This window comes from Salvelinus alpinus, chromosome 8, assembly GCF_045679555.1.
Source record: "Salvelinus alpinus chromosome 8, SLU_Salpinus.1, whole genome shotgun sequence".
NCBI classification, from domain to species: Eukaryota; Metazoa; Chordata; class Actinopteri; order Salmoniformes; family Salmonidae; genus Salvelinus; species Salvelinus alpinus.
In genome coordinates, this window is record NC_092093.1 from 69,525,565 (window position 1) to 69,590,298 (window position 64,734).

General features: G+C 41.6%; 2 protein-coding genes and 1 long non-coding RNA gene across 4 annotated transcripts in view; 1 reads left to right on the top strand and 2 right to left on the bottom strand.

Annotated features, from left to right (window-relative positions):
- Positions 1 to 30,971: 30,971 nt before the first annotated feature.
- Positions 30,972 to 44,034, top strand: LOC139583602 (uncharacterized). The gene is made up of 5 exons (XM_071414858.1): positions 30,972 to 31,421; positions 39,338 to 39,466; positions 39,578 to 39,658; positions 41,118 to 41,237; positions 41,408 to 44,034. Exons 1-5 carry the CDS (start codon positions 31,317 to 31,319, stop codon positions 41,693 to 41,695), a joined length of 723 nt encoding a protein of 240 aa, XP_071270959.1. The 5' UTR covers positions 30,972 to 31,316; the 3' UTR covers positions 41,696 to 44,034.
- A 2,925-nt stretch (positions 44,035 to 46,959) lies between these two features.
- On the bottom strand, positions 46,960 to 59,839 carry zc2hc1a (zinc finger, C2HC-type containing 1A). 2 transcript variants are annotated; one of them, XM_071414846.1, is made up of 10 exons: positions 59,714 to 59,839; positions 58,659 to 58,738; positions 58,463 to 58,579; positions 58,162 to 58,197; positions 51,192 to 51,333; positions 50,099 to 50,250; positions 49,871 to 49,973; positions 49,446 to 49,551; positions 47,724 to 47,834; positions 46,960 to 47,236 (listed from the first exon to the last, which is right to left on the bottom strand). In XM_071414846.1, exons 1-10 carry the CDS (start codon positions 59,727 to 59,729, stop codon positions 47,101 to 47,103), a joined length of 999 nt encoding a protein of 332 aa, XP_071270947.1. In that variant the 5' UTR covers positions 59,730 to 59,839; the 3' UTR covers positions 46,960 to 47,100. The 2 variants fall into 2 exon arrangements, with proteins under 2 accessions (XP_071270947.1, XP_071270948.1); XM_071414847.1 differs by lacking the exon at positions 58,162 to 58,197.
- Positions 59,840 to 64,296: 4,457 nt separating this feature from the next.
- LOC139582398 (uncharacterized) overlaps positions 64,297 to 64,734 on the bottom strand; it is a 1,038-nt gene continuing 600 nt past the window's right edge. The window contains exon 2 of the long non-coding RNA XR_011676346.1: positions 64,297 to 64,734. This exon is cut by the window's right edge and continues 335 nt beyond it. This is a non-coding gene — a long non-coding RNA (uncharacterized lncRNA).

Sequence of the window (64,734 nt, forward strand, 5' to 3'; positions counted from 1 at the left end):
TTTGTTGAAAGCAAACATTGATATAATCATTGTAAAATGATGACAGTGTGCATTTACACCAATCAACCCAGTAAAACCAACACCCAAATATCAAATAGCAGATTTATGTGACTCTTGCTAAAAGTAATGAACTATATGGGGAATAGGGTACAAGTAAGAAAGGGTGGGTGCGAGCAGAGCATAGAGATAGGAGTGGCACAGACTGGGTCACGGTTACTGAGGGGAGACAGAGGGAATGAAAAACTTAGTTGGTTTCAGGACCTAAGGGAAAGCACTGATAACTTTTAAAGTAAATAAAACACTTAACAGAGAATTGTTATGTTGATCCAGGATTGATACAAGGGCGGAGCCAAGTATAAAAGGGGGGATGGTCTAGGATAGGATGTGGCCTATCAGATGTGGACTATCAGATAATAATAATAAACAAAAAATATATATATATAGCGTTCCCAACTTACTTGGCGGAGACGAGTATGGTAACTAAAAAATTAGGTCAAGATATTCTTCCTAGAGTTGGGTTCCTAGGATAATAATGGATGACATTCTAGCTAATCAAATAGAACAGATAGAATGACAGAGGTTCTAGCAGGACACATTAAAAAACTGTTTGTTAACCAAACCTGTATGTCCAAGATTTTATGCTCTACAGGAGAACTACAGGAGGGGATTACCGACATGATTGGGCCAGGGTACTGGATCTGGGTCTAATCACCTGAGGAGAATAGGTGGAATGCAGCCCCATTGGGAGGGGCCAGACCAAGCACTCCTTGTGACTGCATTCACAGTGAGAATAACTGAAAAGAGCTACCTGAGGGCATTTCACACTTGTAGGAGAGTAGGACACACTGACACTGTCGAACAATCACAGGGGTAGGAGCAGAACCAGAACCAACAGGGTACTGGGGGCCAACTCTTACTGAAGAATCCCTAATACCCGACCTTTCCCCGCTGTGAGCGTTCATAGACGTGAAGGTGTGGCTTGGCCTCTGGCGGTTGATATGTTCTCTGGGAGAGGGTGGGGCTTTACAGGGGCGCTGATTGGTCTGGGCTGTCTTATTGTGGGAGCCATATTCCTAAATACACCACACCCCACCTGAGTATGCAGAAGGTGGTAACTTGACCCATGGTTTCGATGATGAGAATTTTGTATTAATCAAGCATAAGAGATCCCTTGATCTGGATAGACAGGAAGTTAGAGTGGAGGTTAGGAAGGATGTGTCAATGGAGTTTTATGTAGACCAAAAGGGGTCTCTGACTCCTGGGCAGTCTAGGACTAAGAGTCATTATAGAATTTAGGCTGTGTAGGTCTCCGTGTGGTTCATGGACACAGGTCATAGCTCACACACAGAGAGAGAGCTATGTAAACCCATACATCCAATTTAGGAACAGATGGAGTATAGTAAGGGTTGGAGTTTCTGACTGTGTTCCCGAGCAGAGGAAGTATTGTATAAAGGTATGAATTAACATTAAAACGGTAAAGTCCCAGGATTTCGGGTTATGGTATGTTGGCTTCGACCAGTTTTCAACTGATACTATGGTACCATTCCAGGTGGCAGAGGTTAGAGCTGGTAAGAAGACTATGGTCAGTCAGAGTTCAATTCATCTCCCTAACGCCACGGACATTCCTAGTATAAACATCCAGGGTAAAGGACCTGTACGAATAGTTCAGACAATTACCTTAGAGAAGTGATAGAGGTGGAGACTGGGTTTGGGGATTCCAACTTTGGTTAAAATGTCTGTGCTACTGCCAAACCACAGCTGACAACCATCTCCTTTCCATTTGATGGAATTGATATACTCAGGGGAATGGCCTGTATGATAAAGCTGTTCATGAAGGCAGGGAAGCCAGACAATGACAGTTGCTTTGATCTGCATAACCTTTATCCCCATGTGCCCATTACCTCCATTCCTCCTTTCACAGTTATAGAAGGACACTATTATTATAGGACCTGGCACATTACAAACGGATGGGATGAAGGGGAAGTAAGACCTGACTGGATGGTTTACTTCCGGGGATTTCAGTAAGATAAAAAAGGCCCAGAGTGGATGTCTGGTTGTTATGTGGAGGGATGAGGTTGTGGCCTGACCTGCCTACCAATTGGACCGATAGTATTTATTTAGACATGCTTTTCACCCTTATCTAAAACGAGGACCTAGAACCAGGTAGAAGAGAGAGGAGGAGTGATCCGTCCGGATCTTTTGACAATAGTGTGCGTCTTATTTGGAGCAGAATGTTGCACATTTATCCCTGATGACACGGCTCTAGACGGATCAGTGACCTAGGTCCTGATTGGTTTAACCACCTTAGCTCATGAATTGGCAGAAAACGTTGGGGTCGATAATTCTCTTAAAAATGGATGTGACGGTATGTTTGGGGAATGGAAAATTGTCATAATCACTGTGTCGTGGGCCAATTTCACCTGTATGAGTGTTTTGATTCTGTGTGAATGCTGTTTGATTCTGGGTGTGAAAGGTCTCATTTCCAGGACTCTGGAGAAATCAAGGACAATATTGATGATAAGGATATGAACCGATTCCAAGTTCTGACCAGTGGGAGGATGAATACTGGTTCCCAGACCGAGGATGGATCCGGCTACTTTGAGACATTATAAATATTAGTTCTCATCTTGTGTTGATGCTTTTTATGATTCTGATGTATATATATATACAATATATACAATATACAATACATATATATATATATAATATACAATACATATATTGATGTAGTGTAATATGTTGTGGTTGATTTAGGTTGTATTTGGAAAACAAGAAATATTTCTAATAAAAATAGAATTGTGCTTTTTAATATTTCTAATAAAACTATAAGTACGATTAAAGGTATAATATTTAGTCATAGGGTGGATATGTTACGGGATTCTTGTGTTTAATGACTAAAATATGTATACATTTGACTTAGAATTATAACTCATAAATGTTGAATGTTATGTGTTCCTTGTTAGAAAGAATGGGTTTATCTTCAGACAGGCTAGAATGATGTCTCTACCCAGGGAGGGGAAAGACCTTGGGTTGGTTGTAGATAGTTGAACAGGTGGCAGACAGTAATGAGAACTCGAACTGTATTGCCATTGTATCCGAGAGGAGGTTGGACATTAAAACCTATGACATCATCTTTATTATATAACCTGATGTAAAATGTATTATGATCAGTACTCTCGAGAATAAACGCTATTGATTGATTGATTTTAAGACTGGTATCTGTCCATTTTATGCAGATAATTATCTTACAAATTCTTATTTATGGGCAGAGTGTTTTAATTGAATTGGTTAATAAACAGGAATCAAAATTCCTTTAACAGCTAGTTACCTGAAGGGCAATAAAAAAGCACATTTTTACCTCCCGAAATAAATCCCTCTCTTGAAACATACTGCCTTCTAGTTGAGAAATATGTATATCATTTCCTGGCTAAGAAACGAGAATACAAGTATACATGGTATTCCACAATATATGCAAAGCAGAAAAATAATAAAATAATCCCTTATGGCAGTGGTTCCCAACCTTTTTGGTTACTGTACCACCAACTGAACTTTGCTCAGCCTGGAGTACCCCTAAAGTACCTCCTTCTGTGCATTTTACCAGTAGACATATGCTTCCATGAGTCTTCTCAAATACCTCCTGTGGATAGGCCAAGTACCCCCAGGGGTACCACTGCCTTATGGAACTCAAGAATGACTCCACTATCATTATAAGACCTGCTGACACTGGAGGTGCAAAAGTGACGTAAATTCTGCAGACTATGAAAAGGAAATTCTGTGACAACTCAGTGATGATGAATTTTACAATACTCCCTAGGGATCCTTCTAATCATTTCATGTGTACACTGTCTGTTTTTTAATGAAGGGGAAATTACAAAAACAGAATATGCCTGTATGAAAGTTGACTGCCCAACCACACCTGTCATATACACCCTTCCCAAAATCTGCAAGAGCATGACGCCACCTGTACCAGGCAGGACCATTGTGAGTAGTAACGGATCTCTGACGAGACAATTTTTACCTTTCTACCCACATACACCAGAGACTCAATTGATTTGATCTCCTGAAATCTGTGGACCACATACCAGAACATTATATTCTGTGTACTTTTGTTACCAGTCTACTGTGTATACTAACATCCCCCACCAGGGCAGCTTAGAGGCCCTCAAGTTCTACCTTATTGAACGTCCCCCTAATGCTCTTCCCAGCACCAATTGTATTGTGTGCTTGGCTGAACTGGTACTAACCTCCAACTATTTTCTCTTTAGAGGAGACTTTTTCTTACAGAAAAAAGAGGCGAGGTTATGAGATATCAGGTATCTGTAGCATCAGTGTGTCAGTGTCTCTGTATGTTTACTCAAGCTTCTTCTCATGGGAACACTGTAGCCTGATCTCTCTGGGGTCAACTTTCCCCACAATATAATATAGGACATAGACTGGCTGTGTGTGTGTGTGTGTGTGTGTGTGTGTGTGTGTGTGTGTGTGTGTGTGTGTGTGTGTGTGTGTGTGTGTGTGTGTGTGTGCGTGCGTGCGTGCGTGCGTGCGTGCGTGCGTGCGTGCGTGCGTGCGTGCGTGCCTGCGTGCGTGCGTGTGCATGTAAATGGCCAATAGGTGGTGCAATTGAACCTGAAAGCTCACTGCATCAAATACTTTCAAATCCTTGAGCTGCCCTTGACTTAAATACAGTGTGGAATAGTCCCAAAAGTGAAAGTATTTTATTTTTATTTATTTTTTAAAACATTTTTATCCCATTTTCTCCCCAATTTTCGTGGTATCCAATCGCTAGTAATTACTATCTTGTCTCATCGCTACAACTCCCGTACAGGCTCGGGAGAGACGAAGGTCGAAAGCCATGCGTCCTCCGAAGCACAACCCAACCAAGCCGCACTGCTTCTTAACACAGCGCGCCTCCAACCCGGAAGCCAGCCGCACCAATGTGTCGGAGGAAACACCGTGTACCTGGCCCCCTTGGTTAGCACGCACTGCGCCCGGCCCGCCACAGGAGTCGCTGGAGCGCGATGAGACAAGGATATCCCTACCGGCCAAACCCTCCCTAACCCGGACGACGCTATGCCAATTGTGCGTCGCCCCACGGACCTCCCGGTCGCGGCCGGCTGCGACAGAGCCTGGGCGCGAACCCAGAGACTCTGGTGGCGCAGTTAGCACTGCGATGCAGTGCCCTAGACCACTGCGCCACCCGGGAGGCCCTAAAAGTGAAAGTATTTGACATATTTGACCCAGGTCTGGTATAAATATCTGATTGAATAGGACAAGTTGTACAAACTCTTATATCAATGGATATTCCATAGATTTTCAGGTTACAGTCCGCTTTATTTCACAGTCCACTACATACCAGAAATTACATGATAAAATGTGACCTACTAACTCGATTTGGTCTTATGTAGCAAAATGTTAAATTGTATTTTTTACATTGGATAAAAGTAGAGACTCAGAAATAGAAAATGGTGTATCATACATTGCAATTGAGGAACAATGGGAAAGTAATTCTGCATTGAAAGTTTATAAACTTGTAATGCCACTTTTGAGAAAATGGCCTTGACTCTTTTGGTACACCTGCTGGAGAGCTCTTCTTTGTCTACACCTATTCAGCATTATTCACAGCTTCTTAAGCCTTAAGAAGGATTTACATTTGAGGCCATGTGCTAAACAGAGTGAGTAATGTAGTGTAGTAAACAACCGTTTTCAAGACTAAAAGTGGTTTAAGTAGTAGCCCACAATAAGGAAAAACTCTAGGTAAAAGTACATTTTATCTAGTCCTTGGCCTATATCCTAATATGACTTTGAAAATGTGTTCATGAAATACAATAGATGGCCGTAATCACCCCCGGACACACCTGGCTAACTTGCTGGGCCGTGTTATCATTTGTTTTGTGAAGTGGAGTCTTTTATTTAGACTTGCAGCAAGCTAGCTAGCTACCTAAACAATGAACCAAAATCCCAACCCATAGCTACAGTACAAATGGATTGTCATAGCTATCCACCATGTATACAGTGCTAGAGTATGAATCTGCAGGTAGCTAAAGCTAACCAACAAGGTTCAATGTTAGCTAGCTAGCTAACATTAGGCTTTAACTAGCCATGCAAATGGGTTTCTGAGATATAAATAAAATTACTACACAGATCATACACGCAACGTTAGTTAGCGAGCCAGCAAGCTAACGTTAGCTAGCTAGCAAACAGTACGCTTTAACTTGCAATGAAAACGACTTTCTGACTAAATTAGAAATGTATAATATCTGAAAATGTATCTAGACTCTTACCCGTATATATGGATGAATGCTTCATGGCAGCGTGTCTTTTCTGTTTGGTTTGTAGCTAGCTACAGCTTGTTTGGCCCATTGTTGTGTGAAGTCACTCTGGTTCACACTGACCGTGTGCAGAAATAATTTTTTTCCCACTGCTCTTTGTCAATTGCGCCGGCTAAATGTGGCGGCTAAGTGGTGGCAGGTAGCCTAGTTGTTAGAGTGTTGGGACAGTAACCGAAAGGTTGCTAGATCAAATCCCCAAGCTGACAAGGTCTCTCGTTCTGCCCCTGAACAAGGCAGTTAACCCACTGTTCCTAGGCCGCCATTGTAAATAAGAATCTGTTCTTAACTGACTTGAATAGTTAAATAAAGGTTAAATTAAATAAAAAATCAATTCTGGGCAGCAATGTTGTTGAGAGCAGTAGCAACACTTTTGCAGTTTTCCATGGCTAACGTTGTATCTTTCAAAAAAAAACTGCGATAGCAAGGATTTTCTACACATTTTTTTTTTTTTTTTTTTTCACCTTTATTTAACCATGTAGGCCAGTTGAGAACAAGTTCTCATTTACAACTAAGATAAGATAAAGATAAAGCAAAGCAGTGCGACACAAACAACAACACAGAGTTACACATGGAAAAAACAAACGTACAGTGAATAACACAATAGAAAAGTCTATATACAGTGTGTGCAAATGAAGTAAGATTAGGGAGGTAAGGCAATAAATTGGCAAAATGGGATATAGGCCATAGTGGCAAAATAATTACAATTTAGCAAATAAACACTGGAGTGATAGATGTGCAGAAGATGAATGTGCAAGTAGAGATACTGGGGTGCAAAGGAGCAAAAACAAATAAATAACAATATGGGGATGAGGTAGTTGGATGGGCTATTTACAGATGGGCTAAGTACAGGTGCAATGATCTGTAAGCTGCTCTGACAGATGATGCTTCAAGTTAGTGAGGGAGGTATGAGTCTCCAGCTTCAGTGATTTTTGCAGTTCGTTCCAGTCATTGGCAGCAGAGAACTGGAAGGAAAGGCGACCAAATGAGGAATTGGCTTTGGGGGTGACCAGTGAAATATACCTGCTGGAGCGCGTGCTACAGGTGGGTGCTGCTATGGTGACCAGTGAGCTGAGATAAAGCCGTGACTTTACCTAGCAAAGACTTATAGATGACCTGGAGCCAGTGGGTTTGGCGACGAATACGAAGCGAGGGCCAGCCAACGAGAGCATACAGGTCACAGTGGTGGGTAGTATATGGGGCTTTGGTGATGAAATGGATGGCACTGTGATAGACTGCATCCAATTTGCTGAGTAGGGTGTTGGAGGCTATTTTGTAAATGACATCGCCGAAGTCAAGGATCAGTAGGATAGTCCGTTTTACGAGGGTATGTTTGGCAGCATGAGTGAAGGAGGCTTTGTTGCGAAATAGGAAGCCGATTCTAGATTTAATTTTGGATTGGAGATGCATAATGTGAGTCTGGAAGGAGAGTTTACAGTCTAACCAGACACCTAGGTATTTGTAGTTGTCCACATATTCTAAGTCAGAACCATCCAGAGTAGTGATGCTGGACGGGTGGGCGGGTGTGGGTGAGATTGAGGGCATCTAGCTTAGATTGTAGGATGGCTGGGGTGTTAAGCATATCACAGTTTATGTCACCTAACAGTACAAACTCTGAAGATAAATGGGGGGCAATGAATTCACATATGGTGTCCAGGGGGCAGCTGGGGGCTGAGGGGGGTCTATAACAAGCGGCAACAGTGAGATACTTATTTCTGGAAAGGTGGATTTTTAAAAGTAGAAGCTCGAACTGTTTGGGCACAGACCTGGATAGCATGACAGAACTCTGCAGGCTATCTCTGCAGTAGATTGATACTCCACCCCCTTTGGCAGTTCTATCTTGGAGTAAAATGTTGTAGTTGGGGATGGAAATGTCAGACTTTTTTGTGGCCTTCCTAAGCCAGGATTCAGACACGGTCAGGACATCAGGGTTGGTGGAGTGTGCTAAAGCAGTGAAGAAGAAAACACTTAGGGAGGAGGCTTCTGATGTTAACATGCATGAAACCAAGGCTTTTACAGTTACAGAAGTCAACAAATGATAGCGCCTGGGGAATAGGAGTGGAACTGAGCAGCTCATGTTATAGTCAGAAGTGAGCTACATGGCAGACCAATAGGAACACATCTCTCGGCATATCCAGCCCATCCATTATCTCAGCCAATCATAGCTAGCGGGAAGGTTCCTGCCTTTTTCTGTGACTAAACCGACTAAGTTCGTAATTTAACAATTTTACTCATTTTTACAGATGGCATACACGTTTGTTATTAAGGCACATGAAAGTTCATATGTTCCAAAAGGCATTTCTGCACCCCAAAAATAAAATAAAAGTTCAAATGACTCACCTATGTAGTAGTGACGTGCGACATATGCCTAGCTTCTTGAAATGGTTCACAAATGGTAGTTAGATCAAATTTTATCAAACTCAATACTGTGTTACTGTAAAACAATAATGTGAGTAAGGATAAGGGCTGTTGCGGTGACCTTATTACCGGCACACTGGCAGTCACGAGTCATGAAGGCAGTCAAATTTCACGTGACCATTTAGTCACTACTCCAAGCCCTGCTGCTGCTGATGGTCATCACTTCTTACTTCCGGCGCCGACCGAGATGGCCGCCTCGCTTCGCGTTCCTAGGAAAATATGCAGTATTTTGTTTTTTTTAATACATGTATCACTAGCCACTTTAACTATGCCACTTTATGTTTACATACACTACATTACTCATCTCATATGTATATACTGTACTCTATACCATCTACTGCATCTTGCCTATGCCGTTCTGTACCATCACTCATTCATATATCTTTATGTACATATTCTTTATCCCTTTACACTTGTGTGTATAAGGTAGTAGTTGTGGAATTGTTAGGTTAGATTACATGTTGGTTATTACTGCATTGTCGGAACTAGAAGCACAAGCATTTCGCTACACTCGCATTAACATCTGCTAACCATATGTATGTGACAAATAAAATTTGATTTGATTTGAGTAGCCTACCAAACTTGCTAACTGCCTGGTACTCAGCACTCTATTGTCCCTCTAACCACTCTGACATCAATGCAAATGTAATCAAAATCTAATCAAACACTTCATGAGAGCCAATGAGCTCTTGACTGTGTCATGGGACCTGCGCCTACGCTTGGCACAATCCATTGAAGCAGGATCAGCTCTCACAACTCCTCTCTGATTGCTTCCAGCATCACCAAAGTGCTGTCAAGCCACAATTTGTCCATCACATAATGATATAGCAGTGGCTCCCTCATTGAACGTGGCTACTACCATACTGGCTGCTGCGTCAATGCGGTTTTTGCCCACAAAGACAGTTTTGGCGGCATCGCGACCATATTACAGAGTTTAGATATTCATTTGCATTCTGGGTTCCTCCGTGCTACATTCTTTTGAGGACATTATTATTTGACATCCTATGATATACAGGTACAATCTGCTGTGCAACCTCTCTATTAAAAAATGTATGGCCTCCATGGTTTTTGTGACTGGGTGGATCTTCACTATTTTCTAAGGCTCGCTGGTACCAGCACCAATGCACACACCAATGCATTCACCTATAGTGAATCCTCTCTTGTGCCAAGTGCCATCAAAGGATACATTAATGTCTATGATGACGTCCTCATCCTCCTTCAGCATCTCTGCTATGTCTGGGTCTATATCTGTATCCTCATCCTCCTTCAGTAACTCTGCTATGTCTGGGTCTAAATCTGTATCCTCATCCTCCTTCAGCATCTCTGCTATGTCTGGGTCTATATCTGTATCCTCATCCTCCTTCAGCATCTCTGCTATGTCTGGGTCTATATCTGCGTATGCTCTTCTAATTATCTTTGGAGCACTGTCCATTCACTGTAGCCCTCTCTGAATCTCTTCAACTAAAGTGGGTGGGGGGGGGGGGGGGAGTACTTATTATGTCTGTCGACATTACAGTCATAACTGCATATCAGCATGTATTTACTTTATGTAAAGCTAATTTCTCAGTAATCACAGTAGGCTACAGCCCTATGACACTGTAGGCCTATGTGACAGTCTCATTGTACAGTTATGTTTTCCTGTTACTCTGATTTATTCACTTTGAATACATTTGCTGGAGCAAGAAATTCAATATTATTTATACACAGCAAGTCACCTGACAATAATGTGCTACTCTCCCTTTTTATTTACCTGTCACTCTCCTGTCATGTCTTTGATATGAGCTGAGACGCAAGGATATGAGCTGCATGACCAATTCCAAGTTCATGGGCTCGAAGAACCATCCTCACACTTATATCAAATGCTCCCCTGGAGCACTCCTGCAGCCTGGAGGAACTGTAAACACTCCTCCTAAATGCATCATGATCACCTTCACAGTCAGCACAATCTATCATGACAGAGTTACAGAATCCCTGGTTGGTGGGGTCTATGGTGATTTTCAGGCCATTGTTTAGACAGGGTAAATCAAATCATGCTGGCTGCAGTCTGGTTGATCGCTGCTACCTGTCATCTTCATCTCAACTCATTTACATATTGACGTGCTGCTGCCGGCTACCTCCTTTTCCTCCTTTGCCTGTACTGCCCCTGCCTCGATTGGCTGATCAGGCACATTTTTTCTTTCATTCACTGCTTTTCTCGCATTGGCTAACTGAGATCGCCTATTTTTATTTACGTACTGTAGGTATATTCTTCGAGATTTTCTCATTTTGTCTCTATACGTGGATTCTTCGCAATATATATTTTCAAACAAGGAAGTGCGGCACGTGAGGCCTTTTAACAAATCAGGTTGCCGGAAAAGGCCTTTAAATGCCCATAACCAATCGGATGTCAGGGAATTATTCATCTTTCAGCATGAAGCACCATGTCTACAAAGGATATGTATGGACTAGCTAACGATATGCTGTGGAAAACAAGCTTTTGAATGATATATGATTCAACATGGAGAGTTTTAGAAATAGCAGTTGAGGTTCTACATGAAACATGTCCTAAACGATATCATAACCGCCATCGGTAAAAGACAATACTGTGCAGCCGTCTTCGTCGACCTGGCCAAGGCTTTCGACTCTGTCAATCACCCTATTCTTATCGGCAGACTCAACAGCCTTGGTTTCTCAAATGACTGCCTCACCTGGTCCTCTGGCAGTCTCCATGGGGGTGCCACAGGGTTCAATTCTCGGGCCGACTCTTTTCTCTGTATACATCAATGATTTCGATCTTGCTGCTGGTGATTCTCTGATCCACCTCTAAGCAGACCACACCATTCTGTATACTTCTGGCCTTATTTGTACACTGTGTTAAAACCTCTCTGGGATATGTGGGACGGTAGCGTCCCACCTGGCCAACATCCAGTGAAAATGCAGAGCGCCAAATTCAAATAAATTACTATAAAAATGTAACTTTCATGAAATCACACATTCAATATACCAAATTAAAGCTACACTTGTTGTGAATCCAGCTAACGTGTCAGATTTCAAAAATGCTTTACGGCTAAAGCAAACAATGCTATTATCTGAGGATAGCACCCCAGCTAACAATCACAGACCATCATATTTCAACACTTCCGGCGCGACAGAAAACGCAGAAATAAAGATATAATTCATGCATTACCTTTGACGAGCTTCTTCTGTTGGCACTCCAATATGTCCCATAAACATCACAAATGGTCCTTTTGTTCGATTAATTCCGTCGAGATATATCCAAAATGTCAATTTATTTGGCGCGTTTGATCCAGAAAAACACTGGTTCCAACTTGCACAACGTGACTACAAAATATCTCAAAAGTTACCTGTAAGCTTTGTCCAAACATTTCAAACTACTTTTGTAATACAACTTTAGGTATTTGTTAACGTAAATAATCGATAAAATTGCAAACTACTTTTGTAATACAACTTTAGGTATTTTTTTACATAAATAATCGATAAAATTGAAAACGGGATGATCTGTGTTCAATACCAGGGGAAAACAATGTGTAGCATGCTTTCTGGTCACGCGCCTCTAACAAACAGTACACTTCACTGGAGCCTCATTCTGAACATGGCTACTTCTTCATTTCTCAAAGGAAAAACCTCAACCAATTTCTAAAGACTGTTGACATCCAGTGGAAGCGATAGGAACTGCAGGAAGGCCCCTTAGAAATCTGGATTCCCAATTAAAACCCATTGAAAAGAGAGTGACCTCAACAACAACAAAAAATCTGAATGGTTTGTCCTCTGGGTTTTGTTCTGTTATAGTCACAGATATGATTCAAACAGTTTTAGAAACTTGATAGTGTTTTCTATCCAATACTAATAATAATATGCATATATTAGCATCTGGGACTGAGTAGGAGGCAGTTTACCATGGGCACGCTTTTCATCCAAACGTGAAAATGCTGCCCCCTATCCTAGAGAAGTTAACAAACCTCCAGACGAGCTTCAATGTCATACAACACTCCTTTCATGGCCTCCAACTGCTCTTAAATGCAAGTAAAACTAAATGCATGCTCTTCAACCGATCGCTGCCCGCACCCGCCCACCCGTCTAGCATCACTACTCGATTCTGTGCTTAGCCCTCTGGACGGTCCTGTGCTTGGCCCTCCTATGTTGAACATAATAAACGGCTCTCTATCCACCGGATGTGTACCATACTCACTAAAAGTGGCAGTAATAAAGCCTCTCTTGAAAAAGCCAAACCTTGACCCCGAAAATATAAAAAACTATCGGCCAATATCGAATCTTCCATACCTCTCAAAACATTTAGAAAAAGCTGTTGCGCAGAAACTCACTGCTTTCCTGAAGACAAACAATGTATACGAAATGCTTCAGTCTGGTTTTAGACCCCATCATAGCACTGAGACTGCACTTGTGAAGGTGGTAAATGACCTTTTAATGGCGTTAGACCGAGGCTCTGCATCTGTCCTCGTGCTCCTAGACCTTAGTGCTGCCTTTGATACCACCGATCACCACATACTTTTGGAGAGATTGGAAACCCAAATTGGTCTATACGGACAAGTTCTGGCCTGGTTTAGATCTTATCTGTCGGAAAGATATCAGTTTGTCTCTGTGAATGGTATATCCTCTGACAAATCAACTGTACATTTCGGTGTTCCTCAAGGTTCCGTGTTAGGACCACTATTGTTTTCACTATATATTTTACCTCTTGGGGATGTCATTCGAAAACATAATGTTAACTTTCACTGCTATGCGGATGACACACAGCTGTACATTTCAATGAAACATGGTGAAGCCCCAAAATTGCCCTCGCTAGAAGCCTGTGTTTCAGACATAAGGAAGTGTCTTTCTAAAAAACTTAAAACGTTCTACTTTTAAACTCGGACAAAACAGAGATGCTTGTTCTAGGTCCCAAGAAACAAAGAGATCTTCTGTTGAATCTGGCAATTCATCTTGATGGTTGTAAAGTCGTCTCAAATAAAACTGTGAAGGACCTCGGCGTTACTCTGGACCCTGATCTCTCTTTTGAAGAACATATCAAGACTGTTTCAAGGACAGCTTTTTTCCATCTACGTAACATTGCAAAAATCAGAAACTTTCTGTCCAAAACTGATGCAAAAAAATGTATCCATGCTTTTGTTACTTCTAGGTTAGACTACTGCAATGCTCTACTTTCCGGCTACCCAGATAAAGCACACAATAAACTTCAGTTAGTGCTAAATACAGCTGCTAGAATCCTGACTAGAACCAAAGAATTTGATCATATTACTCCAGTGCTAGCCTCCCTACACTAGCTTCCTGTTAAGGCAAGGGCTGATTTCAAGGTTTTACTGCTAACCTACAAAGCATTACATGGGCTTGCTCCTACCTATCTTTCCAATTTGGTCCTGCCGTACATACCTACACGTACGCTATGGTCACAAGACGCAGGCCTCCTAATTGTCCCTAGAATTTCTAAGCAAACAGCTGGAGGCAGGGCTTTCTCCTATAGATCTCCATTTTTATGGAATGGTCTGCCTACCCATGTGAGAGACGCAGACTCGGTCTCAACCTTTAAGTCTTTACTGAAGACTCATCTCTTCAGTGTGTCATATTATTGAGTGTAGTCTGGCCCAGGAGTGTGAAGGTGAATGGAAAGGCTCTGGAGCAACGAACCGCCCTTGCTGTCTCTGCCTGGCCGGTTCACCTCTCTCCACTGGGATTCTCTGCCTCTAACCCTATTACAGGGGCTGAGTCACTGGCTTACTGGTGCTCTTTCATGCCGTCCCTAGGAGGGGTGCATCACTTGAGTGAGTTGAGTCACTGACGTGATCTTCCTGTCTGGGTTGGCGCCCCCCCCTTGGGTTGTGCCGTGGCGGAGATCTTTGTGGGCTATACTCGGCCTTGTCTCAGGATGGTAAGTTGGTGGTTGAAGATATCCCTCTAGTGGTGTGGGGGCTGTGCTTTGGCAAAGTGGGTGGGGTTATATCCTTCCTGTTTGGCCCTGTCCGGGGGTATCATCGGATGGGACCACAGTGTCTCCTGACCCCTCCTGTCTCAGCCTCCAGTATTTATGCTGCAGTAGTTTATGTGTCGGGGGGCTAGGGTCAGTTTGTTATATCTGGAGTACTTCTCCTGTCTTATCCGGTGTCCTGTGTGAATTTAAGTATGCTCTCTCTAATTCTCTCTTTCTCTCTTTCTTTCTCTCTCTCGGAGGACCTGAGCCCTAGGACCATGCCTCAGGACTACCTGGCATGATGACTCCTTGCTGTCCCCAGTCCACCTGGCCGTGCTGCTGCTCAAGTTTCAATTGTTCTGCCTGCGGCTATGGATCCCTGACCTGTTCACCGGACGTGCTACATGTCCCAGACCTGCTGTTTTCAACTCTCTAGAGACCGCAGGAGCGGTAGAGATAATCTTAATGATCGGCTATGAAAAGCCAACTGACATTTACTCCTGAGGTGCTGACTTGCTGCACCCTCGACAACTACTGTGATTATTATTATTTGACCATGCTGGTCATTTATGAACATTTGAACATCTTGGCCATGTTCTGTTATAATCTCCACCCGGCACTGCCAGAAGAGGACTGGCCACCCCTCATAGCCTGGTTCCTCTCTAGGTTTCCTCCTAGGTTTTGGCCTTTCTAGGGAGTTTTTCCTAGCCACCGTGCTTCTACACCTGCATTGCTTGCTGTTTGGGGTTTTAGGCTGGGTTTCTGTACAGCACTTTGAGATATCAGCTGATGTAAGAAGGGCTATATAAATACATTTGATTTGATTTGATTTGATTCTGACTTAGAATATATGAACAACTACAAATACCTACGTGTCTGGTTAGACTGTAAACTCTCCTTCCAGACTCACACTATGTATCTCCAATCCAAAATTAAATCTAGAATCAGCTTCCTATTTCGCAACAAAGCCTCCTTCACTCATGCTGCCAAACATACCCTCGTAAAACTAATTATCCGACCCATCCTTGACTTCGGCGATGTCATTTACAAAATAGCCTCCAACACTCTACTCGGCACATTGTATGTAGTCTATCACAGCGCCATCCGTTTTGTCACCAAAGCCCCATATACTACCCACCACTGCGACCTGTATGCTCTCGTCAGCTGGCCCTCGCTTCATATTCATCGCCAAACCAACTGGCTCCAGGTCATCTATAAGTCCTTGCTAGGTAAAGCCCCGCCTTATCTCAGCTCACTGGTCACCAAAGCAGCACCCACCCGTAGCACGCGCTCCAGCAGGTATATTTCACTGGTTACCCCCAAAGCCAATTCCTCCTTCGGCCGCCTTTCCTTCCAGTTCTCTGCTGCCAATGACTGGAACGAATTGCAAAAATCACTGAAGCTGGAGAGTCATATCTCCCTCACTAGCTTTAAGCACCAGCTATCAGAGCAGCTTACCGATCATTGCACCTGTACACAGCCCATCTGTAAATATCCCACCCAATTACCTCATCCCCATATTGTGTTTTTTCTCCTTTGCACCCCAGTATCTCTACTTGCACATTCATCTTCTGCACATCTATCACTCCAGTGTTTACTTTCTAAATTGTAATTATTTCGCCACTTTGGCCTTTTTATTGCCTTACCTCCCTAATCTTACTACATTTGCACACACTGTATATAGATTTTTCTATTGTGTACGTTTGTTTATCCCATGTGTAACTCTGTGTTGTTTGTGTCACACTGCTTAGCTTTATCTTGGCAAGGTCGCAGTTGTAAATGAGAACATGTCTTCAACTGGCCTACCTGGTTAAATAATGGTGAAATAAATTAACATGCTAACAAGAACAACATTAATGGTAGGTGTAGTTGACGGAGTTGGTATAAAATTATACAAATCAAATATTTATTTACATTATTGCCAATTTATTTGTACATTTGTTGAAAGTATGGAGGTTATAGTTGCAAAATATCCCAAAATCAGAAACTTGACAGATTGTAAGGGGTGCGTAACCGGTGGCAGGGAAGTCAGACGCAGGAGAGCAGAACTTGGTAATAGCCAGAGCAGTTTAATAACAAAACCCACGGCATAAAAATAACAAGACATTTGGGTATAAAAACCCGTCGCGCACCAATCAACACGTGCACAAGCACTTACAATAAACAATCCCACACAAAGACATGGGGGGAACAGAGGGTTAAATACACAACAAATGATTGAGGGAATTGAAACCAGATGTGAGGAAAAACAAGACAAAACACATGGGAAATGAAAAGTGGATGATGATGGCTAGAATACCGGCGAAGCCGACCGCTGAGCGCTGCCCGAACAAGGAGAGGACCCGTGTCACGACTTCAACCGAGGCAGGCTCTCCTTCCCGTTCGGGTGGCGCTCGGCGGTCGTCGTCACCGGCCTACTAGCTGCCACTGACTCTTTTTCCTCCCCCTCCTTATGTGTTGATTTGTATCACCTGTGTTTAGGTAATTGTTAATTAGTGTGGCTTTATTAGTCAGCCAGCCCGTACGCTTCTTTGTGCGGGATTGTTCATTTGTAGTTTTGGATTTCGGGAGTGGTTATATGTATTGTGGACTGGGTTTTGTCTCCCGTGTTTTGGACAGTTGTTTATGACACCCAGTAAGTCCGTGTTGGACATTTTGTTGCCGGTTGTGCATTAAAGAAGCACCGTATTGAAGCTCTGCTGTTTCTGCGTCTGACTTCACACCCCCCCGACACCCAGGGCGTTACAACCCGACTTCGGCGGAAGTCGTGACACAGATGGAAGCAAAATCAAAATTTTAGCTTGTGGTGCCTGGCCTTAAATCAAGAATAGTCTGATGGGTGACAATATTAGCCTATCACTTGTGAATTATATAACTTGTGAATGATGCCCAGCGTAAGGCAAGAAACAATGCTTTTTTGTGTGACTTTTTATACTCATAGTCGCACACCTCATGTAGCCTAGCCCATAGCCCAAGGCTTGTATCACAAATAGCTTCTTAAAATGAAGCACATTAATCCTCTTTACAAGGGGTGTAGAGCCTAACTGGCATACATAAGCAACGTGTGAGTTTCAAGTTTGGGGAAGATAAATGCACCTTTATGATAAAAGCCTCAAATGCATAATTGGATGTTGTTTTTTCTGCTAATGGAACATTCGTGCTTATAGCCTACTACCGTGTGCGTATTTCTGCACTTATAATGTGAAGAAATAGCGTAATAGTTTATCAACATTTTAAGCTAAACGTTCTGATCTGTTGCGTAAGCCACATTGCGTAAAATCTTTTTTAGATGGTAGTGGTTGTATTAATTTTGGATCTATTGCACAACTATCCCAGACTAAGTTTGGAATATTTATTTCTCGCATAGAAATATGGGGGATAGTAGATTGACATAGGCTAGTGCTTTTGCTGTTCGTTAGGCCTACTCATCTTATGTGACGAAAATTAAATGTGGACAGTTCTTCCAATATCTTCAATATGCACCTCGGAACTGGATAAGGACTCGGGCAGTTGCGTCCCCGATGTGTCTGTCTTCACTTGTAGCCTGTGAGAAAGACCCGATCACATAATGGAGAACCATGTGAGTGAGAGGTGCTTCGGAGCACTCACTCACTCAAATTCGAGGCATTATCAAGTGCTTGTCAAATTGTGAAAGAGAGACTGCCGAAGTGTGTGCAGCCTGTGCAAAAACAACTAAGCAGAGCTAACGCCTTTCAAGTGACTTTTTTCAAATCATCATTAGAGTCGCATCATGCAGCCTTTCAATGTATTAAAAATCTAAACATATAGCCCAACGTTTGTAAAACTAAAATTATATTAATAACTCCAAATTAAGCATATAGGAGTACCCATTTCTTTGTTAATCACTCAACATCGAATAGCCAGAATAGCTGCATCTGCGCACTTCCTCAAATCGTTTGGAGAAAATATCCTTTTTATTTTATTCAGCTTTGTTCAATTGTATTTTTCATACTATAAAATGTAAAATAATGCCACGGATTTCTAAGCAAATCTTGTCTGCTAAATTAACTAGTGTAGCCCACAGCCATTTGGCATAGCCAGATCAGGACAGGCTATGTGTGAAAGCCAGGACATGTTAAATGTGTTTGTTAATTAACGGTCAATTACCATGAGACCGACAGTTATTTGCTTGACAATCACCGGCTGACGAAATGTTGTGACTACCACAGCCCTAGTTAGGATGATGACTGGTGTGTGTTTGCCTGTTGGAATGATGACCCATGTGTGTTGGAATGTTTCACACAAAGGGGAGAGGAACTGTTTTTCTCTAGCTCTAGACTTCCTGGAGCTGATGGGCCGATGAAGTATGAGGAAATCTCATCACACGTTATCAATCTTGTTGCAAAGTCACATAGAAATGGTCAGCACTTTCTATGGTGATGATTAATTCAAAGCATTTAAGACACTATATGTAGAACACTATACACATATTAAAGCTTATGTATATCCATAGGCCTATATTTGATTTATTTTACCTTTATTTAAGGTGAATGCACCAATTTGTAAGTCGCTCTGGATAAGAGCGTCTGCTAAATGACTTAAATGTAAATGTAAATTTAACTAGGCATGTCAGTTAAGAACAAATTCTTATTTTCAATGACGTCCTAGTGAGTTAACTGCCTTGTTCAGGGGCAGAACAACAGATTTTTACCTTGGCAGCTCGGGGATTCAATCTTGCAACCTTTCGGTTACTAGTCCAACGCTCTAACCACTAGGCTACCTGCCGCCCCAGTATGAGTATGAGCCCAAATAAAATTTAATTAAAATAATCATTGTGCTGTTATACGATACATAGCCTACTGAATATTACGCACAGCAGAAAAACAGCTGATTTAAGATGTATTTGAAACATCATTGGTCTATCCTATACCTATATCCTAAAATTAAACAAACTCTAGTAATTGCCTTTGACTGTGGACTGTATTATAATGCTCTCGAGTGGCGCTGCGGTCTAAGGCACTGCATCTCAGTAGTGTTAACTACAGTTAACTGACTTGCCTAGTTAAATAAAGGTTAAATAAAAAATAAAAAATACAAATTAAATGCATCCTAGAAGGACTGGTTATCTTATGCTACGCTCCAAACTTTCTATCCATTAGTCTGGGAACATATATGCCTAAGTGATCCTTTTGGTTCGTTGATTGTGCAGGGCAGCTTACAGAGTATAGTCGGCCAGCAAAAATAGTGAATTTGGATTTGATTTTGAATAGCCTAGTAATAGGACTTTTTTCATAATTAATAGGATGACACATTACCTTTTGCTACAGAATATCTCACCACTGTGAGTTTCCATCTCCGCCCCTCTCTTCTTCATTCCTTTCCCCTCCCCCTCTCATTATCAGGACAGAGAAACCAGAAACATGCTCATTGCTCACATATAGCACTCCAAACAAAAGACAATGAAAACATTGACAAATCGAGTAAATGATGGTTATGAAACAGTGGTGGTCAGTGCGGTTTATGGTGAGGGAGGATAATGAAAAGAATGTATGAGCCACAGGAGGTTGGTGGCACCTTAATTGTGGAGAACAGACTGGTGGTAATGACTGGAGCAGAATAAGTGGAAAGGTATCAAATACATTAAACACATGGTTTCCATGTGTTTGATGCCATTCCATTTGCTCTGTTCCAGACATTATTATGAGTCGTCCTCCCCTCAGCAGCCTCCACTGGTATGAGCATGGCCTTATTTCTATTACAGCATATTGGATGACTGTCATTCATATTCCACTCACCCAGCTCAGTGTAACATTGATAGGTTTAGGCTACTACATGACTACTATACTCTAATTTTCCCTTTACCTATGCCCATCATGAGGTTGCTACAACCTAGCCTATGAATGAAACGTACGTGCAAATGTCCAGAGAATTTTGACTAATCAAGGTGACAGACAGTGACACATTCAATACCGCATTGCACACTCTTGCCAGCATCTAGCTCATCTAGGGTCCATTAGTCCAACAGTTGCAAATTAGAGTTTCTATTCGACAAATTCAGGTATTTTTATCCCCGTTTCGTTCCTTTGCTTCCATTTATGAAACGTTTTTCAACAGAATCGCCAGAATGAATACAACCCTGATCACACTCAAACACAGTTCACTTTCATAGCAGCCACATAAAAACAGCAAAATTGTTCAACCACTGTCTTTCTCTCTCTTTAAGTCAACTACTCACCACATTTTATGCACTGCAGTGATAGCTAGCTGTAGCTTATGCTTTCAGTACTAGATTCATTCTCTGATCCTTTGATTGGTTGGACAACATGTCAGTTCATGCTGCAAGAGCTTTGATAGGTTGAAGGATGTCCTCCGGAAGTTAAAGTCTATGTGTGTAAGTCTATGGAAGGGGGTGAGAACTATGAGCTCCTAGGCTTTGTATTGAAGTCAATGTACCCAGAGGAGGACAGAAGCTAGCTGTCCTCCGGCTACAGCATGGTGCTACCCTACAGACTGCTGCTGAGACGACTGTAGACCATTGCAAAACAGTGTGTTTCAATCAATTATTTGGTGACGTGAATATATTTTGCAGAGTTTTATCTAAAAAGGCAAACGTTTTTTATGTTTCACTATTTTTAATTTCATGAAATTCAAAACTTGTTTATTACAATTGTAGCAGGTTGTTAACTCTGCAAACAACATTTCCCCTCAGAGAATGAGAATGGTAAATGACTGTAATTAGTACATACATTAACAGAAATGAATGTAACCAAATGACAGGGATTAATGGCACATTTACTACTGGTGACGTGAAATGGGGAATTTATTAGAAAAAAAGGCTAATAATTAACACAATTAAATAATAAATAATGAATTCCCAAGAATTGGCGGGAGACAGCTGAGCCATTCTGGAGAGAGACAACTACTGTATATCTTCGCCACCCACCCCTCTCCCCTTCTTCTTGTCTCAACATTGTAAATTATACTCAAGACATTATCTTCACACATATTTTAGATAGTGTTGTGTTCGAGACCATCTAAAGTGAAACTGATTCAAGACCGAGACCGAAGCAAATCGATTCAAGGTCAAGACCGGAGAGGGGGCGAGACCGAGTCAAAACCGAGACTGGGAGGGGGACAAGGGGTCCGAGACCATGCCAATTCAAGACCATGATTATAATTTTGTCAAATCACCACCATAATAAGAGTTCAAAATGTCCCGTATTTCTGTATCATGTTTCAGAACAACATATGGATTCTTTACACATTCAGAATAGTGAAAATATGTATGCTGAGGGAACATAGAGTCACTCTACAAATTATTACTAACCCAAACACAGTGAGGAACAATGGGCCTTCTACTCCTTCAGAGAAGGGCTAAGGATTTATAAAATAATGATTATAATAATGATAATGGTAATTATTATTTTCAATGATTTTCAGATTTTTTTGTTGGAAAGGAAAGGGTTAACACTGAAGAGAAAAAAAGATCCAATCAGGATGTTTCTTTGCTGTACTTTGGGGAGATAAATCTAGCTAGCTAAGTCAGCCGTTGGCTAGGCCATCAGAAGCTAGATAAAGGCATCTACCGTTTTACTGTATTAGGGAAACATTTTGGAGTGACAGAGGAATCAACCAATCACATTTTGACTTAATGGGTAGAACTGTTTTTACCAAAACGCATGGAAACTTCTGTCTTCTCAAAGGCCAACAGGTCACTGCGCGATAGCGAGCAGTGGTTTTCCCACGGTCTAGCTAGCTAGCTTTTGTTGTCGGCTAGTTTGCAGCTGCTGCAGCAGGTGTTATCAAAGAGGATGTTGTTGCTAATTTCTTAGCTTCTCCCTTTCAAGAATAACATTGAACAAGAGGTTTAAAATTATTGTGGAACTGTGCTTTTTATTGTAGTGCGCTTGATGTTTTTAGCCATCTCTTTGAAAATAACTTATGTGTGTGAAACATTGTTGCATTTAAAGTGGAATTGACAGCATTTTAGCAATATGAATTCTTAATCAAAGCTTTTCATATACAACCCCAGGAAGAATATGACACATATTCTGACAAACGACCACTTAGATCAAATCAAATGTTATTTGTCACATACGCCGAATACAACAGGTGAAGTAGACCTTATAGTGAAATGCTTACTTACAAGCCCTTAACCAACAATGCAGTTTTAAGAAAATCCCCCAAAAAGTAAGATGTCTTACGATCTCTTTGGGGATACCGCATTCCAGAGCATGAGTTAATGTTTCTGTTCTATACGGTACCAGGGAGACATGGCTCCAGTATGGAGTTGGGGGCCCAGACACTGGTCTCTATACAATGAAAACTGTTGACACAGCAGATGCTGTCTGCTGTTAATTATAAGTATCTTTCATACAAATCTTAACTTTGTGACCCATTCCATACATCTGTTGTGTGTCATGTAAACTGAAGGAGGATGGACTTTGGTATAAAATGCTGTGGCTCAAACCAACTCGTTGAGTTCTGTGATCACCTCCATGGGGGTTACCAACCAGCTCCATTACTGTAGTAATTAAATAATAAAGTTTGATTGCTTTGAATAATCTTAAAAGTCTCTCCTTTTTGATTACAATAATTCCACCACAGGTAGCAGAGAGAACAGTCTATGACTAGGGTGGCTGGAGTCTTTGACCATTTTTAGATCCTTCCTCTGACACCACCTGGTATAGAGGTCCTGGATGGCAGGAAGCTTCGCCCCCAGTGATGTACTGAGCCGTTTGCACAAGCCTCTGTAGTGCCTTGCGGTCGGAGGCCGAGCAGTTGCCATACCAGGCAGTGATGCAACCAGTCAGGATGCTCTCGATGGTGCAGCTGTATAAACTTTTGAGGATCTGAGGACCCATGCCAAATCTTTTCGGTCTCTGGAGGGGAAATAGGTTTTGTCGTGTCCTCTTCACGACTGCCTTGGTGTGCTTGGACCATGTTAGTTTGCTGGACACCAGGGAACCTGAAGCTCTCAACCTGCTCCACTGCAGCCCCGTCGATGAGAATGGGGGCGTGCTCGGTCCTCCTTTTCCTGTAACTCCTTTGTCTTGATCACGTTGAGGGAGAGGTTGTTGTCCTGGCACCATACGGCCAGGTCTCTGACCTCCTCCCCATAGGCTGTCTTGTCGTTGTCGGTGATCAGGCCTACCACTGTTGTGTCATCGGCAAACTTAATGATGGTGTTGGAGTCGTGCCTGGCCGTGCAGTTGTGGGTGAACAGAGAGTACAGGAGGGGACTGAGCACGCAACCCTGAGGGGCCCCTGCATTGAGGATCAGCATGGCGGATGTGTTGATACCTACCCTTACCACCTGGGGGCGGTCTGTCAGGAAGTCCAGGATCCACTTGCAGAGGGAGGTGTTTATTCCCAGTGTCCTTAGCTTATTGATGAGCTTTGAGGGCACTATGGTGTTCAACGCTAAGCTGTATAACATGGGAAAGCAGCATTGGCTGTGAGTGTGAGTGTGTGAGTGAGTATGAGGTGTGTGTGTGTGTTTTGTGTGAGTGATTGTTCATCACCTGGTAGACAGACGGCAAGTGGTGGCTGTTCAACAGTCTGGTAATAGAAGCTCTTCAACATTCTGATGGCCTGGTAATAGAAGCTGTTCAACAGTCTTTCCAATGGAAGGCTGCACTTGCCTTGCATTGCATTGCAGAGGCAGTTGCAGTGCGTTCTGATTTATCAAACGTATCCGTCAAACTGTATGTGTAGAAGGCTTTACAGAAATGGTAGTAAAAGGTGAATGTTGAACTTTTGTTGCACACATATCCAGATAGACCTGGTCATTAAACTACTCCCCTCTGGGCGCAGGTATAGGGCACCCCTCAGCAGGAAAATCACAACTAGACAATCATTTGTGCCAGGTGTGATATCCCTCGTAAATAGCTCGGGCTAATGTTCCTATTTCTTTTCTTTATTTATTATAATAATATATTTACTTTTATTTCTTGGTATGTAACTGTTATGAAAGTTGTATTGTCATTTTTGTTTTGAATTTAAACGCCACTTTATATGTGTACATGACACTGCAACAAAATTTCCCCATGGGGACAATAAAGTCAGTAAAGTAAGGTAAAGATGATGCTGCGTACCATTTTGCGCAATGACAATGTAGGTGTGATGGAGGCATTAGCCCTGTCCACTGCTGCCGCTCTGCAGTGAGGTATACTTGGGGGCAAGGCCTGCAGGTAACTTGGACTTGGTTGCGCTCTCTTGCTCAGACGTTGCATGTATCAACCAATGGTTGTGTGCCAGGTCATCGACTCTGTCATCAACTGACAGATTGCTATAACAGATGATGTGGCTAGCTGATACTTAAAATACCTATTCAGGTGCTGTGAGATCAGGTACTCGTACACAACCTATTGTAGCCTACTTGCATAACCTAGAGAGCTAAAATCACTTGTAGCAAAGTCACTTTCATAAGAGAGGTAAAGGAATCACTGAATCTTTAAAAGTGATTAACACCGCACGTCTGTAGATCTGTAGCTCAAATAGAAAGGTCTAACTTTCAATACCTTCCTATCACAAGAAAGGCCATGTGGGATGTTCATATTGAAACATATCTTATTTATTTAAGTTCCTAACTATTGCAGAAACGTTAAAGGGCTCTGTCTAGTATTACTTAGCCAGCTAGAAAGATAAATAAGATGCCAGGAGAATGCTACCTGCCCGAATGCATAGTGCCAACTGTAAAGTTTGGTGAAGGAGGAATAATGGTCTGGGGCTGTGTTTCATGGTTCAGGCTAGGCCCCTTTGTTCCAGTGAAGGGTAATCTTAACGCTACAGCATACAATGACATTGTAGACAATTCTGTGCTTCCAACTTTGTGGCAACAGTTTGGGGAAGGTCCTTTCATCTTTCAGCATGACAATGCCCCAGTGCTCAAAGCGAGGTCCATACAGAAATGGTTTGTTGAGATCAGTGTGGAAGAACTTGACTGGCCTGCACAGAGCCCTGACCTCAACCCCATCGAACACCTTTGAGATGAATTGGAACGCCGACTGCGAGCCAGGCCTAATCGACCAACATGAGTGCCCGACTTCACTAATGCTCTTGTGTCTGAATGGAAGCAAGTCCTCACAGCAATGTTCCAACATCTAGTGGAAAGCTTTCCCAGAAGAGAGAAGGATGTTACAGCAGCAAAGGGGGGGCCGACTCCTTATTAATGCCCATGATTTTGGAATGAGATGTTGGACGAGCAGGTGCCCACATACTTTCGGTCATGTGGTGTATGTGTGTAGGTGTAAGCATGTGTGTGTGTGTGTGTTGCTGCTAACTGAATTGTACGCATTAGTCAGAGTTTAATATTAGAAATTACGGGGGTGTAAATTGGAGCCATCAATCAAAGCAGACATTTATATGTTCAGGACTTCTGAGCAGAATGTTGGAAAGCAAAACACACTTCTCAAAATCAAGACGCCAGGCTGATTGGATATTGAAATGGACTCGGGAAATTACAGATTATTTCTTTATTTTCTAAACTTAATCTAACTTTAATGACATCATGGTGTTATCCATATGCTTAGGGATGATTGTTTTTTCAGTGTCTGTCTGTCTGACACACACACACACACACACACACACACACACACACACACACACACACACACACACACACACACACACACACACACACACACACACACACACACACACACACACACACACACACACACACACACACACACACAGTATGTAGTGGACATGAGTCGGTCATGATCATGTGATGAGGTAGCCGCGCCTGCAAACTTCAAAACCAGTGTTTGCCTTCAGCCTAAAAGGGAATTACCTATTGGTCTAACAGTCTAAGATGTTGGTTGCTCCGGTGGGAGATCTAGGTTCATATCCTGTGTGTTACACGTACAATGCATTCAGAAAATATTCTGACCCATTGACTTTTTCCACATTTTGTTACATTACAGCCTTATTCTAAAATGTATTGAATTGTTTTTTCCCCTCATCAGTCGACACACAATACCCCATAATGACAAAGCAAAAAACAGGTTTGTAGACATTTTTGCAAATGTATAAAATAAAAAAACGGAAATATCACATTTACATAAGTATTCAGACCCTTTACTCAGTACTTTGTTGAAGCACCTTTGGCAGCGATTACAGCCTCGAGTCTTCTTGGGTATGACGCTACAAGTATGGCACAACTGTATTTGGGGAGTTTCTCCTATTCTTCTCTGCAGATCCTCTCAAGCTCTGTCAGATTGGATGGGGAGCGTCGCTGCACAGCTATTTTCAGGTCTCTCCAAAGATGTTCTTATCGGGTTCAAGTCCAGGCTCTGGCTGGGTCACTCAAGGACATTCAGAGACTTGTCCCAAAGACACTCCTGCGTAGTCTTGGCTGTGTGCTTAGGGTCGTTGTCCTGTTGGAAGGTGAACCTTCTCCCCAGTCTGAGGTCCTGAGCACTCTGGAGCAGGTTTTCATCAAGGATCTCTCTGTACTTTGCTCCGTTCATCTTTCCCTCGATCCTGACTAGTCTCCCAGTCCCTGCAGCTGAAAAACATCCCCACAGCATGATACTGCCACCACCATGCTTCATCGTAGGGATGGTGCCAGGTTTCCTCCAGACATGACACTTGGCATTCAGGCCAAAGAGTTCAATATTGGTTTCATCAGACCACATAATCTTTTTTCTCATGTTCTGAGAGCCTTTAAGTGCCTTTTGGCAAACTCCAAGCAAGCTGTCATGTGCCTTTTACTGAGGAGTGGCTTCTGTCTGGCCACTCTATCATAAAGGCCTGATTGGTGGAGTGCTGCAGAGATGGTTGTCCTTCTGTAAGTTTCTCCCATCTCCACAGAGGAACTCTAGAGCTTTGTCAGAGAGACCATCGGGTCAGCTCCCTGACCAAGGCCCTTCTCCCCCGATTGCTCAGTTCGGCCGGGCAGCCAGCTCTAGGAAGAGTCTTGGTGGTTCCAAACGTCTTCCATTTAAGAATGATGGAGGCCACTGTGCTCTCAGGAACCTTCAATGCTGCAGAAATATTTTGGTACCCTTCCCCAGATATGTGCCTTAACACAATCCTGTCTTGGAGCTCTACAGACAATTCCTTCGACCTCATGGCTTGGTTTTTGCTCTGACTATCAGGAATCAAGGTAAGACCCAGATGCAGACAAGTCGAATTGACAATGGTTTAATATTCCAACAGCGGCAGGCAATGGACAGGTCAAGGCAGGCAGGGGTCAGTAAACCAGAGGTGGGGCAACGGTACCGGACGGCAAGTAGGATCAGGGTCAGGGAAGGCAGAGGTCAACAATCCAGAGGTGAGGCAAAGGTACAGGTCGGCAGGCGGGCTCAGAGTCAGGAGAGGCAAGGGTCAAAACCAGGAGTGCGAGAAAACGAGAGACTGGGAAAAGCAGGAGCTGAGAACAAACACACTGGTTGACTTGATAAACAAGACGAGCTGGCAATGGACAAATAGAGAACACAGGTATAAATACACAGGGGATAATAGGGAAGATGGGCAACACCTGGATGGGTGTGGAGACAATCACAAGGACAGGTGAAACAGATCAGGGTGGGACACTGACATGTACTGTCAACTGTGGGACTTTATATAGACAGGTGTGTGCCTTTCCAAATCATGTCCAATCAATTGAATTTACCACAGGTGGACTCCAATCAAGTTGTAGAATCATCTGAAGGATGATCAATGGAAACAGGATGAGCTCAATTTCAAGTCTTATAGCAAAGTTTCTGAATACTTATGTAAATAAGGTTTTTCTGTTAGAATTTTTTAATACATTTCCAAAATGTCAAAAAATCTGTTTTCACTTTGTCATTATGGGGTATTGTGTTTAGATTGATTAAGATTTGTTTTTATTTAATCAATTTTAGAATAAGGCTGTAACATAACAAAATGTGGAAAAAGTCAAGGGGTATGAATACTTTCCGAATACCCTGTATTTACACATACTCACATGTTTCATAGATAAAACTTAATTCAATTGCGTCATGTAAATTATTTCAATTTCTGTGTTATTTTTACACACAAGTACTTGATGAGCCTCTGAAACGTTTAAGCAGTCTCTGAAACCATATTGGTTTAATGGCCATCAGAATGAGTAAGAAAATCCGATTTAATGAACAGAATCACATGAATCAATTAATAATGTGCAATTTCACAGTTGAAGGACAAAACTGCCTCTGAAGCCACATTGGCAAATATATTAAGGCAATATAGCTTGGAGTCGGCTCAAGTAGGAAACTAGAGACACTGCTGACAGTGTGCTTGCGAGATGCCGGAAAAAAAGCTATTTTAAAAGCATCCCGTGACTCCTGCCGTGTCTACAGACATCCCCCAAACAAAGAAAAAAAGATTATCTGAGAATGAGTGCATAACTGGTAGTCTCTAATAGCCACTCTTATAGCCACCTGACTGTCAGTCAGGTGGCTAGCTGCCGGTAGAGACTTCTATTAGCAGTAACGTTGAAGGGCTGTAGTATTTATTAGCCAGCTAGAAGGATGAAGTAAGAAGCTAATGTTAAACGGAGCCTACCTCAGCAGGAGTAAAATATGCACTACTAAGTTCTCATAACTTTGCTTTACAGAGAGCATGCTACTGAGACAGACAGTGATGTGGCCCTCAGTGGTGAGGCTGAGGCAGGCTGCATAGTATGCAGGAGGAAGCAGACAAGACAGAGAGAAAGAGAAAGCAAGCAGAGAGTGATTAATACAGTGGTTCCCAAACTTGGGGTCGGGCCCCATGTTGGTCCCCTGAGAAAAAATATATGTTTTAATATGAACATCTCCACATGGCCCATCTTCCCTATAGGCCTACATTAAAATGCTATCAATATGCAAACAATACAGTATAAAAATGTCATACGTCTTCTTTTATATCTGTCGTTTCTCTTATCTCGATCGCTCAATGGAGTTTTTAATTCATCCATTGCCCACTTTTTTTTTACCAATACATCACGGATATTAATACAGAATTGTAAGTAATATTTTAATAAATCATGTGAATGTAATAATATGATCATCTGTGTGCTCCATTGATGTCTGTTTGTTCAATGCTTGATTAGTAATGCCTAGGAATATGAATGTGAACGCTATGTAATTTGAGAAAAGAGATATCTATGTCAAATCAAAGAGTATTGGTCGTGCACACAGTTTAGCAGATGTTATAGCGGTGCAGCGAAATGCTTATGTTACTAGCTCCTAACGATGCAGTCAAATGTCAAAACAATTCAAATGTAAAGAAAAATACACACACAAAAAAGGTAAGAAATCTAAAAATGTCCGAACAAATCCAATTAACAACCCAAATAGCACTTTAACAGTAATCCAAATGCAACCTATACGTATCTACACCAGATACATTTACACAAGATAAACTAAGAATGGTATGTACAGCAGTAGATATATTAGAGTGAGCAAAGTCAAGAATCCAGTATATAGATAAATATGTGGTGTCTATAAACAGTGTGAAATAGAACATACAGTAGTAGAAATATTAAAATGATCTATGTCAGGATACAGTACTTAAATACAGTGTGAAATGGGAAGTGACCAGTGGTGTAATGCCTCTATAACATGGGAAAGCAGCATTGGCTGTGAGTGTGCGTGTGTGAGTGAGTATGAGGTGTGTGTGTGTGTGTGTGTTTTGTGTGAGTGAGTGTTCATCACCTGGTAGACAGACGGCAAGTGGTGGCTGTTCAACAGTCTAGTAATAGAAGCTGTTCAGCAGTCTGATGCCCTGGTAATAGAAGCTGTTCAACAGTCTTTCCAATGGAAGGCTGCGTTTACCTTGCATTGCATTGCAGAGGCAGTTGCAGTGCGTTCTGAGTAGTCCAGACAAATCCAACGTATCCGTCAAACTGTATGTGTAGAAGGCTTTACAGAAATGGTAGCAAAAGGTGAATGTTGAACTTTTGTTGCACACATATCCAGATGATGCTGCGTACCATTTTGCGCAATGACAATGTAGGTGTGATGGAGGCATTAGCCCTGTCCACTGCTGCCGCTCTGCAGTGAGGTATACTTGGGGGCAAGGCCTGCAGGTAACTTGGACTTGGTTGCGCTTTCTCGCTCAGACGTTGCATGCATCAACCAATGGTTGTGTGCCAGGTCATCGACTCTGTTATCAACTGACAGATTGCTATATATGATGTGGTTAGCTGATACTTAAAATACCTATTCAGGCGCTGTAAGATCTGGCAGGTGTCAGAAACGCCTGGGCAGAGGAATGCACCCCTTATTTGACCAAAGAGGTGCCAGCGGGAGCACACTATGGGTATGTCCCAATAGTATCTCATTTACCCTAAAGTGTAGGCCTACCCTCGTTCACTAACCTACTTTCCACAAATCTAAAAGCATTGGAATGGTGGAGTCGTGGGCAAGTAGGAGTTTCCACCATATTTCCTATACCAGTCATTTCCTTTCAAATTAGTGAAGGGAAGTGAGCAAGTGCACACATTGTGAGGAATGACATAATTCGGACATAGACCCTAGGTAGCGAGTCCATTAGGCTATTACAGCGCTTTCTGTAATAGACGGGACTGGAAAGTGAAAGCTATTGGAGTCAGTGACGGAAGTTAAATATATTGTCATGCTGTCCGCTGGCCAAGCAGGGAGATTGATAGATAAACAAGCCCGGCTGGTTATTCTAGGCTTATTACAGCTAGAATATAAAGAAGGGATTTATTTCAGTAAGAAACACTACAACGCATGAACATTTTACTGCTGTATGGAAAACGCAACAACGCAGCCAGAGTGGTGGGAGTGGCACCTTTTTGTGAATATGAACCAAGAATGGTAGCCTACATACAAATGGTAGGTAACATAATAGGCTACTGTATAGTCTAGCCGAAGTTCAGTTGACTCACAGAATTATAAATACCATAACCCACTGGGCACTGACTTCAATTCAACGAAGTAAAACACATATAGAAATATCTGAAAGTTAACCTACCACCATCAATTTGTTTTCAGTTTGGACATTGGTTTGATATTCGGAGTTTGCTTGTCAATATCCTTGGATGGTTAGAGTGATTTGGGTAGAATCTGATGATAATAGAGAGTAAGGTACAGCCTTTGTTTTGTCCGTTCCGTTTTCAAAAAGTGACTTTAGATTGGTTTCAATGGGGGCATATTATGCACTCGCAGCTAAGGGACCGTCTTAAAAGTTCAATTAGCAGAACATGGTGTTTACAGAAAATAATTTTTTTTTGCCGCAGTTAAATAATATAGAGATCTCAAGCCACCTTTATGTTTTTTTCCACACAATTACATTTTGAAATTTTATGTTGTTTATTTTTCATGAACTGCAAAAATAAGAGTTCCAAAAATATAAATAGAACTATGATCGTTCTCACTCGTATGCAACCTATTGTAGCCTACTTGCATAACCTAGAGAGCTAAAATCACTTGTAGCAAAGTCACTTTCATAAGAGAGGTAAAGGAATCACTGAATCTTTAAAAGTGATTAACACCGCACGTCTGTAGATCTGTAGCTCAAATAGAAAGGTCTAACTTTCAATACCTTCCTATCACAAGAAATATGCCTATAAAATCAGGGAAGAGGTGAACTGGAAATATCATTAATGTAACATGGATGAGGGGAGTTAGTGACTTCACATTATGTGGTTTTCCATCTCCATTTCACCTGGATAGGAAGCTTTTGAAAAGTATCCCTGTAAATGGGTCAAATATAGCATCATTAGTAGCTAGAGTTAACTAATAAAAATGTTGGGCCCTTCAGCAACTGAGGGCCCAATGCAGTGTGTGCAGGGCCATTACCAGGGTTTGAGTTTTAGTGAGGTCAGGAAATTTGAAAGTCATTTACTGCATTTCTATACAACAAAAAACTGCAGTAGGTTCATTCACCTCAGTGGAACTACAAACACATAGCCTATTAGATATACAATTGTAATGTTATACCCCTGAAAGGACAGAAATATAATACCTTATTAACTCTGACATGTAGCATCAGCGACGAAACTAAAACGTATGACATTTTTAAACTGTATTGTTTGTATGTTGATAGCATGTTAATGTAGGCCTATAGGAAGATAGGACATGTGGGATTTTCATATTGAAACATATCTTATTTATTTAAGTTCCTAACTATTGCAGAAACGTTAAAGGGCTCTGTCTAGTATTACTTAGCCAGCTAGAAAGATAAATAAGATGCCAGGAGAATGCTACCTGCCCGAATGCATAGTGCCAACTGTAAAGTTTGGTGAAGGAGGAATAATGGTCTGGGGCTGTGTTTCATGGTTCAGGCAAGGCCCCTTTGTTCTAGTGAAGGGTAATCTTAACGCTACAGCATACAATGACATTGTAGACAATTCTGTGCTTCCAACTTAGTGGCAACAGTTTGGGGAAGGTCCTTTCATCTTTCAGCATGACAATGCCCCAGTGCTCAAAGCGAGGTCCATACAGAAATGGTTTGTTGAGATCAGTGTGGAAGAACTTGACTGGCCTGCACAGAGCCCTGACCTCAACCCCATCGAACACCTTTGGAATGAATTGGAACGCCGACTGCGAGCCAGGCCTAATCGCCCAACATCAGTGCCCAACCTCACTAATGCTCTTGTGGCTGAATGGAAGCAAGTCCCTGCAGCAATGTTCCAACAACTAGTGGAAAGCCTTCCCAGAAGAGAGGAGGCTGTTATAGTAGAAAAGGGGGGACCAACTCCTTATTAATGCCCATGATTTGGAATGAGATGTTCGACGAGCAGGTGCCCACATACTTTCAGTCATTTGGTGTAGGTGTGTAGGTGTGTAGGTGTAAGCATGTGTGTGTGTGTGTGTGTGTGTGTGTGTGTGTGTGTGTGTGTGTGTGTGTGTGTGTGTGTGTGTGTGTGTGTGTGTGTGTGTGTGTGTGTGTGTGTGTGTGTGTGTGTGTGTGTGTGTGTGTGTGTGTGTGTGCGTGCGTGTGTGCGTGCGTGCGTGCGTGTGTGTTGCTGCTAACTGAATTGTATGCATTAGTCAGAGTTAAATATTAGAGATTACGGGTGTGTAAATTGGAGCCATCAATCAAAGCAGACATTTATATGTTCAGGACTTCTGAGCAGAATGTTGGAAAGCAAAACACACTTCTCAAAATCAAGACGCCAGGCTGATTGGATATTGAAATGGACTCGGGAAATTACAGATTATTTCTTTATTTTCTAAACTTTATCTAATTTTAATGACATTATGGTGTTATCCATATGCTTAGGGACTATTGTTTTTTCAGTCTGACACACACATCTACAGAATGGAGCGGACATGAGTCGGTCATGATCATGTGATGAGGTAGCCCCGCCTGCGAACTTCAAAACCAGTGTTTGCCTTCAGCCTAAAAGGGAATTACCTATTGGTCTAAGTCTAGGATGTTGGTTGCTCCTGTGGGAGACCTAGGTTCATATCCTGTGTGTTACACGTACAATGCAGTCTTATTCTAAAATTGATTGAATTGTTTTTTCCCCTCGTCATCCTACACACAATACCCCATAATTACAAAGCAAAAACAGGTTTGTAGAAATGTTTGCAAATGTATAAAATAAAATAAACTGAAATATCACATTTACAGTACTCAGACCCTTTACTCAGTACTTTGTTGAAGCGCCTTTGGCAGCGATTACAGCCTCAAGTCTTCTTGGGTATGACGCTACAAGCTTGACAGACCTGTATTTAGGGAGTTTCTCATATTCTTCTCTGCAGATCCTCTCAAGCTCTGTCAGGTTGGATGGGGAGCGTCGCTGCACAGCTATTGTCAGGTCTCTCCAAAGATGTTCTTATCGGGTTCAAGTCCAGGCTCTGGCTGGGCCACTCAAGGACATTCAGAGACTTGTCCCGAAGCCACTCCTGTGTAGTCTTGGCTGTGTGCTTGGTGTAGATGTCCTGTTGGAAGGTGAACCGTCGCCCCAGTCTGAGGTCCTGAGCGCTCTGGAGCAGGTTTTCATCAAGGATCTCTCTGTACTTTGCTCCGTTCATCTTTCCCTCGATCCTGACTAGTATCCCAGTCCCTGGAGCTGAAAAACATCCCCACAGCATGATGCTACCACCACCATGCTTCACTGTAGGGATGGTGTCAGGTTTCCTCCAGACATGACGCTTGGCATTCAGGCCAAAGAGTTCAATATTGGTTCCATCAGACCAAATAATCTTATTTCTCATGTTCTGAGAGCCTTTAGGTGCCTTTTGGCAAACTCCAAGCAAGCTGTCATGTGCCTTTTACTGAGGAGTGGCTTCTGTCTGGCCACTCTATCATAAAGGCCTGATTGGTGGAGTGCTGCAGAGATGGTTGTCCTTCTGTAAGTTTCTCCCATCTCCACAGAGGAACTCTAGAGCTTTGTCAGAGTGACCATTGGGTCACCTCCCTGACCAAGGCCCTTCTCCCCCGATTGCTCAGTTTGGCCGGACGGCCAGCTCTAGGAAGAGTCTTTGTGGTTCCAAACTTCTTCCATTTGAGAATGATGGAGGCCACTGTGATCTTGGGAACCTTCAATGCTGCAGAAATGTTTTGGTACCCTTCCCCAGATATGTACCTCGACACAATCCTGTCTCGGCGCTCTACAGACAATTCCTTCGACCTCATGGCTTGGATTCTGCTCTGACATGCACTATCAACTGTGGGACCTTATATAGACAGGTGTGTGTCTTTCCAAATCATGTCCAATCATTTGAATTTACCACAGGTGTACTCCAATAATGTTGTAGAAACATCTCAAGGATGATCAATGGAAACAGGATGAGATCAATTTTGAGTCTCAGCAAAGGGTCTGAATACTGATGTAAATTAGGTTTTTCTGTTTGAAAGTATTAATAAATTTTCTAAAATTTCCAAAAACTTTTTTCGCTTTGTCATTATGGAGTATTGTGTGTAGATTGATGAGAATATGTTTCCCTTTAATCCATTTTAGAATAAGGCTGTAACATAACAAAATGTGGAAAAAGTCAAGGGGTATGAATACTTTCCGGATTCACTGTATATACACATACTCACATGTTTCATATATACAACTTAATTCAATTGCTTCATGTAAATGATTTCAATTTCTGTGATATTTTTTAAACAAGGACTTGATGAGCTACTGAAACATTTAAGCAGTCTTTAAAACCATAATGGTTTAATGGCCATCAGAATTAGTAAGAAAATCCGATTTAATGAGCAGAATCACATGAATCAATTAATAATGTGCAATTTCACAGTTGAAGGACAAAACTGCCTCTGAAGCCACACTGGCAAATATATAAAGTCAATATAAGCAGCAGTGTGTGTGTGTGTGTGTGTGTGTGTGTGTGTGTGTGTGTGTGTGTGTGTGTGTGTGTGTGTGTGTGTGTGTGTGTGTGTGTGTGTGTGTGTGTGTGTGTGTGTGTGTGTGTGTGTGTGTGTGTGTTTGCACGCTTGGCTCTCATCGGTCTGTATGCCTCACATGGTTCCAAACAGAAAACGTAATTATTTGAACAATGGCTCATGTAATCAGAAGAGTCAAATATTTATTAATACCCACAGCTGGTGGGATCATTTTAATAAACATGTGTCTTTGACATTTGATAGTGTAATACTCTCTTACGGACCAAATGAGCCAAGTGAAGGAGACAGAAAATTAAGCTTTAGCGAGTCTGTAGTCTTTCTTATGAAGTTTATCTATTTGCCATTCCCTCCCTCTCTCGGTGTCTGATCCTCTTGAATACACTAGCTGTGTGTTGACCATGGCTGTGTGCCAGGGCAGAATAGAATGTTCTCACCATCCAGTCCTTGGTTACAATAGCTTCTCAGGAATAATTGACTCTCGGAATGCATCGCCTTCCCATTAGAAAACAAAAGACTTTGGAACTGTGGAGTTTTTTTTGCAACATTTCTGTTTTATCCTCATTTATCATTATGAAATTACATGATTTTGACCCTATACTTCAATGAAAATGGTTTCCCCTCTCCATTCCCTAGGTGATTAGTGTCAGTTTCCCCCAGGTTGGAACATCTTATTGCAGGTCTGAACGGGGTCTTTGCTGAGATCATCAGTGTGACAGGGACACACTGTTTAAAATCAGCTGTGTGGGTGTCTGTGTGTGTGTGTGTGTGTGTGGACTCACTTCTCTGTCCAAGGTCATTTTACCTTTTTGAGGGTGTGTTTGTGCATGCAGTGGAAAATTAGGAAAACAAGGAAAATGACTCAAGGAGGCCTCCCGAGTGGTGCAGTGTTGCGGCGTCACTACAGCCTGGGGTTTGATCCCAGGCTGTGTGATTACCGGCCGTGACCGGGAGTCCCATAAGGCGGCGCACAATTGGCCCAGCGTCATCCGGGTTAGGGGAGGGTTGCAGGGGGGGGCTTTACTTGGCTCATCGTGCTCTAGCGACTCCTTGTGGCGGACCGGGCGCCTCCAGGCTGACTTCAGTCGTCAGTTGAACGTGTTTCCTCCGACACATTGGTGCAGCTAGCTTCCCGGTTAATCGAGCAGGTGTTAAGAAGCACCGCTTGGCGGGTCATGTTTCGGAGGATGCATGACTCGAACTTCGCCTCTCCCGAGCCCGTTGAGTTGCAGCGATGAGACAAGATCATAATCACGAAATTGGGGAGAAAAAGTGGGTAAGAAAATATATATATACAATACAAAAGTTTGGACACACTCATTCCATTTTTTTTCTTTATTTGACTATTTTCTACATTATAGAATAATAGTGAATACATCAAACTATGAAATAACACATATGGAATCATGTAGTAACCAAAAAAGTGTTAAACAAATCAAAATATATATTCTATTTGAGATTCTTCAAAGTAGCCACTTGATGACAGCTTTGCACACTTGGCATTATCTTGGCATTCTCTCAACCAGCTTCATGATGTAGTCACCTGGAATGCTTTTCCAACAGTCTTGAAGTCATTTATACATATGCTGAGCACTTGTCGGCTGCATTTCCTTCATTCTGTGGTCCAACTCATCCCCAACCATCTCAATTGGGTTGAGATCGGGTGATTGTGGAGGACAGGTCATCTGATGCAGCACTCCATCACTCTCCTTCTTGGTCAAATAGCCCTTACACAGCCTGGAGGTGTGTTTTGAGTTATTGTCCTGTTGAAAAACAAATAACAGTTCCCCTAAGTGCAAACCACATGGGATGGCGTATTGCTGCAGAATGCTGTGGTAGCCATGCTGGTTAAGTGTGCCTAAATCACCAACTGTGTCACCAGCAAAGCACCCCCACACCATCTTACCTCCTCCTCCATGCTTCACAGCGGGAACCACACATGCGGAGATCATCCGTTCACCTATTCTGCGTCTCACAAAGACACGGCGGTTGGAACCAAAAATCTCAAATTTGGACTCATCGGACCACAGGACAGATTTCCACCGATCTAATGTCCATTTCTTGTGTGTCTTGGCCAAAGCAAGTCTCTTCTTATTATTGGTGTCCTTTAGTAGTGGTCTCTTTGCAGCAATTCAACCATGAAGGCCTGATTCATGCAGTCTCCTCTGAACAGTTGATGTTGAGATGTATCTGTTACTTGAACTCTGTGAAGCATTTATTTGGGCTGCAATCTGAGGTGCAGTTAATTGCCGATTTCTGAGGCTGTTAACTCTAAAGAACGTATCCTCTGCAGCAGAGGTAACCCTGGGTCTTCCATTCCTGTGACGGACCTCATGAGAGCCAGTTTCATCATAGCGCTTGATGGTTTTTGCGACTGCACTTGAAGAAACTTTCAAAGTTCTTGAAATGTTCAGGATTGACAGACCTTCATGTCTTAAAGTAATGATGGACTGTCGTTTCTCTTTGCTTATTTGAGCTGTTCTTGCCATAATATGGACCTGTTTTTTTACCAAATAGGGCTATCTTCTGTATACCAACCCTACCTTGTCACAACGCAACTGATTGGCTCAAATTGATTAAGAAGGAAAGACATTCCATAAATTAACTTTTAACAAGGCACATCTGTTAATTGAAATGCATTCCAGGTGACTACCTCATGAAGCTGGTTGAGAGAATGCCAAGAGTGTGCAAAGCTGTCATCAAGGCAAAATATGTGGTATTATTCCATATGTGTTACTTCATAGTTTTGATGTCTTCACTATTATTGTAGAATATTAGTGGAAAATAGTAAAAATAAACAAAAATCATGGAATGAGTAGGTGTGTCCAAACTTTTGACTGGTACTGTATATAAAATGTTTTTTTAGAAGGATTCAGGAGCCCGTACTCAGTGAGTGTAAACAGCCTGCTGCCGCTCTGCTAATCGTCAGATGGGGGGAGGAGAGGAGGTAGGGGGCCCATGTGGGTAACTGGGGGGACCTGCTTTGTTTGGGTAACTGATTAATAATAAATAAAACAAACAGCATAATAAATAAATGTAACTGGCCAATTGTGTGAGTCAGTGACTGGGCTCAAACCCATAGGGGCCCAATAGTTTATTATTTATTTTTATCTAACCACAGGAGCCCACTCGCAGTGTTCAAAATACACCAAAGATAATCTTTTTTTTTTTTTTTTTAACTAAGCCCAAGGCCTATGATTTCTTAATCCGGTCCTGAACATGGTACAATCGGTCTGTAGTTTAGCTGTTGACTACTGCCAGACCAGAGGTCCGAGATGTCTCGTAATGGCACTCACCTGGATCGGTAAAGTATGAGTAGATCAAGATAAATCAAAATAATATTTAGCATGAGCCATGAGTCTGTAACTACTGTGGATAATGCTAAGACTGTTGTACACTTACACCTCTCTCTTTCCCTCTGTCTGTCTTTCTCTCACACACACAGAATATTCTTGGCATCTCTGTCTTTTCTCTCATGCTGCTACCTCTGGCGTTGTCTTGTGACAGCAACAGGACTATGAGAGAGATCGCTGAGGACTACGAGACTGTCATCTACCCGCTCCTTCAGAACCTTGTAAGTACCATGACGGACAAGGGGTTTTCCTGTTGCCATGGAGATCTCAAAATTGACTTTAAACGGTTTATATGGATCGTGTTAAATGGAGCTCTCTGCTTTCACTCATAGGAGAACAACATCACGGAATCATTAAAAGTGATTAATAAAACCTGCACGGAGAAGGAAATCACTGAATGTGAGAAGGATAAAGTGAGTATTTACAATATTATGAACAAACTTCCTTCCAGTGGTTTAAAGTACTTAAGTAGTACTTTAAAGTATTTTTACTTAAGTAGTTTGGAGTACCTGTACTTTACTATTTCAATTTTGGAATACTTCTACTTCACTATATTCGTTAAGAAAATATTGTAATTTTCACTCCATACATTTTCCTTGACACCCAAAAGTACTAGACACATTTTGAATGCTAGGCAGGACAGGAAAATTGTCCAATTCACGCACTTATCAACAGAACATTCCTGGTCATCCCTACTACCTCTGATCTTGTCACGATCGTTATAAGGAGTAGACCAATCCTATGTATGTTTCAATCCTTTATTTTGGAAATGAAAACTTAAAAGAACAAAACAACAAAACGAACAAACGAAACGTGAAGCTAAATAATAATGCTCACAGGCAACTATACATAGACAAGATCCCACAAAGCACAAAGGGGAAATGGCTGCCTAAATATGATCCCCAATCAGAGACAACGATAAACTGCTGCCTCTGATTGGGAATCATACCAGGCCAACATAGATGTATAATTACCTAGATGACCCACCCTAGTCACACCCCGACCTAACCAACATAGAGAATAACAGGCTCTCTATGGTCAGGGCGTGACAGATCTGGTGGACTTACTAAACACACAGGCTTCCTTTGTAAATAATGTCTGAATGTTGGCGTGTGCCCCTGGCTATCCATAAATTTAAAAAACAAGAATGTAACGATGTACGCTGAGAGTTGGGAAGCAAATTCAGAGAGTGCTTCAATAAATAAATTAAACAAACACGTAACACAAACAACGGACAGACATGACCCAGGAACAGAAATAATGACGGCTGGGGAAGAAACCAAAGGGAGTGACATATATAGGGCAGGTAATCAAGGAGGTGATGGAGTCCAGGTGAGTGTCATTATGCGCAGATGCGCGTAACGATGGTGACAGGTGTGCGACATAACGAGCAGCCTGGTGACCTAGAGGCCAGAGAGGGAGCACACATGACAAAGAAAATGGTGCGTCTGGCTTGCTTAATATAAGGAATTTTAAATTATTTATACTTTTACTTTTGATGCTTAAGTATATTTTAGAAATTAAATTTACTTTTGATATTTAAGTATATTTTAAACCAAATACTTGTAGACTTTTACTCAAGTAGAATTTTACTGGGTGAGTTTCAGTTGAGTCATTTTCTATTAAAGTATCTTAATTTTTCCACCACTGCTTCCTTCCATCTTTTCGTCCCTCCCTCATTTTCTCATCTCTCACCTGACCAAAGATCAACCACATGGCAATGGTGCAAGGCTGTTACCTTACTGCTTCCTGCTATTTTAGATTAGGAACTGCATCACCAGAGTAGACAACCAACACAGAACATTGACTTGAATGGGAATGTCCACTGTAGTCCATCTAATTCTCCAGATGACTCTGATCATTGTTTTGTAGGAGAGACAGTTCATCCACAACATGCTGTGTAGCCATACCAGACTCATCAGGCTCTATAAGCTAGAGAGGCTCAAAAGAGACATCCTGTGCTCACTGGGCCGCCACTGTCCTAGAAAACAGGTGAGATCCATTCATTAGTACTTAGCCAACTACACTACATGTACAGTATGTCTTTCTTACGAATGTTGAGATACTCTTTTTATATCTAATCACTGTATTATTACTGCCCATAGATATTGATTTACCATATTATTATTGAGTTGTCAATGTTCCCTTTTCTCAACATCCAGAGGAGTTCACAAGGACAGAGCGCACACCATCAGCATCCGAATAGAAAGAAGAAGTCAGGAGGAGAAAGGGAGGAGGAAACCGAGAAAACTGAGGAGAACAGAGGGACCACGGAGGAAGGAGGGGAGAGGGTGGACAGTGGGAAACAGCAGAGACGAGATAAAGGGGAGGGAAGGAGGAGCACAGAGGCCATGGAGCGGAGGAGGAGACGGTGTGGACAGAAGGTGTTTGTGGACAGCTTGAATGGGTGCTACATGTCCCTGGCTGAAAGATATGGAGACCTGAGATGAGAGGAGAGATGTGGCCCGGAGCTAACCGCACCAAGAACCAACAAACTTACTGTAAAGTGTATAGTTACTGTAAAGAAAAAAATGATACCATGCATCCTGTAAAGTAGTATCGTCTTGCCAGACACTTACTTAGAATAAAAGTGTCTGCTAAATATTCATCCTATTATAATAGACAAAGGCGAAAATCTCTGTGGTACCTAACAAATTGTGAGGTGTTCTGTTACAATGATGAAACTCTTGTGTCGTAATGATAAGTCTGTGGCACAGTGCAATTATCCTAAAGCAAACAAACAAAGATGATTGATTGCTTGTGTACAAATGAAGTGCACTTTTGAGTAGAGAGACTTGTTGTAGCTCATGATGTCCCTCTTTCTGCTCCAGTTAGTGGTATTGGGCAGTGAGCCTGGCCTTGGGTGTGTGACAGTGTTGCTTTATTATTATAGAATGGCAGTTTGAAAGCCTATTACGCCAAGGATGTTTGCTTTCAACTCAGTGTCTTAACTGAAATCCACATAGGGCTACTAAAACCTTCCCCAAAAACTTCCTGTGAAATTCAACCAACGCCTTTCGCGCAAGCCTTTTTCCCTTATTTGATGAATGATGCTCATCTTAACCTGATTTCAAGCTTTGTAGAGTAGTTTTCCAAGCATAAGGCAACATGATCTCCAATGTTGTCTTATTGTAACTGTAGCATTGGTTTTAGTACCATTTATTTTTATTCTGAAATCATAGACTCACAGGTGTTAACTGTACCCCTGTAATCCTTTTATTGTGAAGCACTTAAATTATCCCCTGCGTGTGTCAGAGCAAAATAAGACGTTTTGATGTTGATGTGATCCTTAGGCCACTATAACTCTACATTAATAGAGTTTAAACTGCCATTGTGGTTTTGCCTGGGTGCCAGTCTGTTTCTGCTGTTGCCATTTAACACTTTCAAAGCCTGGGGAAGGAGAATATGTGCATTAATTACTCTGATCCTTATAATGTGACAAAGTGGTAGTTGTACATGCTAGTATGATTAATTATGCATTTATATTGTAACATTTTATTTTGTTTAGTGTTTTGTTGCTCAAGCATTTGATTCATAGTGTCTTATGCTGCATTCATAACCAAGTGGGAAGGTGGTAATTACCTGTTGTGAAGTGGTAAATATGAGTTGGATGCATTCACATGCTTTCAACTCATTGAGAAAGCTGCGTCAAACCATAAACTAAAAGTATAGCTGTCATGCTTAAACAAATTATAGTCTTCAAAAACAATATGAATAGATTGCTTTTCATAAATGTTTCTTGTTGCATTTAACTGTTGAAAATGCTGTTACTGAGGTAATTTCCTTAGTAGGTGAGTTCAGCATGTGGGTGAAGTCGTAGCTCAGGGATCATAGACGAGTTTCCCACTAGTAATTGCGAGTTGGAAGGGCATTCCAGGGGATTTCTCCCCGTCGTATGGTCCTATGTACGAATTTATGAGGTCTTATATAGAGCTTCAAAATAAAAACAACCAATACATCATCATGAGTAGCTTAGCTATAGTAAAGGTCAACCAATAGAGGTCAAGTCTTTGAGTGCATGCATCCTCCAAAGATGGAGAGGGACAGTTCATGGCTTGATCAGGTGACCAGGGAGATGGTGATGAAGAGTCTGGTGACGATCATGTAGAGGGCTACTCTGGGAAACAGCCTAAGTCATGTAGCTACTAGACTTCTCCCTCACAATGTATGGCACCCACTTGGGTGATGCCTCGTCAGCTCTGGGCATCAGTCGTCCTCATTTATGAGCCCTTTGCCTCAGCACTCCAATTCCTCTCAAGCTTCAGGTGACTCTTCAATTGATGTTTTCAAACTCCAAAGATCAGGAACCAGCAGCCAGGTGAAACAAAAAAAGCTGGTACAATGTCTAGATGCATCATTCAAACAAAAACAATTTGCCAGCTAGCTAACTAGCTAGCCAAGCCGAAGAGTTGACCTGCCAGTCCATCTTCAAATCTGTGGGTTAAAACCCCCATGGATATGGAATAAAACTCAATGTTATAAAAAAATAAAACAGCTGATACAAATATATATTTAAAACACATACAAATGATGAAATATGTTCATATTTACAGGATCTCTCTGCTTAGGCTGCTACTGGGGCGCTATGGAAACTATAGAACCAATAATAAGCCCATATGGGCTGGGCACCAAATGGTGTATGACATGGAAAACAAAAAGAAAACAAACAGATATCAGGCTGATTGAGTTATGATTGTGTTATCCATGTACTGTATACTATGTATTATATTCTACCAAGGACTGCAAATATATTTTTATATTCAACTGCAAATATATTTTATATTCAACTGCAAATACGTGTTATGGTGTATTCCTTCTTTAAAGACCAACTAACCCGCAACTTAAGGCACAGCTACAACCAGTCTGCTGTTTTTCCCTAGCTAAAGATGACAACACACACACGTCGAATGACTAATACACAGAAGATTCTTCAGAAATGTTTATTGATAAATGTTTAGGACGGAAGAACGACAGTCAATTTCCAACATAGGAATGTCCTATCCAGTCAGGTAAGCATTGCATATCATCTAAATAACGCTTGCATCGGGGTGCATTTACAGTCATCGCAAGTTCTTTAAAATGACACAAATTAAGATGTTTCGATACAGCTCAAAATATATAAGATGACTACAATAACATTACTGATATGGATGAAATTAGATAGGAGTTCCTTTTAGTGTAAAATTATTATTTACCCATATCATGAGTTGGGTAGATGTCTTTACAGTCTTACTGGTGGGCAGCAGTGTGTGCAGGCTTTTGTTCCTGCCCGGCACTAACACACTGATTCAGCTAAATGAACCACCATGAGCCTCATCAAGAACAGTAGAAACAGGTGTGTTAGTGCCGGGCTGGGTCAAAAGCCTGCGCAGCCTGTGGGGTCCAGGACCATGATTGAAGATCATTGATGTGGTCTGGGCAACTGGTTGAATGTGACCTGCAGGGACAGTGTTGGTGAGGACTGGTCAGTGTTGGTGAGGACTGGTCAGTGCATGTACCGGCCCGTACCGTAAATCCCAGATTATCCCATTCAATACTGATTCAAAATGAACACCGAGTACGTTTACATGCACAGTAAGAATTTGATATTAAAACAGACTATAGCAGTTGGCAGACTATGCAGTAGTAATGTAAACACCTTACTCTGATGTTAAATCGGCATAAGGTCAAAATCTAAGTAAGCATACGGTTTTCTGAGTAATCTTTCAAATTATTAGGACATGTAAACACCTTAATCTGTGTTCCAGCCGTGTATTTCATCAGCGCATGTGTTAGCACCAGTTGAGCGAGCCTCCCACTTTAATGTGAGTGAAGTGAGTTTGAGTGTCTTAGAAGTAGTTTTCACATACAAATTTCACATGTCTGAACTCAGAATCAAATATGCTTCCCAAAACTAACATGGTCGCTGTGATATAACGAATATATTTTGATTGGCGATTTTCTGCATTTATCAGAGTGCCATCAGGTAATCTGACTATCCACAATAATCGCATTACCGTGTGCATGTAATCGTACTCACTGAAGGAAACACAGAACACATGTAGGTAGATACAGAAAAAGGCTTTCAAAAAACCATGAAAAAAATACATTTTGATTGCTTAGTTAAAACAAACAGAGCGATAAAATAAATGAACCCATTTTCTTGTATACAGTATGTGGAAATAGCAGTATCTGAATGATGGTCAATTTGAACACCTTGTATCGTATAATTGTATCGGAAATGTTATATCGTGTATTGAAACTGCTGCCTTTAAAATCATTTAAAAACACTGACCTATTTAACAGCAATGGCCTCTTACACTGCATGTTAGTGGCGTTTTTATCTTCATAAATTCTGTTCTGGAGGCAGCTCTGCAGAGTCATAAAATCAGATTTTAAACATAACCCTTACCCTCACCATAACCACACCGCTAAACCTAATGCCTAACCCTAAATGAAGACCAAAAAGCTCATTTTTGTTTTCATGAATTTTTACAATATAGACAATTTTGACATTGCATCTGTCCTAAGGGGAAATCACTCAGGCCGTGTCTAGACTTGACAGTTCATGCAGCTTTTGTATTCTGATCAGGTCATGTGTCTACACCTACATTTAAATGTGTCTACTGTGTCCACAGTGTGTCCGGATTTCCTTTTTTTCACACTATATTCAAATGACAGTATGCATTCTACAAACGGTGGAATAGGCAAAATATGATCATAACTACTGTAGCTAACCTCTGTAGCTAGCCAGGAAGATAGTGAGCAACACTAAAGTGATTGCAAACGGGATAACACTAGCCAAACAGAAATGTTTTTCTAAATATTAGCTAGTTGGCTACCATTTGAGGCCAGCAAACACGTTCCTCTCACACTAGGAACGTAAACCTCCAAAATTATAATGAAAAGGTGCTTCTCTGTCCCAAAACACACGTTGTTTTCTGGAGATTTGGTAGAGGAGTGCTGATGATGTTGCCCACTGTTTGCGCTTTCGGTAGCCTGATTGCGTCCAGACTGAGGAAATCCACACACAATGCATCCCTGACCACTTCAGATGTGAACACAATTAGACCACAAAGCGACTTTTGTGCATCTAGACCCGTCTTTTCAATGTGATCTTCGTATTATGACAGCAGAAGTCGCATGAAAGTGTCAAGTGTAGACACAACCTCAGTTCTGCCTCCAGGACAAGATTCATAACAATAAAAGGTCAACCTGCTCTTACACTGGTCCCAGTAAAAACAATGTGTATTCTTTTCCAAATACTTAACATTAATTCTACTCATGACTCAATGAAAAGAATGAGTCCACTTTGCCACGTCACACATTCCATTAATCTACAATAATTAAACTCCTTTTTTTATCAGTAGTCAATCATTTGCACTTCAATAGTAATACATTGAATATGTGAGGCAGGAGAGAAACGGGTGGGAGGGAGTAGATAGAAACCCACTCTCATCCTACCTAGGGTTATACTGGAAAGGGCTTGTAGATCATGGTACATAGGCAGTGGTTGGGATAAGAATGGGTTAGGGTGGACATTTGGGGTAATTATGTGCTTGAGTCTTCTGTAGTAAAGCCTACATAACACTGTCATAATAATGACATTAACAGTTATGAGAGCTGATATCAAACTGACTTCACGATATTATGGGGGGGGGAGAACTCCTGCTTGCCGTGTACTATTTTAACTAGGTAAGTGTCATAACAGCATCATGGCCCAGGTGAACTGCCCCTCTTTAATTTAATTTCCTATTTCCCTCCTCTCCACTTATCTTTCCCCCTTTTCTCTATCCTCCTACTCCTTTCTCTCTCCCTCTCCATTCTCCTCCTCCATCCCTCTCTCTTCTCCTCCTCTACCCCTCACTCTCCTCCCTTAAATACACATCCTACGGACCCCACACTCACAGCAGAACTTGGCCCAGTCTACAGGGTACTTGGTTCCACACTCGTTGCAGAACATTGTCATCATTTCACCATTATCCACATCGTTTTCACTTTTGCCATCGCTCCTGAAGTGGAGAAAGACAGGGAAGGGGAAAAAAGTAGAGCGTAAGATAAACACACACACACAAAGAAAGAGGGAGTGAGAGAAAGAGAGAGTGGGGAAAGAGAGAGAGACAGGCAATTCATGCATTAATAATGACATCATTACATCTGACGTCAGTGAGAGAAAGAGAGAGAGAGCAGAAGGGTGTTTGAGTTGTCATCCGCTAAAGCGACTAGAAGACATATTGACTATGATGTCACCATGTAAATATGGACAGCAGGACAACACTATTGGTGAATCTTAATTGCATACTCCTTGCGTCCTCTCTCCTTGCCTTCTCAAAACCCACTGGAGGAGAAGGTCAGAGGGGAGGGTCCTTTGAGCGATACCAACACCAACCACAAGAGGACAGTGTTTATTGTCTGGACTTCTATTTTGTCTAACACTTCCACTACAAGTAAACCATCATATACAATCTCCCAGTCACACTCATACAGGCCTTTTCCTACCTGGAGTTGTATTTGTCTGCGTTGTAGGCTTTCCTGTTGTTGAGTCCCCCTGCTGTCTGAGAGATTTTCACAGAGCCATAGGAACCTACTGGACGGGGCTTACCTCCAACACTGAGAGAAGGAGAGGAGGAAGAAGAAGAGGAGAAAGAAGGGAAGAGTTTTTACTGGTGGTCTTAAACGTATAATGTGTGTTACATATTGACAGGATTTGTTGACATGTGCGTGCATGCAGGTGTGTGTTTATTACGGCTCCCCATTAGCTGCTGCTTTTCCTGGGGTCCAGCAAAATTAAGGCAGTTTATACAATTTTTAAAACATTACAATACATTCACAACACACTGTGTGCCCTCAGGCCCCTACTCCACCACTACCACATATCTACAGTACTAAATCCATGTGTATGTATAGTGCGTATGTTATTGTGTGCGTGTGTGTGTATATGCATGTGTCTGTGCCAATGTTTGTGTTGCTTCACAGTACCCACTGTTCCATAATGTGTTTTTTTAATCTGTTTTTTTAAATCTAATTTTACTGCTTGCGTCAGTTACTTGATGTGGAATAGAGTTCCATGTAGTCATGGCTCTATGTAGTACTGTGTGCCTCCCATAGTCTGTTATGGACTTGGGGACTGTAAGGAGAGACCTCTTGTGGCATGTCTTGTGGGGTATGCATGGGTGTCCGAGCTGTGTGCCAGTAGTTTAGACAGACAGCTCGGTGCATTCAACATGTCAATACCTCTCATAAATAAAAGTAGTGATGAAGTCAATCTCTCCTCCACTTTCAGCCAGGAGAGATTGACATGCATATTATTCATATTAGCTCTCTGTGTTCATCCAAGGGCCAGCCATGCTGCCCTGCTCTGAGCCAATTGCAATTTTCCTACATCCTCTTTTGTGGCCCCTGACCACACGACTGAACAGTAGTTAAGGTGCGACAAAACTAGGGCCTGTAGGACCTGCCTTGTTGATAGTGTTGTTAAGAAGGCAGAGCATCGCTTTATTATAGACAGACTTCTCCCCATCTTAGCTACACTGCATCAATATCTATTGACCATGACAGCTTACAATCTAGGGTTACTCCAAGCAGTTTAGTCATCTCAACTTGCTCAATTTCCACATTATTTATTACAATACTTTGTTGAGGTTTAGGGTTTAAGGAGTGTTTTGCTCCAAATACAATGCTTTTAGTTTTAGAAATATTTAGGGCTAACTTGCCACCATACTGAAACTAACTGCAGCTCTTTGTTGAGTGTTGCAGTCATTTCAGTCGCTGTAGTAGCTGACGTGTATAGTGTTGAGTCGTCCGCATACATAGACACTCTGGCTTTACTCAAAGTCAGTGGCATGTCGTTAGTAAAATTTGAAAAAAGCAAGGGGCCTAAACAGCTACCCTGGGGAATTCCTGATTCTAACTAATTGAGAGGCTTCCATTAAAAGAACACCCTCTGTGTTCTGTTAGACAAGTAACTCTTTATCTACATTATAGCAGGTGGTGTAAAGCCATAACACATACGTTTTTCCAGCAGCAGACTATGATCAATAATGTCAAAAGCTGCACTGAAGTCTAACAAGACAGCACCCACAATCATTTTATCATCAATTTCTCTCAGCCAATCATCAGTCATTTGTGTATGTGCTGTGCTTGTTGAGAGTGTGTGTGTTAGTGTTGTGAGCATGGTGTGTGTGTGTGTTAGTGTTGTCAGCATGGTGTGTGTGTACTAACCCTGAAGGTGGACTGGTGAGGCCAGAAGTGGCGCTGCGGTTAGGAGAGTAACCAGATGGAGCTCTCCTCACTGATCCTGCAGAGGGAACCTTACTGGATGAAATCCCTATAGGGACAAGAGGAGAGGAACACAGGGTGTAGACTTAAAAACATCTGTCCTATCTCTCCAGCAAAATGGCTTAAATTCAGTGACATTGTATCTGAATGGCCGATGTGCCCAGCCCAAGAGGTTTTGTTGATTCAGCTTCAGTCAGTGTGGCCTAGCACAGAAGAGACAGGGTCTACTTGGAGTTGTCCTCTGTAAGACAGAGGGACAGTGTTCTAAAAAGAGACTGAGCAGAAATAGAGACAAGCATGTGAAATAACCCCTGGGTTACACCAATATCTGCACCATCATCTGACTTGAGACACCGTGTGTGAGTTACCGGAGGGCTGGCCCAGGACAGATCTCTGGGGTAAACGGGAGGAAGAGGGCACAGCGGACACAGCAGGAGAGTTAGCCTTCTTCACATGAGCAGGAGGTTTGAACTGTGGAGCGCACACACACACACTTTTGTTTTATGCTATGCAACACACTCACTGCGCACTTTACTCTAGGTGTATGGCTCACACACTTAAAGAAACGTTAAACAAACACATCAGTGCTGTCCTACCTGTGTGCGTGCAGGTGTTTTCTTGGCGTCCACAGCCCCGGGTACCTTGGCCTTATTCTGCATGCGAGCGTGCTGCTCCTTACAGAATTTCATGTGTCTGTCTGCTGCATTCTCACTGAACCGCCGCTCACAGTATGGACACTGGATATAATCTGGAACAACACAATCACTGGATATAACCTGGAACACAACCACCGGATATAATCTGGAACAAACACAATAACACAGTCACCGGATACAATCTGGAACAAACACAATAACACAGTCACCGGATACAATCTGGAACAAACACAATAACACAGTCACCGGATACAATCTGGAACAAACACAATAACACAGTCACCGGATACAATCTGGAACAAACACAATAACACAGTCACCGGATACAATCTGGAACAAACACAATAACACAGTCACCGGATACAATCTGGAACAAACACAATAACACAGTCACCGGATACAATCTGGAACAAACACAATAACACAGTCACCGGATACAATCTGGAACAAACACAATAACACAGTCACCGGATACAATCTGGAACAAACACAATAACACAGTCACCGGATACAATCTGGAACAAACACAATAACACAGTCACCGGATACAATCTGGAACAAACACAATAACACAGTCACCGGATACAATCTGGAACAAACACAATAACACAGTCACCGGATACAATCTGGAACAAACACAATAACACAGTCACCGGATACAATCTGGAACAAACACAATAACACAGTCACCGGATACAATCTGGAAACACATCGAAGATATTACGTTGTTCATTGACCTCAATCTCCAAATTTATGTTTCAGAGGGGTAATCTCTAAACAAAAAAATGACCTGCGTAAAGTTGTTGTTACCTGGGTCGTACTGTAGGTGAGGGGGGAGTAAGGGTGTTTTGTTACCTGGGTAAGGGTGTTGTTACCTGGGTCGTAGGAGGGGGCTGGAGGAGGGGGTAAGGATATTATTACCTGGGTCGTAGGAGGGGGTAAAGATTTTGTTACCTGGGTCGTAGGACAGGGTAAGGATTTTGTTACCTGGGTTGTAAGAGGGGGGTGGAGGAGGGGGTAAGGGTGTTGTTACCTGGGTCGTAGGAGGGTGGTGGAGGAGGGGGTAAGGGTCCCCCATCCTTCATGACCTGAGTGATGCCCTTGGCAGCTCTGATGGTGGCAATGAAGTCCTCATGTTTCCTGCGCCAGTTAGACTGCTTCTTAGGAGGCTCCGGCTGGAACACACACACACACACACACACACACACACACACACACACACACACACACACACACACACACACACACACACACACACACACACACACACACACACACTTCAGTAACCCATCCGCCTGGAATGATGAAGGGAAACTGGATCCAAAGTGGTGCCTTTTAATGACTTTAGAATAGAGAAAGAAACCTCTCAGCAACATCTCTCACTTGCTTCTAATACCTAATTCACACAGGATTTACGGTATGTTGCCCGTTTATTTATTTTTTTACAATGCTTATATGCTACCCTTTCAAACAGTCCCATTTTTACCACATTATTGCTGGCATAAGCCTTTTATACCTCCCGTGCGCATGCCTGGCACCGGTGACGAGTGGGAGTAGGGGTGTGCCGATGTGGCTGGCCTATTTTAAATCCATTGAATATAAACCATCACAAAGAAATGCATTATTCATTTGTTTAGGCAGGTCCTAAGAGACTAATAGAATGGCATATTTTGAGTTTAATTATGTTACAAGTCTGTACTGTCCATAGGCTGCTACATGGCTGTGCCATGCAAATTAAATCAATAGTTCATGATTTTGTTCATTAAAACAGACAAGAAACACATACATTCCCTGCCCTGACCACAGTCAACACGCATATATTTTATATACTGAACAAAACTATAACAAACACAACATGTAAAATGTTGGTCCCATGTTTCGAGCTGAAACAGAAATTCTCAGAAATGTTCCATACGCACAAAAAAAGTATACTACTTTCAAATTTTATGCACAAATTTGTTTACATTCCTGTTAGGGAGATTTCACACCTGACAGGTGTGGCATATCAAGAAGCCGATTAAATAGCATGATCATTACACAGGTGCACCTTGTGCTGGAGACAATAAAAGGCCACTGTAAAATGTGCAGTTTTGTCAAACAACACAATAACACAGATGCCTCAAGTTGAGGGAGTGTGCAATTGGCATGCTGAATGCATGACTATCCACCAGAGCTGTTGCCCGATAATGTTAATTTCTCTACCATAAGCCACTTTCAACGTATTTTAGAGAATTTGGCAGTACGTCCAACAGGCCTAATAACCGCAGACCACGTGTAACCACGCCAGCCCTCCACATCCAGCTTCTTCACCTGCGGGATCTTCTGAGACCAGCCCCTGGCACGCTGGAGAAGTGTGCTCTTCTCGGATGAATCCCAGTTTCAACTGTACCGGGCAGATGTGTGGGCAAACACAATTGCATTTTATCGATGGCAATTTGAATGCACAGAGATACCGTGATGAGATCCTGTGGACAATTGTCGTGCCATTCATCCGCCGCCATCACCTCATGTTTCAGCATGATAATGCACAGCCCCATGTTGCAAGGATCTGTACACAATTCCTGGAAGTTGAAAATGTTCCAGTTCTTCCATGGCCTGTATACTCACCAGACATGTCACTCGTTAAGCCTGTTTGGGATGCTCTGGATTGACATGTATGACAGCATGTCCCAGTTCCCAACAATATCCAGCAACTTCACACAGCCATTGAAGAGGAGTGGGACAACATTCCACAGGCCACAATCAACTCTATACGAAGGAGATGCGTCGCGCTGCATGAGGCAAATGGTGGTCAAACTAGATACTGACTGGTTTTCTGATCCACGCCCGTACTTTTTTTTTTTTTTAAAGGTATCTGTGACCAACAATTGCCTGATTTCCTTATATGAACTGTAACTCAGTAAAATCGTAGAAATTGTTGCACGTTCCATTTATATTTTTGTTCAGTATAGTAAGAATATAACAGAATAAAATATAAATAATAACTTGTGTCACTGGAATATGTGGAACTGCTGTCATATAACAAACAAGGGATATGCCCCCATTTTATTTGAGTTTGTATGTGCTTCAGAAACCTTAGAATCTGCTCTTTCAGCAAGAAATACAAAATCTGACCTTGATGAACCTTTTGATCCACGTTTCCTACCCTCACTCCGCTTTGTTAGATATCATGCACATTGACAACTTGCTAGCAAACATCCCTGCCAACTGATTTTGTTTATAGTAGCAGCAGACAGTTATTTAAACAGGATTAATTGCAGCAAAACATAATCAACATAAATGTCCAACAAGATATTGTAGCCAATAGCTTCTGTGACTCCAGGGGACGGTTAAAAATAAATAAATTGGGGGATCAGAATGAGACGGATTTTGTAATCTTCTTTTTTTCTATCCAGGATCAGATCGATCTGACTGTTTTTGTGCCGGTTTTTCGGAAAATAAATCGGATATAAATCATTTGTATCAGATACCACAATATCAAGATAAAATAATACAGATTTTCAGTGCATTGAACAGGCCTACACCTCACCATCTACTGGACAGGTTGAGGTACTACTTACAGGTTGAGGTACCACATACCTATACTGCAGTCAATTTAACATAATGAACTTTTGGTTTTCAGATGTAAGAAAACAATTTTTACTTTCTCACCTTTCTTGGTTGTAGAGCCTTTCACCTTTCTAAACACACCCTGAATCCACCCTTCCAGTGGGATAAACCTAATCCAGATTTTGGGGATAAAAAAAAACGTTCCTAATCCCTACATTTGAGTACATACACATACAAAAAGGTAAAAATTGGATTACCAAATCCTTATCCCTATGCGGAAGATCAGACTCAAATTTTCCAGTTTTGAAAAACGTAATGCTAACATTTAATCCTTTCCGATTCGCCAAAAACTGATAAGATACCTTTAAAACAAAAACTGATAAGATACCTTTAAAAAAAACAACTGCCGCATGATGAACTACATGACGATAGCCAAGACAAAATAGCTTGCATGTCACTTGTAAGCAAATTTATTTGCATAACTTTTAATATAACACTTAAAAAAAGTTAAATATTTTTCAACTAAATTTGCCAGCTCACCAGAAGTCTTCATCATCTGAAAACGCAACCCCAGCATCTGTCAAGCGTGCTTGAAAGAAGAAATGTACAGTTCTCTTTGTTGGAGCACTATCAACTTGATCTGTTCTTCAGCAAGAAAAGTCAGCTTTTCTGACCTCTCCGTTTCCTGCTTTACAAGATTTCTATAGGCATCATCATTGGTGTCTTTCTCAAGATGCCTTCTGTCCTAATCACTACCCCTTAAGTGTAGAAAAACGCAAAAACAACATTTAATCCTGATTAAAAGGTGAGATTGGATTACCAAATCCTTATCCCTAGCCATAAAATCAGAATCTAATTTTTCAGTTTTGAAAAACCCAATTCTAACATGTAATCCTATCTAATTGGGGAAATCCTAGCAGATTACTTTTGAAAAACTGGGAGAAAACCCAGGAGAAAAGGAATAGAGGAAAGGCTTGCGTAATTGCGAAAGCCTCTCTTTTCCAGATGAGCCCTACGTGTAGCTGAAGAAGCTCATTCATATTAACCCATCATTCATTGGCTAAATATTAGGCCTAATACTGCAGTAAATGTATGCTGTATGCTACATGCTTTCTCTCCTTTCAAACTCCCCACCTACTAGGCTACTTTGTCTGAAGACAGATTAACTACAAATCACTAGAAGGCTTAGTTAGAAAGAAATGGGTTAAAAATATGCATAACTTAATAGCTAAATATAAGGGTGTTTAAACATTTACCTGTCAAAGTCAAGTAAAAGGATAAAATGGCATATGCTGTGTGTTCCCCAGGCTGAATGTCAAAGCATGTCTGTGACAATAGTCGTGGCCAAAAGTTTTGAGAATGACACAAATATGAATTTCCACAAAGTTTGCTGCTTCAGTGTCTTTAGATATTTTTGTCAGATGTTACTATGGAATACTGAAGTATAATTACAAGCGTTTCATAAGTGTCAAAGGCTTTTATTGACAATTACATGAAGTTGATGCAAAGAGTCTATATTTGCAGCGTTGACCCTTCTTTTTCAAGACCTCTGCAATCTGCCCTGGCATGCTGTCAATTAACTTCTGGGCCACATCCTGACTGATGGCAGCCCATTCTTGCATAATTAATGCTTGGAGTTTGTCAGAATTTGTGGGTTTTTGTTTGTCCACCCGCCTCTTGAGGATTGACCACAAGTTCTCAATGGGATTAAGGTCTGGGGATTTTCCTGGCCATGGACCCAAAATATCGATGTTTTGTTCCCCGAGCGACTTAGTTATCACTTTTGCCTTATGGCAAGGTGCTCCATCATGCTGAAAAAGGCATTGTTCGTCACCAAACTGTTCCTGGATGGTTGGGAGAAGTTGCTCTCGGAGGATGTGTTGGTACCAATCTTTATTCAAGGCTGTGTTCTTAGGCAAAATTGTGAGTGAGCCCACTCCCTTGGCTGAGAAGCAACCCCACACATGAATGGTCTCAGGATGCTTTACTGTTGGCATGACACAGGACTGGTCGCCTTGTCTTCTCCGGACAAGCTTTTTTCCGGATGCCCCATACAATCGGAAAGGGGATTCATCAGAGAAAATGACTTTACCCCAGTCCTCAGCAGTCCACTCCCTGTACCTTTTGCAGAATATCAGCCTGTCCCTGATGTTTAACCTGGAGATAAGTGGCTTCTTTGTTGCCCTTCTTGACACCATACCATCCTCCAAAAGTCTTCGCCTCACTGTGCCTACAGATGCACTCACACCTGCCTGCTGCCATTCCTGAGCAAGCTCTGTACTGGTGGTGCCCCGATCTCGCAGCTGAATCAACTTTAGGAGACGGTCCTGGCGCTTGCTGGACTTTCTTGGGCGCCCTGAAGCCTTCTTCACAACAATTGAACCGCTTTCCTTTAAGTTCATGATGCTCCGATAAATTGTTGATTTTGGTGAAATCTTACTGGCAGCAATATCCTTGCCTGTGAAGCCCTTTTTGTGCAAAGCAATGATGACGGCACGTGTTTCCTTGCAGGTAACCATGGCTGACAGAGGAAGAACAATGATTCCAAGCACCACCCTCCTTTTGAAGCTTCCCGTCTGTTATTCGAACTCAATCAGCATGACAGGGTGATCTCCAGCCTTGTCCTTGTCAACACTCACACCTGTGTTAACGAGAGAATCACTGACATGATGTCAGCTGGTCCTTTTGTGGCAGGGCTGAAATGCAGTGGAAATGTTTTTTGGGATTCAGTTCATTTGCATGGCAAAGAGGGACTTTGCAATTAATTGCAATTCATCTGGAGTATATGCAAATTGCCATCATACAAACTGAGGCAGCAGACTTCGTGAAAACTAATATTTGTGTCATTCTCAAAACTTTTGGCCACAACTGTACAGCTCAGAGCAACATGATTTAAATGGGGATAATGAATGCATTACAAGCATTTCTGTGAAGCTTTGTGATTGACAAGGACAAGTTTGATGTCGGACAACAAAATAATTTTCATGATTTAATGCGTGCCAAAGCTGGTAAAATACCAGAATCGAAGCAGACCAAACTCTTTGGTCATTTTAAAAATGTGCTGTATGTAGAAAATTGTTTGCTATAGCTTGGGAAATTATTAAATGTAACTTTGAATGATAACATAATGTTTAGGGCTGTTTTCCTACAGAAGTTAAATACGCTTTGTGTTTTGTTTCCTTGCCACGATAGTAACGAGTATCGCGATACTGGTATCATCCTGGCCCTAACGTAAAACCCTCTATACCGATGCTTTAAGTCTTCACGGGATCTGAGACTGACCACTAGTGACAGAAGTGGTTCAGTGTCATACCACTTCACGGTTGGTCACATGACAATCCCAGTGACCTCATATCATCCCTATCTGGTTACAGCTCGGATCAGATGCTTGTTTCCCTCATCAGTGATTAAACTGTGTTTCATACAGAGTACACTACAAGTGCACGTCCAATACGTGCAAACTCCATTTAAGTGCAGTGCAATTCACCAGTCCCAATTCAAAAATATTATTTATCCTCCAGATATCTGCATGCTCTGGTTTAGTGCACTAATTTAGGACAGTCACAAGCCATTGCATTTACCATGATGTTTAAGTGCCAAAAGATTACATATTTTCAAGCCCTGGAGAATAGTGCCATTAGTGTGTATTAGAATCCTAAATAGAAATGAATGTTATAAAGTACATACCAAACTAACCACAGTATATACCTGGGATTTGGTTTATCCCATGAAAACGACACTACTGGAGAACACACCTAGGTTCCCTCCCAAAAGTAGTGCACTAAATAGGAAATAGGGTGCCATTTAGGACACACAATCGCCAATTATTATTCTGGTAGCCAGCAGGGAGGGAACAGCTGTTCAGGACATAATACAGCATTGTTTTCCTTTTCAGTTTCCATTAAAATGCATGTCAGGCAGCGTGGCTAGCTGTCAGAAGCAGTAGAGTATAGGATGTAGCCTAAGCATCTAGCTACTCCTCGTAAATCAGACTACTGTTATCACCTAGATTTAGACTACTCAGACTATTGCTTGTTGTGGAGTTGAGCTAAAGCACATACAGACAGATATGGGACCAGTCTAGGAGCGTATAGCTCTGGTTTGGATGGCCCAAGCACATACAGCTTAGTTCTGAATGCAGGAGAGCTTTAAGTATTTATTACCTTTCTAGTTTAGAAAATCGATTGTATGAAAAAAGATCATTTAAAAACTGTCTGTTAAAGAATAGGGAAAGAGTGGAAAGGGATTAGTGCATGCAGTTGTTAGATGACAGTCTTGGATTGGTCAGATATTCTGACCAGACTACTGACCAGGCTACTGTTTCAAATAGAGCTTCTGACACAATAGAGCAAGATACAGTGCAAAAGGACCAATACATTTTTGAATACCTTATACACACAGCAATGTTGTGTTACAACATCACACAAACGTAAAATAAAGACTATTCAACTTACTTTCACAGTCTTAGCAGTGGTGGTAGAAGTGTGTGACTGAAATACATAAGTGGTTTAAGGTGTATAACAAATGATCAGGAAACAGAAATGTTGATGGTCACATCTAGCTAACAAATGTGGACTTGTTTCACAGTAGAGTGGATCCTTGTCTTAAACCCATCACTAGGTCCCTTCAACAGCCTCTTTCACTGTGGTCTGAGGCACGTTTCGGAATGTCTGTAGCCTAACAGTTATTGGAGCTGTTTGCGTGTGAGTGTTTGCGTGTGAGTGTTTGCGTGTGAGTGTTGTTATGTTGTCTCACCTTAGATTTGATGGGTTTGATAGTGGAGATCTCTGTTCCCTCAGCTCTCTGCCTGCCAGAGTCAAACACCTTCCTCTTCTTAGCTGCTGCTTTCTGACAGATTGGGGTATGTTTCTTCTACAGGGCAAGAAGGAAAGGGACAGGGAGGTTTAAACCTCAAAATACACGTACATGCTATAGTGTGTGTGTGTCTTACCAGGACTTTAGTGAAGAAGCTCCTTCCACAGATTTTACAGGGGATCAGCTCTTCGTTGGAGGGCGGAGCCTCTTCCACATCTGTACAGAAGTGAATGGATGCAGAGAAGATGAAGAGCTGTCATACAGTAGCCTTGGCTAGGATACACCACCAGGGGCATAAGAGTACTTGACAGAAATATGCTTAGGCCTAATGGATAACAGAATATCTGGCAAGCAGGAATATAGCAACTCTATTTGTTTGTTTGTGTGAAATGTATTTGACCAAATTCTATTCTATTTTAAATGATCAGGTAGGCACCCTGGCAGCCTGAAACATAACAGCATTTGACATAAATATGATGCGAGAGGTGCCAGGTTTAAGCAAAATGTATTCAAGTAACAAACACTATTATGCACTGGTTCAAAATAGCATAAATAATTGCATAAAATAGTAACGTTAGACCATTAGTCAGAATGGCTAAGTAATATAAATGCTTCATTCTAGCAATGCATCAAGGCTGTTGGTGATGGTTTCAGTGGCTTTAAGGTTTGAGAAGCATTTTAGATGTAGCTAGCTAGGTTGTGCCAGACCCATTTTTAGGCTATTGTTTAGGTTATGAGATCAAATAAATATTGATCTAGGCTATTCTATCAATATTAGCTAGCCGGTTAGCATGAGGCTGCCAAGCCTGCCATTCCAAGCAAACAACATGTCCTTTCTTCAAGCGCTGTGGCCTATCTATGAAAGGCTATCAAATAGCTTTAGAGATAGCAAATAGCAATCAGCTATTCAACTATTAAAAACAAGGTAAAAGCATGCATTACGAACAACCAGTGCCACCAATATTGGGATAACGCCCTAACCATAGCGTCATACTCCGCCCTGTTTTGGCCAGACACCGCAAAGGGGTCGGTAAGGGTCGGTAAACGAAAATAGTGCAGTTCTGCGGCACTGAAAAATCCCCGAAAATCAACACAACAAAATAAGAAGTCGCATTGAAAACCTAGGATTTATTCAACAGTAAAATCGATAACTGTTTATCTCCTCAATGTATTATTTACTAAACGTCTTACCTTCAAAGTCCTCCATCTCCCTTGTCTGTGTCGGTCGCTGATGCTGCTGTAGCAACTAACTTGTCTAGGAAACGGCACCACATCCCAACATCCGAGGATTTCATTGGCCATTCCCTTGTTGTTAGCAAGACAGGAACGGGTGCATTGTTTATTTTGAACGGCAGGTGGGGCGTGGGAGGCAACCCTTTCCCTCTGGATTGAAGTTTCACGTTTCAAGTTTTAATGTCACGTGCACAAGTACATTGAGGGAAATTCACCCAATGGGAAGAAAGCTCATTCCATAGGCCTACTTGGCCCAGTTTTATTTTTAATTTGCTAACATCAGCACATATCTTTTTGGGGTTTACTGTTTTAGCCTATGAGAACATAAGAATATAGCATAATGTAATATTTTGTCAGGGCAAAGATAACATGGCCTATAATTTAAACAAATAAAACTAACAACAAGTCACCTGAGTGTTGGTAAAACTTTAATTAGGCCTTTATGTCAATAAACTTGAGCAGCCAGACTTCCGTATTGAACACATATGTTGAGTTTGAATGGGATCTTTCACACGCTGCCACAATAAACCACATTCTTAGGCCTCAATATGTTTTCCACACTGACTGCTCAGTGCTCTCTCTCTCTCTAGCTCTCTCTTGCTCTCTCTCGCTTTCTCCCACTCTCTCTCTCTACGATCTCAATTCAATTACATTTAAAGTGCTTCATTGGAATGGTAAACATATGTTTATATTGCCAAAGTAAGTGAAATACATAATAAACAAAAGTTAAGTAAACCTTAAAAAATGAACAGTAAACATTACACTCAAAGGAATAGAGACATTTCAAATGTCATATTATGGCTATGCACAGTGTTGTAACGATGTGCAAATAGTTAAAGTACAAAAGGGAAAATAAATCAACATAAATATGGGTGGTATTTACAATGGTGTTTGTTCTTCACTGGTTGCCCTTTTCTTGTGGCAACAAGTCACAAATCTTGCTGCTGTGATGCCACACTGTGGTATTTCACCAATTGACATGGGAGTTTATCAAAATTTGATTTGTTTTCGAATTCTTTGTAGATCTGTGTAATCTGAGGGAAATATGTGTCTCGACTATGGACCTACTCTCTCTATCTCACACACACGCACACACACACACACACACACACACACACACACACACACACACACACACACACACACACACACACACACACACACACACACACACACACACACACACACACACACACACACACACACACACACACACACACACACACACACACACACACACACACACACAGATGTTGACAATATTAGAAAATAAACCCGGGCCTCCCGAGTGGCGCAGCAGTATAAGGCACTGCATCACAGTGGTGTCACTACAGATCCGGGTTCGAAACTGGGCTGTTTCATAGCCGGCCGTGACCGGGAGACCCATGAGGCAGTGCACAATTGGCCCAGCGTTGTCCGGGTTAGGGGAGGGTTTGCCCGGCCGGGATGTCTTTGTCCCATCGCGCTCTAGCGACACCTGTGGCGGGCAGCAAGGTGTACAGTGTTTCTTACATGTAAGGGATTACAAAAAACGAATTTACAAGCAAAAATATTGAAATTAGATTACAGATACTTTAGAAAAACTAGATGATTACTTTTAAATTCAGAAAGGATGTTTGTGAAAAAAATCTTTGATAATTCTCTGTTTTCTCAATGACATTCAAACCAGAATTGAGAAAGGCTTAAGTTTAAGTACAACAACAAAAATAAGAAAAGAAAACTGGGAACCGACAATCTGTAGTTCCCAATTCGCAAGAGTAGGACTATCAGATGTTTTTTTTTATCTTATACTGAAATAACAATATAAAACGCAACAAGTGTTGGTCCCATCTTTCATGAGCTGAAAGAAAAGATCCCAGAAATGTTCCATGTGCACAAAAAAGCCTATTTCTCTCCAATTTTGTGCACACATTTGTTTACATTCCTGTTAGTGAGCATTTCTCCTTGCCAAGATAATCCATCCACCTGACAGGTGTGGCATATCAATAAGCTGATTAAACAGAGAATGTTGCCAGAGCTGTTGCCAGAGAATTGAATGCTCATTTCTCTACGACAAGCCAACCTCCAACGTAATTTTAGAGAATTTGGCAGTACATCCAACTGGCCTCACAACCGCAGACCAAGTGTAAACACTGCAGCCCAGGCTTCTTCACCTTTGAGATCGTCTGAGACCAGCAACCCGGACAGCTGATGAAACGGAGTATTTCTGTGTGTAATAAAGCCCTTTTGTGGGGGAAAACTCAGTCTGATTGGCTGGGCCTGGCTCCCCAGAGGGTGGGCCTATGCCCTTCCAGGCCCACCCATGGAAATTCCTAGAATAGAGCCTAATTTATGTATTTAAATTTAGTGATTTCCTTATACGAACAGAAACTCAGTAAAATCCCTGCCATTTTTGCATGTTGCGTTTATATTTTTGTTCAGTATATATTGAATTATATTATTGAGTTAATGTAATAATTGATTTTGTTAGGCCTAAGAAATAATACGAATAGCGTTATACAATTTAAATAGGTCTACATCTTGCACTACAGTAGCCTAATTGCACAGGCGAGACAGTTCAGGAGCAGTGACCAACCACTTTTTTATTTTTTTATTTTTTTTATATTAATTTTTTATTTTTTTAAAGTATTTTATTAACAACAAATCAATACAGAAAGTACATGAGGGAACACAAGTATATATAGATAATATACAATAGACAATCGAGCTAGGGGGTACAATATCACATTACAATTACACAAGGACCTTAAGGAACATACATACACTTACAATTCTTACAGCTTTTTGTTAGTAGAGTATTTAACTGTCTTAAAATACAGTTCAATAGCTTTTTGTATGGTAAGAAAATTTGGCCAAAAGAATAATGAAATTAATTACATAAAAATGTTTCAGCTTATTTCTATCGTATGTAAAGCATCCAAGCAGTACATCTCTCCACAATAGTGTAAAATCTTCATAAATGTGTTCAATTATAAATCTACTGATGTCTTGCCACAGTTTTCTTACATGAATACAATGCCAAAAAAGATGCAACACTGTTTCTGGGTGGTCATTACAAAAGGAGCAATTTGAGTTTATGTTTTCCTTAAACTTCTTCATATAGTGGTTGGCAGGATAATATTTATGAATAATTTTAAAGGAAACTTCCCTAATTTTGTTAACAAGTAGGTATGTGTGTGGCAACATCCAAACTTTTTCCCAACAGATATTATCAATAAATCCATTCCAATAAGGCATGACATAAGGTATAGATACAACATCCTGCTGATACAAGGTTCGTATCGCTCTGTTGTTGAATGGATCAAAAGGGAAACAAATCTTTCCTACTGATGAGTCAACATGATCAATAGAGGGTAGGCTCTAAGGGTCAGGTCTTGACACATTCCTGAATAACAGAGGGAATAGCTGAGGGAATGGCGTCTAAAACGATTGCAAAATCTTTAGGTGTTACAGGGACCTTGTAAAGTGATAAGAATTCCTTTGTCACGTTCCTGACCTGTTTTCTGTTAGTTTTTATGTGTTAGCTGGTCAGGACGTGAGTTTGGGTGGGCAGTCTATGTTTTCTGTTTCTATGTTGGTTTTGGGTACCTGATATGGTTCTCAATTAGAGGCAGGTGGTTTTCATCTCCTCTGATTGAGAATCATATTAAGGTAGGTGGTTTCACTTTGTTTGTCGTGGGTGGTTGTCTCCTGTGTCAGTGTCTGTGTATGTTACCCCACATGGGACTGTTTTCGGTTTTGTTTGTTTGTTCGTTTTATGTAGTCATTTTTCCTGTTTGTGCGTTCTTCGTGTTTCATGTAAGTTCGTAGTCCTGGGGCCTGTTGCACAAAACTAGGATAAGGGATTAAGCCAGGATATCTTGGTGATCCTGGCTCAATTGATCCGTAATCCGGTTGCACTAAAGATGGATAGGGGGCAGGAGGATATGTTATGGTATAAATTACCATGGAGATTTATTCTGTGGAGCTAGCCTGCTCCAGACCAGGCTAAATTCCAGGATCTATTTAATCTCATCCCTAATGTCAGTCAGCAGTCACCACAAATGGAAACCAATAGTTATTTCACTGCTCACTATACATTGTTATCACATATAACTAGACCCACTGTTATTATTTAAATGTTTGTGATCATTAATTTCAATGATTTTGGATAAAAAATGATTTTTAGATGATGTTGCTATCATTAGATAATTTACAGTTTCCCATAGACTATAAGGCTATATATAAAATGATAGAATATTAGGGCCACAGAGGGGAAAAAAACACAAGTCATAATATTGTAACCAGTTGTTTTAAAGGAGGACAGTTGTTAAAATGACAGATGTGGGGCATTTCGTGAAATTGTACTTCAGTATGGTTTCATAAACAAAGACATGCTGATGTGCCAGAATATTAAGTATCACATTGTCATAAGTATCAAAACTGTAAAAACAATATGTAGCTTTTCTGCAGAAAGAACCAGCCTCATAAATTTATGACTTTATCCTTTTTCTTCAGTGTGGCCCTAGTACTCTGTCATATAAACAAATACACATTCCATATGAATATAAAAACACAATGTGTAACATTATGTTCCTTTATTGAATAAGGACAAAACAAAGCAGGTAAACCATCAGCTCCTTTCGAAACTGAAGTCACAGTGACTCTACAAGATGGAAAGCACAGAATCCAAGCATATTATACAAAATGATACATACACATTCAAAGGTCTGTATATAACACACCCTGCATGTCTGCACACTAAAATAAATGCAGGACAAATCCATACACATCAACTGAACAGACAAATGAATGGATGCAGTAGCCTCCCTGCAGCCTTGTATTACACACAGTATACCGCACAAACATCATAAGAGGCCAAATTCGTCAAAAAACGAACCCAAAAAAACACAAATTCCTCTGCCACCGCAGGACATATTTAACCAAAATTGAAAGCACACATACTAACTAAAATAATTCAACACATATTGGTCCCTCAG

What these genes read in the sequence shown, in the direction of transcription:
- LOC139583602 (XM_071414858.1), top strand. Translation starts at nt 31,317, where the DNA reads ATGAACATTTTACTGCTGTATGGAAAACGCAACAACGCAGCCAGAGTG. An exon ending in TGGTAGCCTACATACAAATG is followed by an intron (nt 31,422 to 39,337) that starts GTAGGTAACATA and finishes TCACACACACAG; the next exon opens with AATATTCTTGGCATCTCTGT. An exon ending in CTGAATGTGAGAAGGATAAA is followed by an intron (nt 39,659 to 41,117) that starts GTGAGTATTTAC and finishes ATTGTTTTGTAG; the next exon opens with GAGAGACAGTTCATCCACAA.
- zc2hc1a (XM_071414846.1), bottom strand. An exon ending in CCACTGCTAAGACTGTGAAA is followed by an intron (nt 51,334 to 58,161) that starts GTAAGTTGAATA and finishes TGTGTGTTCCAG; the next exon opens with CCGGAGCCTCCTAAGAAGCA. An exon ending in CTCACCAGTCCACCTTCAGG is followed by an intron (nt 47,835 to 49,445) that starts GTTAGTACACAC and finishes TCCTTCTCTCAG; the next exon opens with TGTTGGAGGTAAGCCCCGTC.